Here is a 72,089-nt window from a genome sequence, read left to right on the forward strand (position 1 = left end):
GTTTGTGGGGTGGGGGAAGAGAACTACTAGGGGAGTAGGGGTGGGGGAAGGAGCAGAAGGCAGGAGGAAAACAGAGGTAGGCTGCTAGTCAATCAGGTGGGTTCTTAATGTTATTCCTGACCTTTTCCCATTTTCTCCAGCGGAGCTGGAGAAGCAGAAAGGTATGATGCGGCCTAATGCCTCACAGCCTGGAGGAGCCAAGGACTCGGTGAACGGGACTCTGGCCCGCAGTAGTCTGGAGGACACTTATGGGGCAGGCGATGGGCTCAAGCGGGTGCACTCAGTAGTTCCCTGCGAGACCTCTCTGATGCAGGTAAGTGTTCTGGGCCCTGCCCTGGCTGGGAGATGCGGACCAGGTGTCCTCTTTGCCTCCTGTCACTGGCTGCCAGCCTTCCTCCATCACACACACACACACACACACACACACACACACACACACACACACACACACACACCCCCTTCATTCAGAGCCCTGGGCACTATGTCACGGGGGCCTGGTAGCCAGGTCAGAACAGGTGGGGCCCAGGGTTTCTGCCAGGGAGTATAAAGTGGGGCCACAGACTCAGCCCTCTCCTCTTATCCCTCTTCTGTCTCTCCTTTGCTGCCTCTCCTCCATATTTTCCTTCCTCTCTTTCCTCCTTTTCAGCCTCTCTTCCTCCCTACCTCCCCCTCTTCAATGGGGGAAAGGGGTAATGGGGTGTCTGTCCCTGGGAGGGACCTAGGCCTGGTGCCCAGCTCTGGAGCCCAGCAGGTGGGGAGGGAGGTTGCTGCTCTGACGCTGGGCTCCTTGCTTGTGGGTGCAGGGAAGCGGGGGCGGCGTAACAGCGTGGGATCGCTGACAGCACCATCGAAGTAAGTGTCAGCTCCTGCCCCACTCATTGTCTGCATGAGCCCTGCCCTGGCCATGGAGCCCCAGAGGAGGAGGGACCTGTTGCCTACCCCCTCTTCCGTGCTGGGAACCATATGGCTGCCTCTCCCAGCCAACCACTTTCTCCATCTGTCCTCAACTCTGTCTGTCCTCACTCTGCCTGTCTCTCAGTCTGTCTTCCACTCTCCCATGTCCCTTCTTAACCCCAGGGCCAACTCCAAATAGGATGCCCTTGGACTTGGGCCTCAAGAAACTTTAACTTCCAAATCCTGCTCTTTGACCCGGAGCGAGTCACTCTGCCTCTCTAGCCTAACATTTTCTTGGCCTGAGAAATGGTCATGAGAAGGAGGTCCTACTGATTCTTCCTCTGCCCTCTGAGGTTCAACTGAGGTAGTGGATGTGGCAACAGAGCTGGGGAGCAGAGCTGGCCACAAATACAGGACTGCTGTTTGGTTTTTGCTGTTACTTTGGGGTCCCTGTTGCTCCAGCTTCAGGGACAGGGGTGGAGTTTAGGGCTGGGGGTTTAGGATATTTAGACTGGCCTGACTTCCCCCCCTCCCCCCTTTCAGGGGTCTGTTATTAGCAGTCCACGCCCTCACCAGAGGATGCCACCTCCGCCCCCACCCCCGCCGCCAGAGGAGTACAAGAGCCAGAGGCCAGTCTCGAACTCCTCATCTTTCCTGGGCTCCCTATTTGGAAGCAAGAGAGGCAAGGGCCCTTCCAGATGCCACCACCGCCAACAGGCCAGGCCTCTGCCTCGTCTTCATCTGCTTCCTCCACCCACCACCACCATCACCACCACCACCATGGTCACAGCCATGGTGGCCTGGGGTGCTACCTGATGGGCAGTCCAAGCTCCAGGCCCTGCATGCCCAGTATTGCCAAGGACCGGGCCCTGCCCCACCACCCTACCTCCCACCCCAGCAACCCCTCTGCCTCCACCCCTCAGCAGCCTCCACCCCTGCCCCAGCTGGGCTCCATTCCACCACCACCTGCCTCAGCCCCACCTGTGGGGCCACATCGACACTTCCATGCCCATGGCCCAGTTCCAGGACCCCAGCATTATACCTTGGCCGGCCAGGCAGAGCCCCAAGACGAGGGGCTGGAGGACACCCCCAGTTTGCTCCACATGGCCGCCACCCTTGCACCAGCCCACATCCCCATTACCCCTGTACAGCCCTGCTCCACAGCACCCTCCTGCCCATAAACAGGGCCCCAAGCACTTCATCTTCAGTCACCACCCACAGATGATGCCAGCAGCCGGTGCAGCTGGGGGCCCTGGGTCCCGGCCACCAGGGGGATCCTACTCCCACCCTCACCACCCCCAGTCGCCCCTGTCACCACACTCACCCATCCCACCTCACCCTCCTACCCGCCCCTGCCCCCACCCTCACCCCACACCCCACATTCACCCCTACCACCCACCTCCCCCCATGGCCCACTGCACGCCTCTGGGCCCCCTGGCACGGCTAATCCACCCAGTGCAAACCCCAAGGCCAAGCCAAGCCGGATCAGCACTGTGGTCTGAGGAATGGAGTGAGTGTGCTGGGGAACAGGATAGTCTGGGGAAATCCACGGGAGAGGGACCTGGCCCCTCTCTTCTTCCTCGGTTTTTTTCAAACTATATATACACTCAGCAGTGTCCTTCTTTCCACTTCCTCCATATCTCCAGACCCTTCTTCCCACCCCCCAACCCCCGCAGTCGTCATGGGGTTGCCTTCCAGATTGGAGGGGGGGCCCTTGCCACTTGCGGCCTGAACTTAGGCACTGCAGTGCTGGGAAGTGGTGGTGGGGGGGGACCTCTCCGCAGTCCTTGTCCTCCTTTTCCTGTCTTCCTCTTCTCTTTCTTGTCCCTGGAGTCTGGTTGGTGACCTCAGACCTCTGGACAAATGTGAGCTTCCTCGCAAGCTGGTGGAGAAGGCAGGCTCCTGGAGCTGTGAGAGGGAAGGCTTCCCTAGAAACTCCTCTGCTGTGTGGGGCTAGGACACAGCTCTGTGGAGCTGTGGCCAAACCTCAGGGCCTAGCCACACACCTTCATGTGTCTTTCTGCCTGCTGGAGGACACAGACCATCAGTGCACTCCGTGGGTGGGACCCCGCTTGTGCTGGCCCCCACTGAGGGCAGTGCTTCCTCTCTCGAGCCAGTCTGTGTGCGCCCTCTCTCCTAATAGGCCCCAGCCCAGACCTCTTTGGCTTCAGGAACCTGCCTTGCCCTGCAATGTTCTTATCCTGATCAAAGTCCAGACAGGTTTTTTTTTTTTTGGAGGTGGAGGGGGGGCTCAGGTCTGGGATGAGAAGGGTACTGCCCTCCCTCACCCATATTGCATGCCCCCCCCTTCCTACTTTTCCCACCAACAACTGAAGACAATGCACTTTACAGATATCACCCACACATATCTCACTGGGGCAGGCACCCAGCATCAGCCCTGGGGAAAGACTCCCAGAGGACCACCCTGAGCCCAAGATGTCCTTCCTGAGGCAGAGATTGAAGCCATCAGAGCTGGGGCTGCGAGCCAGAATGCCCAAGCCCCTCTTGTTCATCAAAATCTCCACTGCCTCGCCAGCCCTTTTGCAGCCCTGTTTATTTATTATAAATATATTTTTTACAAGTCCCAGCTCCTCTTCTTGCCCTACACATCCAGCTCCTTTCACAGTTCCTGCCTTCCTCTCCCCTGTCCAGTATGGGCTGCAGTACAGACAGACAGATGGACCCTCTATGTCAAAGGGTCCCTGGGCTTAGGGTTATGGGAGGGTGGTGGTGGAGGGACTGTATGGAGAGGAGCGGGGTTCAGGCATTGTCTTTTCTCCCTCCTTGTATATAAGAATGTATATTTGATGCCTCATAAAAGACCTTGTGCTCACCTCTGGCCTCTGCCTCCTACTTCTGCCCCTTCCCCACTGTGCAGCCCATGGAGAGAGAGGCACCAGTCCAGGGAGGTGATGTGCTAATGGTAATTCAGACAACTGGGTCAGCACGATGCGTTGGTTGGGTAGGAGGGTAGACGAGGGTCGGGTTTCTGTCTCATTTCATATGTTGTCCGCGTGACAGTGGCAGGACTGTGGGCTTTGGAGTTGATCCAGTACACATCCTGAGTACACACTTGGGCACAAGAGTTTCAGAGAATCATCCTCCCAAGTCTTCGTCACTTAAATTTACCACTTGGGATGACCACGTGTTGCTATGCTATCAAATTTGGAGGTCACAACCTGTGCGCAGAGTTAGGTTCAGCCACTTGTCTTCAGTAAGCCAATTAAAAAAGAGGAAAGTGCTGAGCGGTGGTGGAACACGCCTTTAATCCCAGCCAGGCAGATCTCTGAGTTCAAGGCCAGCGTGGTCTACAGAGAGCTCCAGGACAGACACCAAAACTATACAAAGAAACCCTGTCTTGAAAAACCAAAAAATAAAAGGAAAGCAGAATGAAAAAGCGATTTATTCAATGTGACCGTATTGGGAAGAAGAACGAAGAGGTCTAGAGAACCCCCCACATCTGTCTTCAGGGTCCTGAAGGGAGGTCAAAGTTTTATATAGAGGGTCAAGGATAGGTACATGGAAGCAGTCTGGTCAAGGTGAGGTCCCAGCCACCATTGACCCTTCCTTGTCTGGCTTTAGTCTCTTCCTGTATGGTGCTTTGAACTAGGTAAAATCTCTCTCCTGGAGACAAGTTCTCCTGGCATGAGATTCCTGGGGAAATCCCCTTTCTTTGGGGCCTATTGTTTGAATAATCTGAAAGTCAGATTGAGAGACACAACTGTCTCTTTAAAATATTCAAGCTGGAGAGATGGCTCAGTGATTAAGAGCACTTCCTGTTCTTGCTAAGGACTGGAGTTTGATTCCCAGCACCCAAATGGTGGCTCACAACTATCTATAACTCCACAACTCTGGGGGATCCAACACACTCACTTGCATATACTCACATATGCATACACACATATGCATAATTGCAAATAAAAATAAATCTTTTTTTTAAAAAGAATATTTTCCTTTCTGCCAGGCTAGTTACAGTTACATGGAACTGTGATAACTGTATGAACTAACTAATTCCAAGCAGCTAGGATGGAGTAGATATTCAGCAAGATAGTTCTCTTGTCTTCTTTGTAGATGTAGAGGTTGGCCATGTGGAAAGCATGTGGCCTCTGTTCTCACCCTTCCTGTGACTGGCCTGGTTTTGCCTTGAAACCCCTGCTACTGGCCCTCCATGCAATGGCTGGCCATATTTTTGTTCTTGAGGGCAGGGAAGTGACTTGAGCCAGGAAGCCTGGGTCTAGATTCTTTATATGTGCTCTGCGTATACACCTAGGATATTAAATAACAAAGAGCTATCTTTCATTTACAGAGAAGACAAGCCACACAGCAAGTCAAGATGAGGTTTTTCTTGACTTGTAGCCCAGATCCATTTCCACTGGCCCAAGCTGCTTCCCTGTAAAATGGACCCATTTCTAGCACCAATAGTTATGCCCTGGGTCTCAGCCTAGCACAGGACAGATGGGGCAGAGTAATGGCTCTTAGAGTCAGCAGGGTCTGACAATATTCAGTTGATAGTTTTGCTGCTTTCCCAGAACCTGAAAAGGTAGCATGGTTTAGATGACCATACACTTCTTGGATCAGTGCCTTTGATTTCTTCCTGGTAACGCATGCTGAAAGGCCATCCAAAGAAGATAGCTAGCAAGAGCAGCAGCTAGAGCCATATAAGCATTTGGTGCCTCCCTATGACTTGGACCTGAGTGTTTGAAGAGCCCAGATGTGGGGTCCACACAACATGTTTTGGTTTCTTCCTTGGTGGACTAAGCTAGGCTATCCTTGGTCTCTCCCCATTTTTTTTACCTAGAGATGGGCTAGAGATGGGCTCTATGTTGGCAGTTTAGCCTTTAGCACTCAGATACTGACCTGTGCTTCTTTGGCAATTCACCTGACACCTGCCTGCCCCCCTCCCCCAGCCTGGTTTACAGGACAATTGTTAGCTGATGCATGTAAAATGCCTACCTCCTGCCAGACTTACAGTCAGCTGTTCTCAGCACTACAGAAATAAGTGCAAAAGTTAGGAGTTCTTCACAGGATGCCCTAGCCAAGATCTCAAAAGTCGTCCCCCCCCCGCCCCCCCTCTCTCTCTTTCTCTCTCTCTCTTCTCTCTCTCTCTCTCTCTCTCTCTCTCTCTCTCTCTCACACACACACACACACACACACACAATTGATGAATGGAATTTTTAAAATTAAAAAAGTTACAGAATTCCAAAGCAGTGGTAGTACAGAATAAACACTCTCATTCCATAAGGAATGAGGATACAGAAAGGACAGACAGGACCAAGGCAAGCTGAAAACCATGTAGGGTGAACATTACATCCTGTAACTTCATGTCTGGTGTCTAGGGCATGTGGTATCATAATGTGACATCCAAAGGGCCTGGAAAGTCCTGCCCCTCTGGCCCTTCTGGTGGAGCCCACATGGCCCCTTTCTTGGGCTGGCCCTGTTGGCTGGCTGAAGCTTTCCTTAGCAGATGTTTCCATTTCCCTGACGTCTTGAACGTCCCGGGATCCCCACAGACTTGTCAACTTCACCCTCACAGCTTCATCTGTTGCCCTCTCAAGGGTTGCCTGTAGGGGTCCTGACAGAAGCCAGGTGATGACACATGCTTGTACACACAGCCTTGTGAGAGGTGGTGGCAGGAAGATTTGAAGTTCAGGGGTAACTGAGTTACATAGAAAGTTTGAGATATACTTGAGACCCTGTCTCAGAAAGCCCCAAACTAAACCAAACCCAAACTAATCAGCATCATGAGGATGATGGCCAACTTCTGCTGTCAACTATAGGATGAGGACTTCTGCTGTCAACTATAGGATGAGGGACTTAGACCATGGCACTCCCTGTCTTGTAGTGCCAGGATGGCAGAGAGTAGGAAAACATTTCCCTAGGAAGTGTGAGCATTGGTCACGAGTGTGTGTGTGTGTGTGTGTGTGTGTGTGTAGGCCAGAGGTTGATGTTGTGTATCCTCCCATCTTATTTTGGGGATAGGGTCTCTCACTAAACCTATCCATCAGTCCTTAGGGATCCTCCTGTCTCTACCTCAGTGCTGTGACTACTTGGCTTTCTTACATGGATGCTGCGGATCAAACTCAGGTCCTCTTGCTTCTGTGGCAAGCACTGTGCCAAATGACCCATCTCCTCAGCATTTTGCTCCCAGAGCTCTTTTTAATTAGAACATATTTACTTATTTATGTACTTATTTGTGTTTGTGTGCATGCTGTGTGTGGGAGGCAGTGGCACATGTGGTAGAGATCAGAGAACAACTTGTGTGAATTGTTTCCCCCCCCCCTTCTTCTGTATGGGTTCCAGGGATCAAACTCAAGTCGCAGGCTTAGTAGCAAGTGCCCTTACCCACTGTGCTATCTCATCACCCAGCTTTTTGTTTGTTTGTTTGTTTGTTTTGGTGTCTGGTTTTTTCGAGACAGGGTTTCTCTGTGTAACATACCTGGCTGTCCTGGAACTCACTTCATTGACCAGGCTGGTCTGGAACTCACAGAAATCTGCCTGCCTCTGCCTCCCAAGTGCTGGGATTAAAGATGTACACCAACCACCATCTGGCTCACCCAGCTTTCTTAAAGCAAAAATTTACGTTCCTGAGACTGGGATTAGTGGGATCCTACCAATTTCTGATATAACCTTAAGGCATTTTCCTATTATTCTAATTCAAACTGCTTCTTCTTTTTTTTTTTTTTTTTTTTTTTTTCGAGACAGGGTTTCTATGTGTAGCTTTGCACCTTTCCTGGGACTCACTTGGTAGCCCAGGCTGGCCTCGAACTCACAGAGATCCGCCTGGCTCTGCCTCCCGAGTGCTGGGATTAAAGGCGTGTGCCACCAACACCCTGCTAAAACTGCTTCTTTTTAACTGTCTAAATCTTTCTCCCTTCTCTTTTCTCCCTCTTCCTCTTTCCTTCAAACCACAGCCTTTCCCCCATCTCACTCCTTTCTTTCTTTGTTTCTTTCTTTCTGTCTTTCTTTCTGTCTGTCTGTCTTTCTTTCTTTCTTCCTTCCTTCCTTCCTTCCTTTCTTTTTTTCTTTTTCTCCCCTTCCCTTCCATCCCTTCTGCTCTCCATACTTCTCTCAATTTCTGAGACTGGGTCTCAGTATGTAGTTAGCCTAGGCTGGCCTCTAACTTAGGTTCTTCTTGTCTCAACTTCTCAAGTGCTGGGAATAATTGTGCACCACCACACCTGACTCCATTAACATCACTATTTTAGTGTCCAAAATGCATTAGCGGGGCATGATGGCACTGGCCCCTAATCTCAGCTACTCTGGAGGCTGAGGAGGGAGGACCACAACTCCTACCTTGGGCTACAGGAATGAAAAGTGGGTTCAAGACCAGCCTGGGCAACCAAGACTCTGTCTTTTTTAAAATTATTTTATTTTATGTGTAGGGGTGTTTTGCCTGCATATATGTCTGTATACATGTGTGCCTGGTGTCTGTGGCCAGAAGAGGGCTTTGGATCCCCTGGAACTGGAGTTATAATTATGAGCTGCCATGTGAGAATTGAACCTAGGTCTCTGGAAGAGCAGACAGGGATCTTAACCACTAAGCAACTCCAGCCTCCCTACACCTTTAAAAACTTTTGAGATAGAGTCTGGAACTTACTATGTCAACCAGAATGCCATTGAGCTCACAGAGGTGTCTATGCTCTGAGAGCCTGTCTTAAAAAGCAAAAGACATAAAGCCAGGTAGTGGTGGCACACCCCTATAATCCCAGCACTCGGGAGGGTAGATCTCTGAGTTTGGGGCCAGCCTGGTCTACCCAGAGAAACCCTGTCTTGAAGAAACAAACAAACAGGCAAAAGATATTAAAGATAAGCTGGGAATAAAACTTAGTGATAGGGGCGCTTGCCTAGCACACACTGGTCTTAGGTTCCATCCCAGATACTATAAAAACAAACAAACAAAATCAATGAGCACAAAATTGTAGAGATCCTTTAAGGTGATTCCTGTGTCCTTTGACATGTCTCCATCTTTCTTTGAGCATCACCTTTTTTCCTGGCACCATAAGATACCCTTAGATAGTTTTCTAATTTCCCCGCCCCCAGCCCATAAATCAGGTTTTTGTTTGTTGTTTTTTAATGAAGATTCTTTCTTGTAAAGAGTTTGGAAATCAGGACCGAGAAAGGGCATGGTGGCTCACAAGTTTAATCCCCAAAGTTTGTAGAATGAAGCAAGAGGGATGCTGTGAATTCTAAGACTGCCTAGGCCAGTGAGTGAGACCCTGTCTTATTCTACCTACTCACCTCCAAAAAAGAGAGAGATTAAGATTTAGACATTAGGATTATAGATCTATGTTAATAATATCATCGTATTTGGAAAAAGCTTCAGCATCTATTGATGATTTTCCAAGTCCATTATTCCTTCCATATTTTTTTGTTTAGAATTCTAAAAGTTCTCAGATGAGTATAGTGATACATAATAATCCTAGACCTTAGGAGGTGGAGGCAAGAGGATCAGGAGTTCAAGGCCAGCCTGGGTTCCATGAAATCCTGTCTCAAAAAAACCGAAAGAACAATAAACAAACTTTCCTTTTTCTCTATTTTTCTCTATGTATATCAGTGTGGAGTTATTGATTTTTATTTGAATCAATTTAAAGTCTACTAGTGTCATAATTCATGTTGAATTATCATTATTTTGATTATATGGTTTTGTTGTTAAGTATCTGTCTCCATCTTTCTTTGAGCATCGCCTTTTTTCAGTCACCATAAAATACTCTTAGTCTTATAATTTCCTAATTTCTTAAATTATACACATACTATACACCTATATTTCTTTTTGAGTATGTCTCTGACTCTCTCATTCTCTATCACATATATCTTGTTAAGGCCATTATAGTTCAGGGTAGAATCTGGATATGGTGGTACAAACCTATAGTCCCACCCACTTAAAAGACTGAGATAGGCCGGGCGGTGGTAGCACACGCCTTTAATCCCAGCACTCGGGAGGCAGAGCCAGGTGGATCTCTGTGAGTTCGAGGCCAGCCTGGGCTACCAAGTGAGTTCCAGGAAAAGGTGCAAAGCTACACAGAGAAACCCTGTCTCGAAAAACCAAAATAAATAAATAAATAAATAAATAAGACGGAGATAGTTGAATTGCTTGAGTACACAAGCTCAAGATCAGCCTGGCCAACATTATGGTGCTACTCCATCTCAAAAAAAAAAAAAAAAAAAGAATAGAGGCTGCAGAGAAGGCTCATCCATAAAGCACACTGGCTGCTCTTGCAGAGAACTCAGATTCAATTCCCACACCCACATGACAACTCACAACTGTATGTAACTCCAGTTCCAGGGAATCCAGTGCCCTCCAAAGACACAAACCTACATTCAGGCAAAACACCTGAATACATTAAAATAATGATAATAATAAAAAAATTTTAAAATATTCCATGGTAGAAAGATAGTAAATGGTTCACAAGTGATGTAGAAGAGGGAGGTAGAGGTGAGAGGAGATGGGTTCCAGAGAATTTGGGAGTTGGGCAAGGTAGTTCCTGCCTGTAAACACAGTACTTGAGTAGAGGCAGGAGGATCAGGAGTTTAAAGTCATCTTTGGCTACATAGCAAGTGAGGCCCCATGTTGAACAAATAAACAAGCAAACAGCCTCAATCAAAGACCAAATAACAAAAGACAATGCATACCTATTTTGGAATTTTAGAGACCTAAATTAAAAGGAGGGACAGCTCAGCGGCAGAGCACCTGCTTAGCATATATGAGACCCTATGTTCAGGGCACTGGGTGTCACCACTACCACTAAAGCACAGTGTCATTCTCATGCAGTTTATTTACAGAATAGATGGGAGTATGGTTGGGAGCCCAGGCAAGACCTTGAGTTATTGCTCTGCCTAATATTCTATTCCAGCCCATCTCTCCCAGGTGGCTGGGTGAGGCCAAGCCAGCCTTCACCACAAAGTCAGACCCCTGTTGCTTCCTAATTCTGAAGCCTGCAGTGCCCAGTCTCTGGTCCCCAATAAGACTTGAAGCTTGGAAAAGGAACTCATTTCCCTAAACACTTTTCTGTGTGAGGAACAACATCTGAGACTTTCACAGGTAGAATTTTGGGGGACTAAGACAGTTGTAGGTTTGAATTCTGGCTCTGCCACTTTCCAGTTATGTGACTTGCACTTGAGTTTCATTCTCCTCATCTGCAAGACAGAGATAATACTACTCCATAGCACCTGGCCCTCAAAGAAAGGCAGACATAATTATCTCTAATGAAAGGATTACTTAAGTTCTTTCTATGAACAAGAAAATCAAGGATCAGGGACGTGAGGTATTTGGCAGACACCAGTGAGTGCATATCTGCTCCAGGAAGGCATGCCTTTGTATTTCCACATGCTCACAATAGTTTCTGGTGCATAGTATGACTTTCACAAATAGGAATTAATGGACTCAGTCTCACTGGCTTTAAAGAGTGTGCAGTTTTCTTCTGCCCTGAACTATGTCTAGGCTAAGGACAGTAGAGAAGACTGTAGAAGACTGAGTGGTACTGAGACCAAAAGCCTCGTTTTCTTTACCCTTTATTGAGCTCATCCAGGTAGAAAAGTCAAACTGTCTTTAGCTGAGGAACAGCAAACTCACCAACCTTAATTTTACTCACTTTTCTCCTGCCTGTCCCTCTTACTTTATATTGTTATTATCATTACTATACATGTGGGACAGGATCATGCTATATAAACTCATGTTGGCTTCAAACTCAAAAATCCTCCTTATTTAGCCTCCTTTGTGCTAGGATTACTGCAGAGCCACTTTTAAAAAAATTTTTTTCTTTGAAGCAAATAGTCAAGTTTTTTTTTTAACTACCTGAATCCTTAAAATTTTTTTAGTACATTTATTTCTCTCTCTCTCTCTCTCCTCTCTCTCTCTCTCTCTCTCTGTGTGTGTGTGTGTGTGTGTGTGTGTGTACTACATTGAGCTGCATGTGTTGAGGTCAGAGGACAACTTGTGGGAGTTGGTTCTTTCTTTTCATCATGTGGACCCTGGGGGATCAAACTCAGTTTGTCAGGCTTGGTGGCAATTGCTTTTACCGAGTCATCTCTCTGGACCCAAATCTTTTTTAAATCACAATTTATATATTTATTATTTGTGTGCATTTTGTGTGTGGGCATGTTTGTGCCACACTGTGCATGTAGAGGTCAGAGAATAGGAGTCAGTCTGTCCTTCTACCACGTTGGTCCTGGGAATCAAAATCAAGTCATTAGGCTTGGCAGGAAGTGCCATACACCAACTCACCAGCCTTGAACCTTTTTAAAAAGATTTTTGGGGAATATTTATTTATTATTTTTATTTTACATGTATGAGTGTTTTGCCTGCATCTATGTATGTGCACTCTGTGCATGCCTGGTGCCCTTGGGAGCCAGAAGAGGCACCAGATCCCCCTGGAATTGGAGTTGAGGATGATTGTGAACTGCCATGTGGGTGCTGAAAATAGAACCCAGATCTCTGCAAGAACAGCAAATGTTCTCAACTGCTGAGCCATCTTTTTCCAGCCCCCGCCCATCCTTGAATCTTATTATTACCTTAAATACTTATCCTTACTTAGCTTGTGAGGAAATGTATCTAAGCAGGCATATGATAGGAAAAAACATTTGACCAGGAACCTGCAATTTCTGCAACACTGGCAAGTTGTTAATCTTTCTAGAACTTGATTCCTCTTCCACAGAATGGAAACTTGACTTACATCTTCCAAGGCTGGGTGTGTTGGCTCATGCCTGTAACCCCAACATTTAGGTGGCTGAGGTATAGTGAGTTCCAGGCCAGTTAGGGCTACATAGTCAGACCCTGTCTCAAAAACAAAACAAAACCCCAAACAACAAATGAAAAAATATGAAAATATTAGCTGGGCACAAGGGATATTCTTTCTGTTTTGAGACAGGGTCTCGAAGCTCAGGCTAGCCTGGAACTTGATATGTAGTCCAGGTCGGTCTGAAGAGTCAGTTCTTCTGCTTCAGTTTAGGATTGCTGCAGGAGCCACCACACTGCAACAACAGTGAGATCTGCAGTGAGCTTTACTTTGTAATGACATGCTAACTTTAAGAAACAAAAAATAACAACTACCAAATAACTGAGGGACTGCTATGCACCAGGTACTGACGGACAATTCTGCAAGGCAGGCATTTTCATCCTCATTTCAGTTTCAGTTAGGACTAGAAAATAGCAGAGCTAGAGAGATGAGAAGGCAGGGTTGTGGCAGGAATCTTAGAAGGTCTTATTAATAAAATCAAACCTGAGCCAGGTATTGGGGTGAATGCTGGAAGATCAGAGAAACAGAACAAGCCACAGCCACCTCAACTCGCCAGTTCCTCAGCTGATCCTGTTTCCTCAGACTGGAAGCTTCTGTGTCCTCATCCCAATGGCTCTCAGCTGAACTGCTGCTCAAAAGCCTGAAGCTTAACCAGCTAAAAGCTTCTAGTTCCTGGTCCTCACGCCTTATATATCTTCCTGCTTTCTGCCATCATTCCCTGGGATTAAAGGCTCGCTTTCTGGGATTAAAGGCTGAGTCACCATGCTTGGCTGTGTCCTTGAACACATGGATTTTTGCCTCTGGAATGCTAGGATTAAAGGCGTATGCTACCACTGCCTATCCTGTATGTTTAATATTGTGGCTGTTCTGTCTCTGACCCCAGATAAGTTTATTAGGGTGCACATATTTGAACACAATACCACCACAGCAGGTCTGTGGGACTGCAGGGTGTGACCTTCTCCCTGTGTACCCTACTTCTTCTGCTAGGATGGCTTAAGCTTAGTCCTGAAGTAGAATCTACTTAGTTTGTTACTGTATGTGATTAGTAACAGTTAACAGGAACAATAATACTCCTCCTCTTCAAACACATTCAAGCTATGGTAGATTTTTTATAGTATACAAGAAATGTTTGCAAAGAGTACATTATTTTCAGTCAATTTAAGCTATCAGTTATAAAATGCACTTGTTTTTCTTTTGTTTACTCAACATTTATTGCTTACTATACAAGGTACTAAGGGTCCCTGCGCTTAATAATTCAGTCTGATGGAGAATATAAATTTAATTAGCATGTGCACAGGTACTCAAACAGTGACACACAATCTGTGCATATAGGTACACACTTCATGAAATTTTAGATGATCCTCAAATACAGATATATGTCACCACCACCCCAAGTACTTTTTTGTGTGTGGTGCTATGGGTTGAATCCAGGGCCTTACATATGCTAGACAATTGTCTACCACTGAGCTACATCTCCAGCACCAAAGTACTGGTTTGATATATAGCTGCCACGGATGAACCTATGGAGAAACAGCTTAAGGAACCTGCACACGGTAGATGTACATGTAGTAGTACTAAAATACATATTACAACAGCTACCCACAATAATTACATACCTATATGCATGTAAATGTTTGGAAAGCAGTACGCTACAGTTCACAAAACTGGCAAACAGGTGTTTTACACAGAAGTCATTGGGGTTGATGGATAAAATACACTGTTGCTTAAACATCCAATAGTTAAAATACAAAAAACAGGGTTTGGGGAGATGGTTCAGTGGTTAAGAGCACTTATAACTCTTGCATCCAGCACCCACGTGGTGGTTCTCAATTATCCATAACTCCAGTTCCAGGGAATTGGACGTTGTCTTCTGACCTTGACTGGTACCAGGCGCACATATCGTGCATATACATGAATAAACAAAAATGTAAACCTCCAGGCTTTTTTTTTTTGTAGCAGTAGTTGCACCAAAGTATATACACCCTTAGTGTTTATACAGTTCAATGCATACAGAACAGCTGAAAGCATTCATTAAAATGCTGATGGCCAATGATGCTGGGTAAGCATAATATATTTTTACTCTAAGTGGAATCAAAGCTTCTAAAAATCCACATTCTCTAGAGAGTGAGGAGTTTCCTGCTTTCCTTTAAAAATAAAACAACAACAACAAAAATCCCAGAGGTGTAAATCTTGTAAGTCTTCCCCCAGTAGCAGGCACACCGAATGTGGGGGGGGGAGGCGGAAGGGGGCGGAGATTCCTCGAAATCGCCGCCTTCCGTGGTTCACACAGAAAAGACATGGGAAAGTAAAGGACATTGGGGAGGAGCTGAAAGCCTGCTTGGGATCTAGGGTGTGTGCGTGCGCGTGCGCGAGTGTGTGCGAGCGCGCATGGGCGCGTACCAGTTCGGCCCACTACCTATGAGCACCAAGCTCCTCTTCCGGTTTGTCTAGAGACTGCGCATGCGCATCACTGGCCTTTAAACGTGCACCGCCGGTCCATCCGGTAAAAAGGATCCGGTAAACAAATTACAATTTTGTTCCTCCGCCACTGAGATGAACTATTTTCTCTCTGTCTGGTAAATACTTTTAACTAACCACCTCCAAATAAGGAGCATATAACACCAGATTTATCTCAGTCATCACAGAATGAAGGCTTCCTAGGGTTTATTCTGACTCAAAGTAAATAAAACTCGGAGAGCCACCTCGCGGAGGATCTGGTTTGTTGTGGTGAGGTGCAGAGGTGGGGGGAGGAGACGCTGACAAACCAAGATGGCGGTGGCAGCGATGAAACCTGCGGCGACTGGGACTTAACTGTAGTAGCGAAGGCTGCAATAGTTGGGAGGCAGCGGTAGGGTGTGGAAGAAACGGAACAAGATTAAGGGCCGGTAATAGGAACCTTAGCCTGAGACTTTTAGAGCACGGCACCCGCCCCCCTCGGCCCTTTACGGGCGGTGGCCGTCCTGCTTAGGGCCTAGACTCGGAGAAGTGCCTCGGTTTCAGAAAGCGGCGGCGCCATGAGTCCTTAAGGGCGGTCTGAGCCCTCCCGATCTCTGGCCCAGCTCTCGGGCCCACCATGGAGCTGGGTCCGACGATTTCCTACCGCCGCCGGAGTGCCCGGTGTTCGAGCCTAGCTGGGCCGAGTTCCGAGACCCTCTTGGCTACATCGCGAAAATCAGACCCATCGCCGAGAAGTCCGGCATTTGCAAGATCCGCCCACCTGCGGTAAGGCCGGGAGCTGATGGTCGCCGGCGGCGAGCTTGTGGGTGGATCCGGGTAGCCAGTGTGAAGGTCCCGGTGGAGGGCAGCAGGTGTGGGAAGATGGATTGGATGGGATCTTGTGGATGCCTCGCGAATCGAAGGAAGGGTGCTGGGGTCAGGGTTCTCTCGTTTTGTGGCATGCAAGAGACCTGGGTTTGAGCCCACTCCCACCCTACTCTTGAGAATTTCTCTTGGTTCAGTACACAGATGCTTAGTGGGCTGGGGAGAGTTCGTGGGGAGGTCCAAGAATACATCTCTTTCTTTGTATTATCTAGATCAAAGCTATGCTAAGTAAGGACTACTGTCATTTTAAGGCAGGCTGTGTGGTGTAGTGGAAAGATCACATCTTTAAAGGGAGACAGACCTGAATTTAAAAACTACTTAGAAGGTTAGCATCTGTATGACCTTGGGCATGTAAGCTAATCTCTGAGCCTGTGAATTGTGTGCTAGGAATAATTAGATTAAACTAGTAACATAGTACACTCTGGTAAGTGGTAATTACTGTGACTGTGAAGGTGCTTGATGTGGTCATTGGTTTGATCCTACGTGTGTTGACTCATGTTTACTCACACCCTGTCAGGCCAATTCATCTATGATAATATCCTGGCCTGATCAGTCAGTCAGGAAATCATTCTCACAGTGGGCGCTCTTTCTGGCGTCTCAGAGATGGGTTTAGGAAATTGTTCCGTTTTCTAGTTGAAGGCAATGTCAGAACTTTCTTGCACATGGTCTCCACAGACTTCCTGTGGAGAAATTTAGACCAGTTAGCTTGGCATGTCCTTCTCAGAAGATTTCTACTCTACCTCTGGCCAGAATGTAGGTGATCCTATAAGATAAGGCTTTCTTGGGTTCTCAGAAACAGTGGAGCTATGGAAATCTCCCCTGATTCCCAAATATTAGTAGAAAGGACCCTATTTTTGGTACTAGTCCTGACTAGACCAGAAGTTTTCCAAAGGCTAGCACAGGCTGCTGCCTTGCTGACACTGGAGGAGAAATGATCAGTGTTTAGGGACCACATGGGATTTGGTGGACTGGATTGAGTTTGCTTGCAGCAGTGTATTTCTGAGGAGGTGATTCAGAATGTGGACTCTTATTCCCACCTGAGGAGAGCACCACAGGTCTCCTTATCCAATGTAATGTTTTTGGTGCTCTTCCACTGGCTGGTTTTAGATGCATCCTCTAGGCCCTAGGGTCTAGGAAGTGTTGGGTAAGCTAATTTCTTCCTTGTTGGAGCCTGGCTACAGGTGTCTGAGGATGCTTTTCTGTGGTGAGAGAGTCATATAGCTGGCAGAGAGGAAAGGTTAGACTCTTGGATCGCCTTAAGGAAAATTCCTTGAAGTAGTCAGGAGGGGCATATCTGACATGGATTAATGAGGTCGGAATTTCCCTTTTTGTCCTTGAGCTTTGGGCAGGTTGGCCTTATATAGGTGCTATTACCCTGCATTGGGGACCAGGATGGGAAGGAATGACAAGTCCATGGTGTGTGTGTGCCACAGGGACTGTCCTTTGGTAGGCTTCTTTTCTCTGCTCCGATAGCATGTTTCTTTCCAGCCCAAGAGACCTGACTCTGTTTTTGCTATTGTTGATGATTTTGTGTGGGCGCTCCCCACTTCTCTCTATCTCCCTTCAACCACCTTGAGGCCTTAAAGTGTCTGGCTTTCTTCTGTTTGGAACTTGAATTACTCACCCAAGTGGTGCTTGGGCCCAGGATGCAAACCTGTGTGTGAGTAGGTATTGGAGTTTGTCTTACAGGGTGGTTTTTGGTTTGAATTTCAGAGCGTAGGACATGGATGGGATATATGTGAGCATCACAGTTTCCTGAATTAGATAGCCGTCCTGTTTGTTACCATATTCTGAGTGCCATTATCCTGAGCATTTGTACTAGTATGGGACTGAAGAGGTTTGCTGAACCTTCCCCATCTATCTGTTGCGTCTATAGCTCCTGCTTTAGGATTTCAGTTCTACACTCTCCTGTCAGGTGCTTGATGTTGCACTGATTCTTTAGAATTGGCTGAGCAGGAAAAAGGGGTGCCTAGAGTTTTGGGTTTTGAGTACCTTTCTGTCTGGGTTATCTGTGCTGATGAGAGTGTTGTAATTTGGTAGAAGGTAAGAGGGTGTGGGGAGCTCCACTGGGCTTAAGCCATACCATTTTAGCCTAATTTTTTTTCTCTCCTGCTTTACTTGGCCTCAGGTGCTTTCTGTCTACTACTGTGGGTTGGGGAAGAACATACGTGCTTTCAAGTATGAATTCTCCGAGAGCATGCATGCAGAAGAGATCAATAGCCTTCTTTCTCTTTTCCCATTCCTTTTACCCTCCTTTCATATGTATGCACTGGGGTGTGAATGCTAGTAGCTTGGTGTAGTGCAAAGAACCAGTGGTCAGAGGACAGGGGTTCTGGTGTTGGCCCTATTGCTAACTAGCACATAATTTCTTCTCTGGGTCTTACTTTTCCCATTTGTAAAATGAAGACATTGATCTAGGTTATTCTAGGGTCTTTTTACTACTTCCTATACAACAGAACTCCAGGGAAGAGAAGACTGTCTGGGGAAGTATTCAGGAGGCTGTTGGGAAGGGGAGTCTTCATAGCTATCGTTTGGGTAGGACAGAAAAAGCTCCAACTTGGCATGGTAAAGCTCTTCCTGCCTTCATTAATTTTTCTTGGCTTCCCTCCGTAAATCCTTGCATTCTTTGCCACAACTATTAGGCTTCCCACTCCCAGACTTCCTTCCTGCTTCTTATACCAGGCAAGTGTATGAGAGAGGACCACAGGAAGGACACTTTTGAGACCTGGTGAGTGAGTAAGATGTGCAGATTCATGTTCCTTGGTCTTTCCTGCAGTGTCTTCTGTGACTCTTTAACAAGAGAGCAGACATTGACAGCCTAAACTGTTAATTCCTGCCAGAACCAGAGCTGAGTTACCCCTCATGGGTATTCATGGGTGGGGCAGACTTAGACATCAAATGTCATGTGAAGAAGCCAGGGCCAGAATTCATATGCCCACCTTTACAGATAAGAAAACAGATTCAGAAAGGTAGCTAGTAACTAGTAGAGCTACAACATGAACCCAGGTCATTTGATTCCAGGTTCTGCGTGGTTGCCAGAACTTGATGATGCGTGTACGGGGTGTGTGTGTGTGTGTGTGTGTGTGTGTGTGTGTGTGTGTGTGTGTGTGTGTTGTGGTTAACTGTTTTGAGCTTTTTATACTTCTCAAAATCCTAGCACTTTATTGTTGGGAAAGACTTAGAAGTTTACCAGGGCATGTACATGAGGTCTTGCATATGGGCCCGAGGGACTCTTATGCCCTGTTATAAGTCCTGGAAAGAGTTGGGAGTGGGTCCGTTCAGATGTTTGCCAGGTTGATGGATTAAGTTGTCTGGAAGTTTTAAGAAGTGTTAATGGAACACTGAGCTACTTTAGGTGCACTGTGATCTTGCATTAAAGTGGGATGATAAAATAAATAAATATATAAATAAAGTGGGATGATAATCTAAGTTCCTTTCCACTTTCTATTCTCCTAGGATTGGCAGCCACCCTTTGCTGTGGAAGTGGACAACTTCAGATTTACTCCCCGAATCCAGAGGTTGAATGAGCTAGAGGTGAGATTACCGGCTGGTGATGGGGTTTGGAGAGGGTTAAGTGTGCCCAGGACATAAAAGAAGCTTTGGAGCTCCAGATATAAGGGCGGGGACAATGCACTTTTTTTTTTTTTTTTTTTTCCCTGACTTTTCCAGACAGGGTTTCTCTCACAGAAATCTTCCACTTGTAGTCGTCCCCGTCTGTGTCCGCACCCCCCCATCCCATTCCCCCCCCCCCCGCTGGGATTAAAGGCATGCAAAACTGCCTCCTGGCCACTTTTTTGATTTGATAACCCAAAGGCTGGAGATGTTCTTTTCCCACAAAACTTTTCTACTTATGAATTTTCCCTGTCAATACCTACCCTACCTGTGACAACAAAAGGTAGTTGTGTGGCTGGCGAAACCTCTTCCTTCTTGACCAGCTCACTGTAGCCTCATATCTAATTTATCCATGGCTTTGTGCTTCCTCCTTTCCCCATTAATATGCATCTTTGAGCTTTTTAAATATTCTAGTGGAGTATTGGGCCAGCTGAACACCAATATCCTAAATTTTTGCTTGTTTTTGAGACCAGAATTCTTCAGCATTGGCACTATTGACAATTTGGATCAGATTTATTTATTTGTTTGTTTGTTTATTTTTGGTCATGGAGTAGTTGTGTGTGGATGTACATGAACACAAAGCTGTTCCCATTGAGAACCACTGCCCTAAACTCAGTCTATATATTGTTCCAGTCAGAACCAGAGTAATGTGTTGTAAGAAGTATGAGTTCCTTGGAGAAATAAATCTGACCAGGTTTGTGGCTGGTATAGCTGTGGCCAGGTATTACCTAGCACTGAACAAGGGCGAATCTTTCCAGAGGCAAGTTAATGAGGAAGGAGGAAGGAGGAGCAGGAATGAGGCCAAGTTTGGAAATGTAAGGGGTTCATATGGAAGGTGTTCTTAGCCCTTAAGGATTCTCATTGCCAAGGAACTTTAATTCTTTTTTTTTTTTTGTTTGTTTGTTTGTTTGTGTTTGTTTTGTTTGCTTTTTGAGACGGGGTTTCTCTGTAGTTTTGATGCCTGTCCTGGATCTCGATCTGTATACAGGCTGGCCTTGATCCTCACAAGATCCTCCTGTCTTTGCCTCCCAAGTGCTGAATTAAAGGCTTGTCCACTACCACCTGGCTAATTCATTTCTTACCATAGGTAGACCTTAGTTCTTCTCTACCTAGGACTCAAAGAACTGACTAAAAAAGAAAAGGACCTCTGTCTCACATGATTAAGTTAGGGATTTAGGACCTTTGGGGAACCCTTCTTAGGCCAGTGAGATTTTTAGGCAAGCATGGGAAGTCTTTTTCTAGTCTCTTTCGTCCATATCAGGTCTTGAGTTAGCCAGGTACCATTCTGTTTCAGTACACCATCTTAGTTCATCAGAACTAAGACCATTCTCATAATCCAGCCACTACAAAACAATTTTTGTGGTACAAAAAGGAGATGAATGTGCTATTTTGGAGTCCAGTGTAGAACTTAGATAAAATTCTAAAGTTTCCAGAGGGTCTTCACTACTCTTGTTAATTAAGTCCATATCTCTGGGGTAAGTGTACTATTTTCCTTTTCCCATTTTTTATTATCTGGAAAGTGTGTCATGTAACCCAGGCAGGCTTCAAAATGTAATGGAGACTATACTCGAACTGTTCATCTTCCTGCCTCTACCTTTCAAATGCTGGGATTACAGGTGTAAGCTACCACACCTGGCACTTATTTTCTAATAAAAAATATATGGGATGTAGTGAGTAGTGCTCATTTGCTCAAATGCAGGAAATCAGTAGTAGAGAGAAAGCTAAGCTTAGAGTTTACTTGATATTTGTGTATCTTAGTACTTGTTATGTGAACAACTCTTCTGGTCCCTATTTCTTCATCTGTACAAGAGATAATAATACACAAACATGGGCTGGAGAGATGGCTCAGAGGTTAAGAGCACTGATTGTTCTTCCAGAGGTCCTGAGTTCAATTCCCAGCAACCACATGGTGACTCACAACCATCTCTAATGAGATCTGGCGCCCTCTTCTGGCCTGCAGGCATACATGCAGGCAGAATACTGTATACTTAATAAATAAACTAATAAAAAAAAATAATACACAAACAGCTTTGTCGAGAGAATAAGTGTATACTCTTATGACCTTCTGGAAGATGAGAGAAGTGGGCCAAGCACTGCCAGAGGCCAGAGCTCATTTCACTGGGAGAAGTCAACTTTGTTCCTTTCCTCTCCTAAGTTGGAGCCAGAACATGGGTTACTGTGGAGTGTCGGCGTGGGAAAGACTGTTGGTGGTAATGGATGGGTGGTGGTAGGAGGTGGCCAGTGGTTTTGAGCCATTTCTTCTTTAGGCCCAGACAAGAGTGAAACTGAACTATTTGGACCAGATTGCCAAATTCTGGGAGATCCAGGGCTCATCCTTAAAGATTCCCAATGTAGAACGGCGGATCTTGGACCTCTATAGCCTCAGCAAAGTAAGAACAGGTTTTTCCTCAAATACTCCCCAACCCTATCTCAGTAAACCCTTGCTACTCTAGGACCCCTTTTGGTTTGGATATTGGGTCTCTGGCTATATATATAATGGAAGGGGTAGACTGGTAGCATAGCAGCATGTTTCCCACCTCTTGCAGCAGTTTGAGATTGGGAGAAGGGGTAGCTCCTAGTGAAGGGCGAGGCTGCAGGCGCTTCCTTACCTTGCTGTAGGCCTGCTTTCTACAACGTTCACATGCTCATGCCCCTTCTTGCTCTTCCTTTCAGATTGTGGTGGAAGAAGGTGGTTATGAAACTATCTGCAAGGACCGTCGATGGGCCCGTGTGGCCCAACGCCTCAACTACCCACCTGGCAAAAAACATCGGTTCCCTGCTACGCTCTCACTATGAACGCATTGTTTATCCCTATGAAATGTACCAGTCTGGAGCCAACCTTGTGGTAAGGATGCCAGGCTGTGGTGGAGTAAGAAAGTCTTTATCCCCGGGCACATATTGGCACACTTCTTTGTTTATTTTTAATATTTTATTTATTTATGTATGTATTTCTATTTGACACAGGGTCTTGATATGTGGCAGGCTAGAAATTACCACGTAGCTAGCCCATTTACCACTTACCATGTAGCTCAGACTGCACAGAAAACTTTTTGGTGGCAAGTCCGAGGGTGACTAATAAGTCCTCCTACTTTAGTTCCCCAAGTGGGAGATTTCAACTGCCATGTCATTGTTATCTTAGATTCTTTTTTATTTTCTTTTGAAACAGGATCCTCCTATAGCCCAAGCTGGTCTCAAACTTTGTAGGCAAGGACGAGCTTTAACTCTTGATCCCCTGCTTCCACCTTCTAGGTCACTGAGATTATAGGCATGCACCACCATGCTGAGTTTAAGCAATATTGGGGATCAAACTCTGGCTATGTCCATGTTAGGTAAATACTTTAACAACTGAGCAGCGTCCCCAGATCGATAACTTGAGCTTTATAAATTGCATTTATGGTGTGTCCATGCAGTGCACATGGAGGTCAGAGGATCATTTTTAGGACTTTCATTCACTTCTTCCACCATGTGGATCTGTGGGATTGAACTGAGGTTCTCAGGCTTGACAGCAGTACCACTGAGCCATCTCACTGGCCCTTGTCCTTGAATCTTTGATTCTCTTTTTCTCAGCCACTCAAATGCTAAGATTACCAATGTGTACCACTGCATACTAGTACTCTTACTAAGACTGGTTCCATGAATTGGAGACTAGGAAAGTAGACCTTACCCTTTCCTAGTGGTACTTTTTTGTTTTCTTATAGAGTCTATTGTCGAAAGTCCTATAGTTAGTTATCTGGGTTTAGTCCCACCAGAGGGGGAAAAAGAAAAGAAAAGGCCTTGTCAGTGGTAGGAAAATGGCTCATTGCTGGGCATTGGTGGCACACACACGCCTTTAATCCCAGCACTCGGGAGGCAGAGCCAGGCGGATCTCTGTGAGTTCAAGGCAGCCTGGGCTACCAAGTGAGCTCCAGGAAAGGCGCAAAGCTACACAGAGAAACCCTGTCTCGAAAAAACCAAAAAAAAAAAAAGAAAAAGAAAAAGAAAAGAAGAAGAAAGAAAGAAAGAAAGAAAGAAAGAAGAAGAAAGAAAGAAAGAAAGAAAGAAAGAAGAAAGAAAGAAAAAAAGGCTCATTGGGTTAGGTGCTTGCTTCTAAGCCTGGTGACCTTCTAAGCCTGGAATACACATGGTGGAAGAAGAGAACTGATTCCCAGGTGTTGTCCTCTTACATTCACATGCTCACTGTGGCATGAATGCCACACAAATAACATAGACACACACAAATAAGCAAATGTTTAAAGGAAGGAAGGAAGGAAGGGAGAAGGAATTCCCAAAGGTGTTAGTGATAAAGACCAGTTTAAACTGGGGCTGTTGGTTTTGATCAGGGGTATAGGCCACAACTTCGGCCATTGGATGAAGGTGAAAGGAAGGTCTTACTTTGGGGGCTGAGATTCCATGCCCTGTACCTTACTCTTTACTTATCCCTAGCAGTGTAACACACGTCCATTTGATAATGAGGAAAAAGACAAGGAATATAACCCCACAGCATCCCCCTTCGACAGTCTGTGCAGCCTTCTAAGTTCAACAGTTATGGACGACGGGCAAAGAGACTACAGCCTGATGTGAGTACTTTTCTTCTTGCCACTAAAGGGCTTTGGGTAGAAAGAATCCTGCTTGCTGACTGAAGCTGTGCACACTGTTGTACTTTCTTTTGTGCTCTTAAGCATTAGCATGCCTCTCAGTGGCTTCATTATTGATCATTTCTCTACTCAGTTGAATTGGAGATCTGTTTGTACTATACTTTTTATGTATATGCCCTGTGTGCCTGGTTTGTTCCTTTCTTTGGTCAGTCTGCTCAGAGTAGAAGTCATCTTTTCTATACCCTACCTTCTTCAGGCAGAGAGGATTATATGCCATACTTTTTTTTTTGGCAGACATCAGAGAACAGTATATACATTATGTGCTCATTGAGGAATACTAATTTATCAGGCCATATTAATGTCAAACATTGTTTTACTTTTTTTGGAGACAGGGTCTCACCTTGTAACATTGACTGCCTAGAACTTGCTATGTAGACCAGGATGTCTTCAAACTCTCAGAGATCTACCTGTGTCTCTACTCCCAAGTGCTGGGTCAAGGCATGCGCCTCCTACACTCAGCAATAATGTTACTCTTTATTTATTTTGAAATTATTTTTTAATTGGAATTGACTTAAATTATTTCTTCCCTCCCTTTCCTTCCTGTCCCTCCAGTTATCCTCTTCAACCATGTCCCCTCTCAAGTTGATAGCCTCTTTTTCTTTGATATAATATTTTCTTGTGTAATGTCTACATATTAAAGCTGACCACTCATTATATAGACAATATAAGAACTCACAGAGATCCTCCCAAAGCTGTTTTGTGTGCTTTTGGGAGTTATGGGGGTCTGGTGATTGATTTGAGCTGCCTTTCAGCCTATGTATACAATCAGTATTGCATCATAGTCCGTCTTAAACCACACCAAACCCAGTCCCTTAGTCTTCTTATCTCACTCTCCCAGCTCTTGGAGATTCTGTCTATACAGCTTGATGGCAAGTGTCACATCACTTAATAGTGTTTTTTTGTTGAGTTTTCTTGTTCATTTGTACATGGGTGTGTACACAGGGTGAGAACATATCAGTGCATGGCAGCTGTAACTAACTAGAATTGGTACTCTATCCTATTTTTTATTATTATTATTTTTTGTATGTGTGTGTGTGTGTGGTGTTGTGTTTGTGGGTGTGTCCATATCTGTATTTCTGCTTTGGTAAGCATGTACTAGAGGGACAGTTTACTGGAGTTGGTTCTTCTCTTCTACCACCTGGGTCCCAGAGATTCAAGTCAGGTTGTCAGTGAATGGAAGCAAGCACTTAACCTGCTGAGTCATCTTGCTGGCCCTTTTAAAGATAAGGACTTGGGGACTTATCCTAGTCTTTCAAAAATTAAACTCTGAATTTTTGCCTGGCCCATCTGTGCATGAGTTCTTGGTACAAACTTGCTGTTGTGTGTGTGTGTGTAGATATGGATATGTAGTAATATGTCTCAGCTTTCTTCTTTAGGTTAGGTAGTGCTCCAGATAGTAGTCTTGACACATTTCTTTCCTGCTTTCCTTCGCACCCGGAACCCACAGAGGAAGACATTGAGAAAAATCCCAGAACTGAGAAGCTACAGATTATATGGAGGTCTCCAAGATTATGATGGCTTGGGCCTTATGGCCAAGGATAAAACTCTTCGAAAAAAAGGTAAGGTCTGAGATACTGGGGATGACTTTATTGGAGGGGGGGCAGGAGGTAAATGTCTCAGATTTAAATATAGAACCACTTTTCTCTCCTACAGATAAAGAAGGGCTTGAGTGTCCCCCCACTGTGGTGGTAAAGGAGGAATTAGGTGGGATGTGAAGATGGAATCAGCCTCGCCTAAGACCTTCCTAGAAGGCAAGGAGGAACTGAGTCACAGCCCTGAGCCCTGCACCAAGATGACCATGAGGCTGCGAAGGAACCACAGCAATGCCCAGTTTGTAAGGACCCAGCCCTGACTTCCTAGAGCTCTGCTTCTCATCCTTCAGTGAGCATTTCTCCAACATGGCACTGGACTAGGTTGCTTTAAGTAGAAAAGTGGGTCTAGAGGGCCCTGCCTACAGGTAGCTTACTTAATTGGGGAAAACAAGGCCAGCTAATTTGGAATAAAGAACAAGAAAGAGTAAGCAGCTACTGTCCATATAAAGTTCTAGAGGGGTCCAGCAAAGACTCCTATTGTCCAGTGCTTCAGGTTAAAGGCTAAAATCTTCATTATCTTCATTATCATGCATGATCCAGTCCTCGCTGACTCTAACCTCATTGTCCAGCATTGCCTACCTCTCTTCTCTTCTATAGCTGTTCTGAACTACTTGTAGGTATATTCATTTTTTTTTTCAAGAGATGAGCCTTTATTTCTTTCGTAATCCTGCATTCCTTGCACATATGGTTTCTTCTTCCTCAGAGAATTTCTCTTTGTGCTCTAATCCAGTTGCCAAGCACTAGCTTCCTTTAAAGTTTCAGGTAGCTTCAGATGTCCCCTTCAGAATGACATATTTCCTCCTAGAAGTCCTCCCTCATCTCTAATTAATAAAGTGCTGCTTCTTTCTCTAGGTTCCCACAATATTTCTTATTGGCTACTATGGCAGTTTTCAATTTTATGAACATTCTAAATACTGTGCCTTTTGAAGGCACATACCAGATCTTCCTCATTTCTGTGCCATAGAATGCAATGTTTATTGAATGAATAAAATGAAAAGATTGAAGACTAATAAGACTGTTTCTTGCAGGGTGGTGGCAGCATACACCTTTAATCCCAGCACCCAAGAGGCAGAGACAGGTAGATCTCTGTGAGTTCAAGGTCAGCCTGGTCTACAGAGCAAGATCCAGGACAGCCAAAGCTACACAGAAACCCTGTCTCAAAAACCAGAACAAAAAAAAAGACCACTCTGCTCTTTTATCTCTACTTGTTTGAGGGAGGTGGTACATACATGCAGCTGAACTCCAGACCTTGAATGACTAGTTTGTATAGGACCATGAACAACCAAGCCAGCAAACCCCTCTGGCTTCCAATGGAGAACTCTCTGGAATAGGATATTGTCTGGAGGGGCCTGGTATTTGAAGATTGGGCAGGGCCTATATTGATAACCCTTTGCTTCTCTTTGGCAGATTGAGTCATATGTGTGCCGAATGTGTTCCCGAGGAGACGAAGATGACAAGCTTTTGCTGTGTGATGGTTGTGATGACAATTACCACATCTTTTGCCTGCTGCCTCCTTTACCTGAGATCCCAAAAGGTGTCTGGAGGTGTCCGAAGTGTGTCATGGCGGTAAGACCTTCCCAGTCCCAGTCCACATGGAATATCTTACTTTCCTTTGTATAGTCTAAAGGGAGTCTCCTACCTCAGCTATATATAATATTATGCTTTGGGACTTCAGATTGAGGCTAGGCTTTGCAGAACTTTGTGAGAAAGAGGAAGAGAAAATGTAATTTATGCTCCTGTCCTGTGAGAGCTCCCAGACTATCTATGGGATATCACAATTAGATGGGCTGTGTGTGTGGATGGATTATGTGTATTGACATGTAAGCAGATGTTAAAACTGATGTTAGAAACCCTCAGTTGAGTAGTTGACCAGATAGGACAGGTAGGGGTTTGTTTGTTTGTTTATTTGGTTGGTTGGTTGGTTGGTTGTTTTGTTGAGATAGTGTCTTACTCTGTAGCACAGACTGGCCTCAAACTCACATCAGTCCTCCCTCCTCAGCCTCCCAGAGCCTGAGATTATGGGTAGGAGTCACCATGCCCAGGTCAAGGAAAATTAAGAGTGGTGATTAGGAAGATGTCAAGAATGAGCTTTAAATGACAGGTTTAACTATTTATCTACAGATAGACCATATAGCTATTTTATTGAATCTAGAGCTTTGAGCATGCTAAGGAAGTACTCTCTACCGCTGAACTATAGTTCCAGCCTGTGTCTTATTTTTTATTTTGTTTTTGAACTTACTTTGTGCCCAGGCAGGCCTTAAACTTGTAGTCCTCTTTCAGCCTCCCAAGTAACTGGAATTGTGGGCTTGCACCATCAGTCCCGGCTAGAAATTAAAAAAAAAAAAAGTTATGTCCTTTTGATTCCCAAGTATTTTCTTTTTCTTTTAAGACACTTAAAAACTTGTTCATACTTTATAAAGACTTGTAACTTCATACCTTTTCTTTATTAAATGAATTAAAGATATGAAGTTTTCATCAAATGGGTATAATGATTACTCACTTTCCTCTTGTTAGGGTATTTAGATTTGGTTTTCAATGATCAAGGCAGTAGAAGATGTCCATTGGTGTTCTAAGTAGGGAAACAGTATTTTGCAGGAAAAGAGATATTCAGGAGAGAAAGTGCCTAGGGGAGGTAGGTGTAGTGTGGTAAGGAGGAGCCACAAAAGTAGCAGTGCGAGCCAAGTACCCAAGATGTCTGACAGTCATTTCATGGCTTTCTCACCTTTGTCTGTATTCTCCATGCTCCTCTACATTTCCCTCTGGGTTTGTGGGCCTCAGGGTTTGAGTAGCTAGAATTATAGGCTTGTACCACTGTACCTGACTTAGAGTTTGGGTGTGTGTTTGTTTCAGTGTTGAGGAATGATCCAAGAGTTTCATACATTCTGGACAAGTGTTCTAAAGTTGTGTTTTGACATCAGTAAAAGTAAGGAGGAAAGGGGCCAAGAGTATAGCTCAGTGGTAGATGCCTGATTAACATATATAAGGCTCTGGGTTCAAACCCCAGCACCCCAAAAAAGAAACATAACAGAAACAGTATTAGAAGACATTCCCATGGAGAACGAACTCCGTGAGTATGTTAGTAACTTTCCCATTGCTATAAAGGTATCTGAGAGAAACAGTTTACTATTTATTTAGCTATGTGTATTTTATTTTATATGTATGAGTGTTTTGCCTGTGTGTACCTTGCACTGTGTGCATGCCTGGTGCCCACAGAGGTCAGAAGAGGGTTGTGGATCCCCTGGAGTTGGAGTTGCAGATGGTTATGAACACCATATGGCTGTTGGGAACTGAATCTGGATCTTCTGCAAGAGCAGCAAGTGCTCTTCAACTGCTGAGCCATCTCTCCAGACCCTGAGAGAAACAATTTAAAGGAAGAAAGATTTTGGCTTACAGTTGTAGACATTTCAGTCCATCATGGTGGGAACATGCTTATAGTACAACTCACATTATGACAGCTAGAAAGCAGACAGAAAGACACTGTTGGACTGGGGAAAGATACTGCCTACAAGAACCAACTCCTGACCTACTTCCTCTAGCTAGGCCCTGTCTCCTAAAGTCTGTAGAGCTTTCTGAAGTAGCACACCCATCTTGGGATAAAGTCTTTAATACTCGAACTTTTAGGGGAGGGCACTTCATATCCGAACCCTAACAATGAGCAGAAGTATAATACAAATTTCGTGTGGCATGAGTATATGATTAAGTTGAGTTGTAAGAAGGGAAAGGTAGAGCTGTAAAGTAACGCTGGCCAGGAGCCTTGCAGGCAGACCTAGGCTCTTCTCCTCCCTACTCTATTCCCATGTTTCCGTTCCCTTGAGACGATTCGATTCTCTCTTTTGCCTCTATTTTTATGACTTGTTCTCTCTCTTTTGGATTTTAGGAGTGATAAGCGGCCACCTGAAGTCCTTTGGCTTTGAACAAGCTACCCGGGAATATACTCTGCAGAGCTTTTGGGAGATGGCTGACTCCTTTAAAGCTGACTACTTTCAACATGCCTGTGCATGTAGGTGATGGAGGCTGTTGGTAGTGCTGGCTTTTCATGGCACTGTACTGTGCCTCTCCTGAGTTAATATGGCAGGTATAAATGGGCTTTTGATCATCTGCTATCTCTTTGTTCCCTAGATTGGTACCACAGAACTTGTAGAGAAGGAGTTCGTGGTGTCTGGTAATAGCATTGAAGAAGATGTGACTGTTGAGTATGGGCTGACATCCATTCAAAGAATTGGCAGTGGTTTCCTTCTGTCAGTGACAGTAAACGACATCTAACCCAGAGGAGGAGGTGAGTGGGCGATTATCATGGTTGTTTATGTCAGCTGTATGAGCTTGAGCAAGTTATTTAGTATCTGAAAACCTGTGTCTTTCAGGATAATTATGCCTGCCTCAAGTAGTTACTTTGCATTTACATAAGTGCTATATGTAAAGAACACAGCCTAGGTAGTATCTGAAATGTGCATGTATAAGATGCTTTTCTCTCCACCCCTGAGCCCCATTTCTGAATTGTAATGTGGAGATATACCTACCATGCAAAATTTGTCTATAAGAAATTATGTGAGAATAGATAAAGTGACTAAGGAGTACTTGCCCTTTCATACATGTTCAGTAAGTAGGGTTTGTGTGCACAGGTAGAATTGAAAGTCCAGGCTTGACTGAGGGGAGAATGTATTTTGGTTGGAGGCGGTGAGGAGTGTGGGTTTGTTTTGGTGGTTGTTGTTTTGCTTCCCCCCCCTTTTTTTTCTTTCTTTGTTTTGCTTTTTTTTCCCTTTGTTTTGGTGTTTCTGTTTTTTTTTTCTTTTTTTTCTTTTTTTTTTTTTTTTGCTTGTTAGGTTTTAATTTAAACTTGAAAATTGGTTCATAAAAATACTAAAAAATATAAATATTAAAATATTGGAGCAGAGAGATGTTCAGTGGTTAAGAGTATTTGCTACTTTGCAGAAGACCCAAATTTGATCCAGTGCCCACATTGGGCAGTTTACAACTTGCCTGTAACTAGAACTCCTCAGAATCCAATATTCTTTTCTGGCCGCCATTGTATTTAGGTGGTACACATGCATACCAGTTACTTAAAAATAAAAATTAATCTTACTGGGTGGTGGTGGCACACTTTTATTTATTTATTTTTAAGGATTTATTTATTTATTATGTACACAGTGTTCTGCCTGCATGTATGCCTACAGGCCAGAAGAGGGCACCAGATCTCATTACAGATGGTTGTGAGGGTGGCGCACACTTTTAATCCCAGCACTTGAGAGGCAGAGCAGTGCATCTTAGGAGCTCAGGCCAGCCTGGGCTACAGAGCGAGTTCCAGTACAGCCAGAACTGTTACACGAGAAACCCTGCCTTGAAAAACCAAAAATAAGTAAATAAATAGGAAAACCAAAAATAAATAAATAAAATAAAAATTAAGCTCAAAAAATAAATTATTTGTTTTTATGGAGTGATGTTTCTAAAACATGTATGCATTGTGTAATTAGTGCATATCTTCTAAAACATTTTTATTTCTTTATTATAAAACATTAAGCCGGGCTGTGGTGGTGCATGCCTTTAATCCCAGCACTCGGGAGGCGGAGGCAGGTGGATCTCTGTGAGTTCGAGGCCAGCATAGTCTACAGAGTGAGTCCCAGGAAAGGCGCAAAGCTACACAGAGAAACCCTGTCCCGAAAAAAACAAAAACAAAAAAACATTAAAATCCTTTCATAAAGCTTTTTGAAATATATAGTACATAATTATTGTTTCTAGTAATCCCACTGTGCGATAATGTACTAAAATTAACTACTTCTAACTTAATATTCATTAATCTATTTGTGTATCTCTCCCTCCCCTTTGCACTGCCCTGTCTCTAGGAACCAGCTTTTTACTTTCAGTATCTAAGCAATCAATTTTTTTTTATATTCCACATTAGAGTGAGATTTGCCTTCCTATGCCTGGAATGTAGTGATCACCAGTTTGATCTGTGCTGCCACAAATAAACAGGATTTCATTCTTTTTAATGGCTGAATAGTATTCCAATATATGTATTATATATTACCTTTTTTTCTTGGCTGTTTTGTAAAACAAGCAAGTAAAAACAAACTCCCATGTTACAGTAAACATGGGAGTACAGATACCTTTGCAACATACTGATTTTGTTTCTCTTGGTTATGTAACCTGTAGTGGAATTGCTGAATTATATGGTAGTTTTATTTTCCTTTTTTTTTAAAATAAGAACTTCCATACTGTTTTCCAGCATGGCTGTACTGGTTTAAGTTTTTACTACAATATTCGGGGCTTCCCTTTGCTCTGCATCACTGCTAATGTTGATTACTATTTTGTTATACTGGAGATTGAACAGAGGGCTTTTGTGCATGCTAGGCAAATATTCTGTCACCTGTTTTCATCCCTTGTCTATTTGCCTTCTTTTTTTTAATTTACTAAAACTTTGTTATAAAAAAGTTACAAATAAAAATCGTCACACAGAACTGTGATTATGAAGCCAGGTGATACCTCATTGTGGGTTTGCTTGTGTTTCTTTGATTAATGATAGAGCATTTTTCATATACTTGCTTGCTGCTTGTATGTTATCATTTTAACAATTATTGAATATTTCAGTTGTTGATAACTTTGTTTATATCTATCTGTTGTCTGTTTTAAAATCTGGTCATCTGCTTTTTTTTTTAAACTGTGGTTGTTCATGTTAGGCAAATAGTTTGCAAATATTTATTCTGTATATTCTCTTTGTTGTGTTTTGTATAATGTTGGGTTTCCTAAAAAAAAAAATTTATTTATTACACATACAGTGTTCTGCCTACATATATCCCTGCAGGCCAGAAGATGGCACCAGATCTCATTACAGATGGTTGTGAGCCACCATGTGGGTGGTGGGAATTGAACTCAGGACCTCTGGAAGAGCAGCCAGTGCTCCTAACCTCTGAACTATCTCTCCAGCCCAGCGTTTTTTTTGGACATAGGATCTTGCTATGTAGCCCTGGCCTGGCCCTCAGCATAGGCTCCTATTAAACTTGTGGCAGTCTGTCTTTTTCTTAGCCTTCTGAATGCTGGGATTACAAGCATCTATCTCTAGCTTGCCTTTGTTTTCTTTGCTGTGCAGAAGCTTTTTAGTTTGTTGCGGTAACATTTATCTTTTTGTTGTTGTTTCTTGTGCTTCTGAAGTTTTGTACAAGAAATTGTTGCCCGTTTTAGTGCCCTGTAACATTTTCCATGTTTTGTTTCATAGATTCATAGTTTTAAGTCTTACATTAAAGTTTTAATCTGTTTAGAGTTAAAATGAGATGGAAGCCTAGTTGTTTTTTTTGTTTTTTGTTTTTTTTGCATATAGCTGTTCAATTGATCTAATGTCATTTATTAGAAAGACTACCCTTTTCCCAGTATGTGTTCTTGTGTTTTGTTTATTGTGTTGTTTCGTTGAGACCATGCTTCACTATGTAGCCCTAGCTGGCCTAGGAACTCACTATGTAGACCAGACTGGGCTTGAAGTCACAGAGGTCTGTCTGCCTCTGCCTCCTGAGTGCTAGGATTAAAGGCACGTACTGCCACATCCAGTTTCATTTTATTTATTTATTTTTTATTTTTATTTATTTTTTAAGATTTATTTATTTATTTTGTATATAGCATGTATGACTACAGGTCAGAAGACGGCACCAGATCTCATTACAGATGGTTGTGAGCCACCATGTGGTTGCTGGGAATTGAACTCAGGACCTCTGGAAGAGTAGTCAAGTGTTCTTAACCTCTGAGCCATCTCTCCAGCCCCTCATTTTACTTTTTAACACAGGGTTTTTCAATGTAGCCCAGGCTAGCCTCAAATTTGTGAACCTCCTGTTTCAACCTCCCAATTGCTAGTATTAACAGGTATGTTCTACATCATGTTCCTAGGACCTTTGTTGAAAACCTGTCGGCAGAGCAGGCCTTATGGTAGATACGTATCCATAATCTTCCCGAAGTTAAAGTGATTTGAATTGAAATTTTCTGTGTGTGCGTTTTTGGGGAAGAAGTGTAGAAAACTCATACGTTGTTAGGTATGATGCCAAACTGTATATAAAAGCAAGTAACCTGCCGGGCGGTGGTGGCACATGCCTTTAATCTCAGCACTTGGGAGGCAGAGCCAGGTGGATCTCTGTGAGTTTGAGGCCAGCCTGGGCTACCAAGTGAGTTCCAGGAGAGGCGCAAAGCTACACAGAGAAACCCTGTCTCGAAAAACCAAAAAAATAAAAATTAAAAAAAAGCAAGTAACTTAAAATTTAAGTTCTTGTTGAGTATGATCACTCACTCTCAGCCCTTAAAAGGCTCAGGTAGCATTATTGTGACTTTGATGTTAGTCTGGGCTATACAATGAGATCCTGTTTCAAACTAAAAAAAAAAAAAAAAAACAAGCCCGAGGAGATGGCTTAGTTTTTAAAGTGACTGCTGTGCTAGCATGAGGCCCCAAGTTTGGATCCCTAGCAACCTCATAAAAAGCCAGGTGTGGTAGTTTGCCTCTGTAACTCTAGTGCTGAGGGAGATAGACAGAGGCAGGGAAATCGGCAGTCAGTTTAGCCAGTTGGTGACCTCTGGGATCAGTGAGAGATCCTGTCTCAAACAACAGCATGGAGAGTGATACAGGAAGATACCTGATGTTGACCTCTGGCCTTCACGTGTATGTTCACAAGTGTGCACCCACAAAAACATAGACTCACAATACACTATACACGAGAGAGAGAGAGAGAGAGAGAGAGAGAGAGAGAGAGAGAGAGAGAGAGAGAGAGAGAATAAGAAAGACAAAAAAAAATGCTGGGCTTGGTAATTTAGGCCTATAATCCCATCTGCTCAGGAGATTGAGGCAAGAGGATCACAACCTCAAGGCCTGCCAGGGCAACTTAGGAAGATCCTATCTCCAAATAAAAAGTAGAAAAGACTCAGGGTACAGTGGTAGAACATTTGCCTAACATTTGTGAGGCCCAAGGTTCAATCCCCAGTACTGGGGTCGGGGGAATGCTCACTTCCTTAGCATAATCCTCATCCTTTTGTACAAATATTTGATCTGACAGGAGTATGCTACGAGTGGTTGGAACCTGAACGTGATGCCTGTATTGGAGCAGTCTGTACTGTGCCACATCAATGCAGATATATCTGGCATGAAGGTACCCTGGCTCTATGTGGGCATGGTCTTCTCAGCCTTTTGCTGGCATATTGAGGATCACTGGAGTTACTCCATTAACTACCTCCACTGGTGAGTGGGGCCAAGCTGGGGAAACAGTTAGGGTGGGCTCTCTACATAACCATGTATATGACCATTCTGTATCCCCTTTTAACTTGAACAGGGGTGAGCCAAAAACCTGGTATGGGGTCCCATCACTTGCAGCAGAACACTTGGAAGAAGTGATGAAGAAGCTGACACCTGAGCTTTTTGATAGCCAGCCTGATCTCCTTCACCAACTTGTCACCCTCATGAATCCTAACACCCTCATGTCCCATGGTGTGCCGGTGAGTACCCAGGAACATAAGCCAAGGATAGGAATGATGTACTGATGACGTTTGTGGTAGTAATTGTAGTCCTTACTTGTGATTTATCACTGCCTTTTCTTACTCCTGTTCTGCCTTGAGTGGGCTGTAGGTCTGATTGCTCTGATATCCATGGTCATCATGGTTGATTAAATAAACAGTGTGATAGAGTTCTCTGGGCCATGTGTTTGAGGGAAGTACCTCACGGATGCCTTATCATAGCTAGCTTCCAGCTAGTGGAAAAGGGAAATGGAGGAAGGACAGGGCTAGAAAGTCTCACTTTTCTTTTTAATTGTATTCATTTGTGTGTGTGTGTGTGTGTGTGTGTGTGTGCCTGAGTGTCTGTATATACACCATGTGCATGCAGTGCCCATGGAGGCCAGAGAAGGGTGTTAAATCCCCTAGAACAGAAGTTATAGGTGGTTATGAGCCACTATGTGAGTGTTGGGAACCAAACTCAGATCCTCTGCAACAGTAGCAAGTGCTCTTATCTGCTGAGCTATCTTTCTGAAACAAGGAAGGAAGAAGGAAGGGAGGTAGGTAGGTAGGAAGATAGATCATTGATTCTCACATGAATTTCTTCTTCCTTTACCTTATTTTTTCATATATGTTTGGATAATGTTTTTTTTTTTTTTTTTTTTTTTGGTTTTTCGAGACAGGGTTTCTCTGCGTAGCTTTGCGCCTTTCCTGGAGCTCACTTGGTGGATAATGTTTTGTAATAACTTTTAATGACATTTAGTCAAGGATCAGGATATCTAAGGAATTAGACATGGGAAATTGCATCTAATAACATTAGTGCAGATAACATTCTGCAACTTGGGGGCTGTCCTTTTCCTTCTCTCCCTAACCACATTTAAAGATTTCAGGACTAAGTGGTAAAGGAGAACTGCAGAGCTTAGTGTTTGGGGGGGGTGTATGGTGTATATGAAGCACCACACCACCAAGCAGAAAATGGTCATGGGCCCTTCCATTTCCACTGATTCACAAGTAGAGATTGGCTCTAACCTTTCCTCAGACTTTTTCTTCCTCATCCGTAGCATACTTCTTGTCTATAATGTAAAGGAAAACAATAGGATAAAAGAGGATTTGCTTAAGGATTAGGGCAGCTAAGATACAGAGTGAGGCAGGGGTCAGAGAGCTGTTCTGTACTTAACCTCTTTTAAAAAATTATCACTGACATTCAGACATGCACATTATTTCCACCTCCACAGTATTTTTCTTGTTGATGGTTTACCAGCTTCTCTAGCCAGCTGCTGTTGCCTCTGACTGCCCTGCCCTTATAGACTGAGTAGTTCTCAGCATCTCTAGCCTCTTTGGATTGGCAGTATACATTTCAATCCAAATCACCTGTGGCTTTCATGTGCCTACTTGGCAGGCCACAGTTTAGTAAGCTATGTTTAGGGCTTTGTATCATGTCATGTTGTGTGGGTTGTGTCCACACCCCACACCCCACCCCCACAATACACTACGCTTCCTTTGGGAAAGGCCATTACTTTTAAAGAAACACACCTCCTTTCCAAAAAGTGGAAAATAGGACATTCCCTATTCCCTCCATCCTAAACATTTGTTATATTTCCATGTTATTTTTTATGTAAAGTTTGATGTAGTAATAAACTGAATTTTATAATCTCTTGTATTTATGATCTAGAACTGCACTGTTCAATTTGATAGCCATTAGCCATGTGTGGCCACTGAACATTTCAAATGTGTCTAGTCCCAGACAAAATGCACTGAGTATAAAATGGATGTAGGAATTGAAGACTTAATATTAAACAAAGAATGTAAAATATTTCACGAATACTTTTATATAACACCTACACACTGCGATGACAGCATTCTGGGTTTGTTAAATAAAAAGTTAGTTTTTTACCTGTTTCCTTTTACTTTTTTAATGTGGCTACTAAAGAATTTTAAAGTGGCCAGACTTTGTTATGTGCTGTATAATCTGAGCTGTTTGAGAAGCTGAGTCAAGAGCATCCTAAGTTCAAGACCTGCAGCTTGGTAGAACATTTGTCTATCATTTACAAGGCCCTGGGTCCAGTACTCAGTACCAGAAAAGGAAGAATATTTTTTTCTAAGCACCTTTGTGCCTGGTATATTTCTCTTGGACAGTGCTGCTCTAGTATGGTTTTATAACTGCCATTGTCTTTTTTAAAGACAGCTTTATTGCAATATGGTTTACAGTCTGTAAAAGTCACCTACTTTAATTATATAATCTAGATGTTCTTACAGAGGATTGCTGTCGTCACTGCAATCCAATTTTAAAACATTTTGCCACCCCAGAAAAACCCTCTGTAAAATACTCATTTACAGTCATTCTTCATTCTAGCCTGTAGGACTAGGTATCCATTCAATTTATTTTCTAGTTCTAGATTTGCATTTCTTGTTAGTTCATACAAGTAGAATACTGTTTGGTCTTTTGTGGGAGGCTTCTCTCAGTGTGTTTTCAAGGTTCATCCGGGTTGCAGCATGTATCTGAACTTCATTCTTTTTGTGGCCCAGTAATGTTCACTTCACTCCGGGTTTAAATTTTTGTTGTTATTTATTCATATTTCTCATTTTTCGGCCAGTGAGATGGCTCAGCGGGTCTTACCACCCAGCCTAGAGACATGAGTTTGATTCTGAGGACCCACATGGTGGAAGAAAAGACCTCCTTTTTAATAGCTGTAGAATAGAATGACTGCTTCTTGTTTATTTTGTTGTTGAGATAGTATTGCAGTGTGTAGTAGCCCAGGCTAGCCTTAAACGCTCAGGCTGGCTTCAAACTTGTGTCTCTCCTACCTCAGTCTTCCAGATGTTGGGATTGTAGGCATGTACCACCACATCAGGATAGAGGTGCTTTTTCATAACCACCACATAGGAAACGGTAAAGTAACATTGGCAAATGAGCTTAAGAGGAAATCAGGAGCATTATTTTCCTAGGTCTGCTATCAGGGACTTCCCTGGAACTTGGCTTTTGCATCCATGAAATTAGAAAGTCTGGGAGTAGATTGTTCAACAGATATTGCTGAAGTTCTTTCTGTGTGCAAGGTCACTGGTTACCACCCTGAAGGTCAATAAAGTAATTCCTGCCTTGGGTGTGTAAACATGAGTGGAAGACAGAGAACATTAAACAATTAAAATAAGTTGAGAGACGTCATAGAACAGCAGACTGGGCCATTTAGGACTGGGGTACCTGGATCAGGTTTGTAAAAGTATTTATACCAAGAAGTTTCACAAAAATTTTAAAGATGAACATCCAGTGCCCAATGCACAGTCCTTGATAAAAGAGTAAGAATTTGCCTGCCTGCCAGACTCATGACTCTTTATCCATGTAGTCATGGAGTTTATTCCAGAGGGGCTTGGGCAAGGCATGCCATGGTCAGAGTTAGATTTTTTTTTTTTTTAAACAAAACATTTCTGGTGGAGGCCATAGCAATTATAAAAACAAGAAATATTTCAAAACTTACTGCTTTAAGAAGAAAATGTGATGGTGATACATTATGAATGGGAAGATTTATATTAGATGTTGATTTACCTCAAATTATTCTGGAATACTAGCAGAGGAATTACTAGGCTGAAATAAACTATTTTATTGATATGTATTAGCAGGTTAATGAGCTGTATGTATAGTTCAGAGATCATGGCTTTAATTGTTAGCACCAAGTAAATATATAATAATAAACAAAAAGAAAATGCATTTCTGAGAGAATTTGATTCTTAGCCTGGTACTTAATCCTTTTACTGTGTATTGGCTAGCATTGAATGTTCATCTTTAAACATTTTGTGAAACTTCTTGGTTAAAGAAACAAATTAAAACAGCTGGCGATGGTGGCGCATGTCTTTAATCCCAGCACTCTGGAGGCAGATGCCGGTGCTTCTCGGATTGGGGGGGGGGGCAAATTAAACATATAAATGGCTCCTTCCACTCCTTATTGAAACCCAGTAAAGTGACAAAAAGGGATTTTTTTAAAAAGATAAATCATAGAGATGAGAAAACAGAATAAATTGTAGAGGTGGAGAGACAATGATAAAAAAAATTTTTTAATTGACATTTTAAAGATTCTTTTTAGGTTTGTATATGAGTTTTTCCTGCATGTATATATATGTACACACACACACACACACACACACACACACACACACACAAATACACACACACACACACACACACAAATACACATGCACACAAATGTATGTTCCTGATGCCTGAGGATGTCAGAAGACATCAGATCCCCAGAACTGACTGTAGTTACAGAAGGTTGTGAGCTACCATGTAGATGCTTGGAATCAAACCTGAGTCCTCTATAAGAGCAACAAGTGCTCTTAACCATTGAGCTATTTTTCTAGCCCCAACAATAAAATTCTTGATACTAGAGAGCAGACAGTACAATTCAGTCTTTTTTTTTTAAGTTAGATTTATTTTACTTTCATTAATGTATATGTGTGGCTGTGTGTGTGTGTGGGGGGGGTGCCCTTGGAGGCCAGTAGAAGATGTTTTAATCCCCTGGACCTGGAGTTACAGGAGGTTATGAGCTGCCTGATGTGGGTACTGGGAACCTGACTCAAGTCTTCAGTTAGAGCAACAAGTGCTCTTAACCACTGAGCCATCTCTCCAGCCCTGATCAATTGAATCTTAAGCTACTACTGAGAACGTATGAGAACCAACGTGATTTAATACTTTATAATCACTTAAGGGTTATACGCAGCAGAACCTGGCATTCTGAGGGTAGTGATGGATGGATTCATATCTGTATAAGAAACAGATTCCCATCATTTGTGTCTGATGATGTGACATTGCCTCACTTCAGAGATTTATTTCTGAAATTAGAACAGAGGGTTGAGATCTCCAAGGTACAGTTAGTACAGTTAAAGGTAGAATTGGGGTAAAAATAGTAGAATTCTCCTTTGTGTACATACTAGATTCCTGACCACCTTCCTCCACTAGGCTGTTAGCTTGCTGACAGCTGGGCCATTTTCTGCAGACAGAAAGTATGAGTATTTTTTAGGAGGGAAGGGGAGTTTGGGAATCTGACTAGTGTAAGAAGAAGAAGAAGAAGAAAAAAAAAAACTCTAGAATTTCCCAAACTAAATGGTTTATCCAGATCATCCATCCTTCAGTGAAGCTCACAAGTTGATAAATGTCACCTATGTACTTTCTTGGAGCTTCCATTCAGCCTTTTTTGTCTCTTAAAAATGAGTAGGCACCAGGCGGTGGTGGCGCACGCCTTTAATTCCAGCACTTGGGGGCAGAGCCAGGCAGATCTCTATGAGTTTGAGGTCGGCCTGATCTACAGAGTGAGTTCCAGGACAGGCACCAAAACTACACAGAGAAACCCTGTCTCGGAGGGGGAAAAAGTAGACAAGTTCAGATTATCTGGTAATCAAAATGAAACAAAAACCCTAGAAAAAAATAGAACCAAATAGTGAGAAGGCAACTTGGAGGAATAGACTAGGCAGGGAGGGGTAAACTTTAAAAGGAAAACAACCCATTAATACGTTCAAAAGTCTATTATTTTGCTTTCTGTAGTTTTAGTTATCTGTGGTCAATTGCAGCCCAAAAATATTTAGTAAGAAATTCCAGAAGTGAACACTTGTTTAATAAAAATGATATGCTATTCTGAGTAGAATGATGAGATCTCATGTTACTATGTTCTGTCCTACTTGAGGCATTAATCAGTTTGTCCAATGTACCACGCTCTAGATGCTACCCATATTGTTAGTCACTGAGTCTGTCTTGGTTATTAGATTGACTAATTGACTGACTAAGTTATGGTAGTGTTTGTTTTCAAACAACCTTTGTTTTACCTAATAATGCCTATAAGTGCAAGGGAGATGTAGAGAGGTCAGATATGACAAAGAGAAGCTATAAAGTTTTTGGGTTTTTTTGTTTTGTTTTTCTGTGAAAAGTTTCAACTTAAGGAACGAAAAAAACTTATGCTAGGGTTGCTAAGATCTGTAAAAGGGAAAAAATGGTGCCAGTTTTGTCATATTGAAGATTATAAAAGGTACATTGTCAAGATGGAGAGGTCCCATCAAATTCCTATTTGTATGTATGTGTAGGAAAAATGACATTATATGTGGGGTTAGGTTCTGTCTGGGGCTTCCACTGAGTCTTGAATAAGTGAAACTGCAAACCTGAAGAGCAGTATGCCGTTTTAAACAGCATAAAGAGAACACTGGGCAGTGGTGGCACAGGGAGGCAGAGGCAGGCAGATCTCTGTGAGTTCAAGGCCAGCCTGGTCTACAGAGTAAGTTACAGGATATCCAGAGCTACACAGAGAAATTTCTCTCTCTCTCTCTCTCTCTCTCTCAAAAAAAAAAAAAAAAAGTGCATATAGAGAACATGCTGAGCTCTTGGGACATTGAAATTTTGATAACAAAAGTGAAATCCAAAAGATGAGGGCATAGAAAATAAGTACTTGAAATAATAGAATGAAAAGATAAAAATGAAAAAAGGTAGAAAAAAAATTATAGAATCTATACAGTAAGTTTAATATTCAAATAACAGAAATTAAGAGTAAACAAAATAGAATTATTAATAAAATTATTGAAATTTTTAAAAATGAGATTATTCTTATTTTATATGTATGGGTGTCTTGCTTGCATGTATGTCTGTGCACTATGTGCATTATGGGTACCTGTGAAGGCCAAAAGAGGGCGTTGGATCTGCAGGGATTGGGATTGCAGAAATTTGTTAGTCACCATATGAGTGTTTGTTATTGAACCTGGTTCCTCTGGAAAGTAGTCAGTGCTCTTAACAGCCGAGCCACCTCTCTAGTCCTAAAGAAAAATTCTTGAAGGATTGTTTCATGAATCAAAGTGGCCACCTAGTTAGTATACAAATAAGACAGATCTATACCAAGATATATATTGTGAATATTTTTTGTCAGACATTGAGAGCAGAATTGTATAAGCATCTTGAAGAAGAAACAGGTTTAATTCAGAATTCTTTTAACAGCACTGAAATCTAAAAGACTTCAGAAAGAGTTCAAAATGAGCTGGGCATGGTGATACATGATTCTCAGTAATTGTGAGACTCGAGTAGGAGACTTGCCTCAAGTTCAAGGCTTCCCTGGACTATATACCGAATACTTGGCCAGCCAGGCTAGGGTAGTAAGACCCTGTTTAAACAACAAAAGCCCTTCAAAATGATTTTCATTTTGGAATTCTATATGCAGTAAAGTAAGTGTAAGAGTTAGACTAAACACCTCCCTTCCAAATAAGCTGCTTCTGACCATATTCAAACACAGCAAAGGAATAAATCAACAAAGAGAAGAGCATAGGATCTAGGAAATGAGATCTGTCACAGGATCTAGGGAAGAGAATTGGTTCAGATGAGAAAGATAAGAAATCTGCATGAAGCTAGATGTGTTGATACACACCTGTAATCCCAGCACTGGCTTGGCTGAAGCAGGATTGTGAGTTCAAGGCTAGTCTAGGCTACATATGTAATAATACCCCTATATCCAAAAGCAAAATCCTCAGAAAACAAAGCTGAGAGACTTACAGAAAGGTTTAAAAAAAAAAAAAAATGTATAGGAAAGGATGTTTGGGCTTCTTATCAGAAAGTTAGGGTTCAAGTTAGTATACGTATAGAAAACTAAGCAAATTGATGAAATGGATGCTGTCCTCTGAAGCTGGAGTTATAGGTGGTTATGAGCCACCAGTGTGGGGCTGGGAACCCAACTCAGGTTCTCTGTAAGAGCAGTGAACATCCTTAACTGTTATGCCATCTTTCTAGCCAGATAATGCTACTTTTTTCTTTTCTTTTTCTCTCTCTCTTTTTTTTTTTTTTTTTTGAGGCAGGGATTAAATGTGTGCCCCACCATGCCTGGCTGACGATGCTACTTTTAATATTTTTAATATAGTCCAGATCCATATTATTATTTTGAGACAGGGTTTCTCTGTGTAGCCCTGGCTGTCCTGGTGCTGGGATTAAAGACATATGCCACCACTGCCAGGCTCAGATCCATATTATTTAGAGTGGTTTAGGCTAATACTCAAATAATCAGAAGAGATGAACGTGATTGGCCCTGGGAAAGAGACATAACAGCACCTGCTGGTTTTATAACCAATATCATAGAAACATTTGACTCTCCAAACCGAGTAATAAAACGAATGACTATTAAAGTGAAATTATGGTCGTCATACTGGAAAGTGATATTTATAATTTTATTAAAATATTAACAGGAAAGTTGAAGTGATTTGATGCATATATTTCCTACCTCTTGTGACTCGAATCACCTTTCAGAACAGAGGCCTGGGATTCTGTTGTCATACTCTGTTCCCTGAAGCTTTCCTCTGTCTGCTTTAGGACCCTGCTCTTAGGTCAGGTTGCTGACAACTAGAAAACCTCGATTTAGCTCAGTGGTCTTAGCCTTTTTTGTGCCCCCTTAGGTTGTTCGAACAAACCAGTGTGCAGGAGAATTTGTCATCACTTTTCCTCGTGCTTACCACAGTGGTTTCAACCAAGGCTACAATTTCGCTGAGGCAGTCAACTTTTGTACTGCTGACTGGGTGAGTCTGGAGTGTGGTGGCTGGTAGGGAGAAGCAGAAAGGTTGTGGGGAAGCCAAGGCACCGCTTCCATCAGGCTTGGCTAAGTTCAACTTTGAACCTGTCCACAGCTGCCTGCTGGGCGCCAGTGCATTGAGCACTACCGCCGGCTACGAAGATACTGTGTATTTTCTCATGAGGAGCTTATTTGCAAGATGGCTGCCTGTCCCGAGAAGCTGGATCTGAACCTAGCAGCAGCTGTACATAAGGAGATGTTCATTATGGTGCAGGAGGAGCGGCGTCTACGAAAGGCTCTACTGGAAAAGGTGAGTGGTAGTGCTTTTGATCAGGCATCCTAGCCTGGTAAAGGTTGAGGAAGACAAGGTTAACTTCCAGGGATAGATGTAGCCTTTATTCTTGGAGTGTAGTGAAAAGAGCTAGATACACCTGAATTGAAAACCACGTTCTATTCTCAGTGCTTACAGTGCCTGGCAACATTACACAAATCAGTTTATTTCACTGAGGGTAAGCTTCCTCATCTAAAAAATGGGAAATTCTGTTTGTCTATTTAGGTACCTAAGTGAGTTATGGATATTTGTTCAATAATAGCAGACTGTGGTTATAGATGCTATGACCCTTAATGCAAATGACCCACTAAAATAGGCAGGTATAGGAAACCCCTGTTGCTGATCATTTTGGTCATTTCATCAGGTTACTTAAAATGTGATAGTCTCGATTTCTCACCTTGTAAAATGGTAATAAATTCCTAAGTTTGATTTTGTTTGTTTTCAAGACAGACTTTCTCTGTGTAACACACCTGGCCATTCTGGAACTTGCTCTGTAGACCAGGCTAGCCTCTAACCCAGAGATCTGCCTGTCTCTTCATCTCAAGTGCTGGGATCAAAGGCATGGGCCACCACACCCAGATTAAACTTGTGTTTATAATGGTAGTTGTAAAGCTTGAGTGAGTTGATACTTGTAAAAGAATCTATTATTACCCTTGCAATGTAGTAGCTGCTAATGTTAGTAGTATTAATGCATGAAGAAAATGAAGTGTGGACTGTTTCTTAGGAAATTCTATTTTATTTACTTAATTTACAAAAAATTTACTTAATTTTTTGATCCTTCACAATCTCCTGAGTCCTGAGATTAATAGGTATGCTCCACCATACCTAGTTCTCTTGAATTTCATTTTTAAGATTTTTGTTGTTGTTGTAATTTATTTTCGGCTGAGTGTAATGGTGCACACCTTTAATTCCAGCATTCCAGTGGCAGAGGCAGAGGCAGACAGATCTCTATGAATTTGAGAAAGGCCTGGTCTATATAGTAAGTTCCAGGCCAGCCAAGGCTACATAATAAGATCCTGTCTCAAGTGCAGGGAGAGGTTCTATTTATTTTTATGTGTATAGGTCTTTTGCCTGCACATATGTAAGTGCGGTGTGTGTATGCAGTATATAAAGAGGGGGATTAGAGCCCCAGGAACTGAAATTACAGATAGTTGTGAGCTGCCATGTGGGTACTGGGAACTGAACCTAGGTTCTCTGCAACAGCAGCAAGTGTTCTTAACTGTTGCTGAGTCATCTCTCCAGCACCCTCCGCTATTTTCTTACTTTCCAATGTTCCATTCATTAACTTGGGTAAAATAATGTTATCTAATAGAAAGTGATCCTACTTCAATAGATTTTCCATAAGCATGTGTCAGTTGTGTGTGGCTGAGTGGCTGTTGTTATAACTGCCTGGTTAGGGAACTGCTGTAATGAGGATCCTCTATGGATGATGTGGAAGGTTTAGTATTATAGCTTAGTGGCAGAATGCTACCTAGCATGTGGAAGATAACTGGTTTGATCCCCAGCATTGCAAAAGAAAGAAAAGATTACAAAGGAATGCTGGTCCTAAGAGATCCTGAGAGGCCTGTTTTCTGGGTAATGCATTTTTAGTTTAAAATTCATATATAGGCTGGCTATGGTAGTGCATGCCTATAATCTCAGCATTTGGCAAGCAGGGAGAAGAGGACTGCCCTAAGTTTCAGGCCAGCCCAGGCTACATAGCAAGGCTTGTCTTAAAACATACACACATAAATATACACTCACAATTTTGCTGTGAGTGTTAAATATAGGCCAAGTTTCAGCTATAGTGATGTTGGAAGGCTGGAGCTTCTCATTTGTTGTATTGGTTGGTAAATCTCTTGACTTTTTCAAGTACTTACTCTCTATGTTATTAAATGATGGCCCCATGCTGTGCCACAGTATGAAAAGAAACAAAATGAAGGTTGAAAGAAAAAAGACCTACCTTCCCATTTGGACAGAATTTTGAACAATTGGCACTTAACACAGAGATGGGTTCTGACACCATAATCTTGAGATCCTTAAGATAAGATGTGTGTTTTTGAGTATTTCTTTGGATATGACTTAGTATGTATGTATACATATCTGTCATCTGAGAACTCTAGGGGCTTCACCCCTCCAGCATTCTCTAGCTTTGGATTCAAAATTGCAGTCAAATCCTCACTTTGACAAGCTGTGGCTTTCTCTGCTATCCTTTAGTAAAATGAGATGTGCTTATGTGATGCATATTCTTACTAAATACTAGAGCTAATAATATTTGTTGAGTACTTCATAATTCATAGTGTTAATGTATATTAAGTTCTTAATTGAAATACTTAGAACAATCCAGCAAGGATGTTAGTTACTGCTGACAAGAGAAGCAAACAGATCCAGAAGATTGAAATCATATTCTCGTGATGAATAGGCTATCACAGCCGTGTTAGCAGCAGTCTGTTTTTAAAGTTGGTATGTAAGACAAAACTATTGGAGCCAGCATTTCTTCTTAAAATTCCTAAAGTTGCTCATAATTGTTGTCTTTCAGTGACTCCAACATATTTGCATATTTGGCTTTTCTTCATTTTAGGCATGGATTGCTTTTTTTAAATAAAACAAAACATGCAGTTGTTTCTGTAAGCCCTATTGGTGCCCAGTGTTTCCATTTGCTAAGCAGTAGTTTTTGGAACAGTAAATGTTGAGTGACTGAAGCCAGCATTGTTTCCTAGGACAGACCTTCTTCCATTTCCACCTCTCTGCTGCTTAGTCCACACTCTTTCTCTCTCTCACTTATAGGCCCTTTGTTCTCATTCTAATCTTTTTTGTTTCTTTTTGTTTTAAATATTTTATTTAATTGTTTCTTTCATTGTTGGGTGGGTGCATGTGCAGTGATGATCCTGTGGAGGTCAGAGGACAGCCTTTTGAGAATCCATTTTCTCCTTCCACCTAAAAACATGTCTGCTGGGGATTGAACTCAGCTTGCCAGGCTTGTACAAACAAGTGCCTTTACCTGCTGAGTCATCTGGCTTGTCCTTGGTTTTGTGAAACAAACAGCTTGTTGGCATTGAGTTCACAGTAATCCTTCTGCCTCAGCCTTCTGAATGCTAAATTACAAACAGTTGTCATGATGCCTAGCTCCTAATCAGAATCTCACCCAGATTTTTCTATCTTTATAATTTTTTTTTGTCCTGAAGTCCACATTGATCTGATCAATTCTGATTCATCTGAACCCCTGCTTTGAGATTGTGGACTTGACAGAGGGCAGATGTGATGTGAAGTTTGCCTTCTGATCTCCATGACCATCATCGTAGATTTAAGTTACTCTGTGATAGCTGAGATGGGGGTTTCTGCCACCATGTCTGCTTCTGAATAATGTGTGGATTTTATACCCTCAGGGTATCACCGAGGCTGAGCGAGAGGCTTTTGAGCTGCTTCCAGATGATGAACGTCAGTGCATAAAGTGCAAGACCACATGTTTCCTATCTGCCCTGGCTTGCTATGACTGTCCAGATGGCCTTGTCTGCCTTTCTCACATCAATGACCTCTGCAAGTGCTCCAGTAGCCGGCAGTACCTTCGGTAAGTCTAGGGCCTATCAGCAGGAAGTTAGGAGAGTGCAAATTTGGGCTACAATGTGCTTTCCCGTCCTTTTCCCAGGTATCGATACACCTTGGACGAGCTGCCTGCCATGCTGCATAAACTCAAAGTTCGAGCTGAATCCTTTGACACCTGGGCTAACAAAGTACGAGTGGCCCTGGAGGTGGAAGATGGGCGGAAGCGCAGTGAGTGATTCTGCGGGTAGGGCGGTAGGGGTGGGGTGGGAGGGACTCTGCAGACAAGTTCGGTTGTCTTTTCTTCTGTATCCCTGGCCTTTTCCCTCCCTCCGCCTTTACATAATGCTGCCTACTCTTGTTGCTCTCATTTTCCTCCAGGCCTTGAAGAACTGAGAGCACTAGAATCTGAGGCCCGTGAGCGAAGGTTTCCTAACAGTGAGCTGTTACAGCGGCTGAAGAACTGCCTGAGTGAGGCAGAGGCTTGTGTGTCCCGGGCTCTGGGACTGGTCAGTGGCCAGGAAGCAGGGTATGTTGGTGTGAGCTGTTGCAGCTACTGAAGTGTGTTACAGTGGGTGGGTCCCATGGAACAGTAGCAGGAAATTGCCAAGTGTGAGATGGCCTGGGAAGTACTGCAGAGTGCAAGACAGGCAACTTTTCGTGGAGGAGAGCCTTAGCAATAAGAAAACTTAGAAGTGTTTATTTTATCAGTGTCTAGAAGATTTGAGAGGTAGCTTGAGGGATTTTGTGGACAGGGAAGAGTATGGGAGGTTTAGGGACTAGAATAGGACACAAGAAAACCTGAACATAGTTGCAGTAGAGGGTGGGTTGTGAAGTCTAAGAGCTGGCGCTGTAACTTAATGCTTACCTAGTATATGAAGCTCTGGGTTCTAGCTCCGGCTCCATGCGAGTTAGTGGAGGATGGAAAGTCTGCCTTCTGTTATCATCGGTTAGTTTTTAAGCTCCTTCACCCTCCAGCTGTTTCTCTCTCTCTCTGTCTATCCCTTCGTCCTATCAATATGCTTAGATTTGAAAACTCTCCCTGTAGCCAGGGCAATTGTGGGAACATTGAGGTACAAGATCAAAGTAGAACACATATGGTGAGGAATGGTTTGGGCACAAATGGAAGGAGGGACCTGGGTTTGGATCTGAAATCTCATACATGAAACTCCATAGCCCCGACAGGGTGGCTGGTCTGCAGATGACCCTGGCAGAGCTACGGGCTTTTCTGGACCAGATGAACAACCTGCCTTGTGCCATGCACCAGATTGGGGATGTCAAGGTAAGGAGAGGTGGGCTTAGGTAAGACAGAGTGCATGTGTGAGAAATTGTGGGAAGTATGGGCAAGTTTTTAGATTTGGGACTTGGGACAGGGAGCAGGAATGTAAGTACAAGATGCTGAGTCAAGAGAGGGTTGGTCTGAGGAAGTAAAAGAGGAGGGAATAAGGGTGTTTGTTGGGCCCTGAAACAATAAATAAAGTTTATACAAATAAAAGTAGGATGGAGAAGGCAGGGACCCCAGAGTGAGCATGAAGGTTTATATAGCGTAGTACTTAAGGTAGAAGATCTCTTAGTGCTTTGAGAACAGAATCCCATGTCAAGATAAAGGAAAAGTACAAAGTTTTGATCAATCATGTATAAAAGTGTCTAGGAATGTGCATTTTAATATATTCCCCAGGGCATCGAAATGAGCAGTCAAGTGATGAAGGAGCTACTGTTTTAGATTTCAGAGAGCCAGAGTTCAGGCCATGGTAGATCTCCTTTTCTCAGAAGGTTGTGTTGGGAGGCACTGGAGCAAGGATGTGTAGTGGGGCTTCTTAAGTGGCCTCAACTGAAGGGTTTGTTCTTCATCCTGTATTTTGGTAGGGTATTCTGGAACAAGTGGAAGCCTACCAGTCTGAAGCCCGTGAGGCCCTGGTCTCACAGCCCTCCAGTCCAGGGCTACTGCAGTCCCTGTTGGAGAGAGGGCAGCAGCTGGGGGTAGAGGTACCTGAAGCCCAGCAGCTCCAGCGACAGGTGGAACAGGCACGGTGGCTGGATGAGGTAAAACGCACGCTGGCTCCCTCTGCCCGAAGGGGTACCCTGGCCACCATGCGGGGACTGTTGGTTGCGGGCGCCAGTGTAGCCCCTAGCCCTGCTGTGGATAAGGCCCAGGCAGAGCTTCAGGAGCTACTGACCATCGCTGAACGCTGGGAAGAGAAAGCTCACCTCTGCCTGGAGGCCAGGTAAGTCCAGCCCTCCCTGCTAGTCTTTACCTTCAAAATTTAGTGGAGAATCTGAAAAGAATGGCTGTGGGTGGCTTTGGGCATCACACCTACCCCTATATAGGTATATTGAGTTTCTCTGCTCTTTTGTTCCTTGTCTTGTTCTTTTTTTTTTTCTTTTTTCTTTTTAAATCTGTATACATAGAGGCAGAGGTAGGCTGATGGAAAAGCAGAGAACAGGTGTGTGTGTGTGTGTGTGTGTGTGTGTGTGTGTGTGTGTGTGTGTGTGTGTGTAGCCCAGTACCAATAGAAGCACAGGAAACAAGTGGATGAGTGGGTATAGGTAAAAAGATGCCACACACAGGGGGTGTCTGACAGACTTCAGCCACAGGTTATGCAAGTGGTTAGTATGTGAGCTTCTAGCAGGCTGACAGAGTGGTAAACATAGGTACAAAAGCTATGGTGGAGGATATATGGGTACATGCAATCTGAAGAAAGCAGAGCCTGGCAACCATCTTTACCAACATAAAATCTCGGAAGTGTAACAAGGGGGAACAAGAGCCCAGCTGTTTACAGCTACTGATCAGGCTGGGCTCTGATCCACAGGCTATGCCAAACTGGCCTGCTCCCCCGCCCCTTCTTTTGTTGTTGTTTTTAGGCAGAAGCATCCACCGGCCACACTTGAGGCCATAATCCATGAAGCAGAAAACATCCCTGTTCACCTGCCCAATATCCAGTCTCTCAAGGAGGCTCTTGCTAAGGCCCGGGCGTGGATTGCTGATGTGGATGAGATCCAAGTAAGGACCTCCCCATCCACACCTAGACCTTCCATGTAACAGGAAGGAATGATATACAGGGTTGTGCTGTGTTTGCATGGCTAGAGAGAGGATTGAGTACCACATATTGTAAGGAGGCAAAATGTGTTTACAGAGCAATGTTCTTAAGAGAAGGACTTAGGAGGCTGGCCTGAAGGAAGTGGGGTTCTGTTCAGGGTGAGGATGATAGAGCATGAGAGTAGAAAAGGACAGGTACCTACCTGACGGTAGGTAGAAAGGGAAGACCACAAAAGCATAGCTAGTCTGCTCTCCCTGAAGACTGACTGGCTGCTTTGACTGAGCCAGTGAGTAGATGCACATGTCATGTATGGTAGAGGGCACTCCTGAGGACAGTGTCAGTTGTCTCTGCTTTGAGACTATGAGGACAGACCATCTTCCCAGCTCAGGCCAGACATGGAGAATTAGTAGATGATTACAAGTTCATCTTGCCTTTCTCTCTTGCCTGTGCTTAGAATGGTGACCACTACCCCTGCTTGGATGACTTGGAAGGCCTGGTGGCTGTGGGTCGGGACCTCCCTGTGGGGCTGGAGGAACTGAGACAGCTAGAGCTGCAGGTACTGACAGCACACTCCTGGAGAGAGAAGGCCTCCAAGACCTTTCTCAAGAAGAACTCCTGCTACACGTTATTGGAGGTGAGGCCTAGCACTTTTACCTACATCCTCTTTTTGCTTGGACTAGCTGTTTCGAGGTAGTTTATATGAGAATCGGAGTTTTTGAGGGGGCATGGGGGAGGGGAGGAGAAGGTACGGGAGGTAGGGAAGCATGGTCATTTGCCTCTGTCTGCCTGCCTCAGGTGCTCTGCCCGTGTGCAGACGCCGGCTCAGACAGCACCAAGCGCAACCGGTGGATGGAGAAGGAGCTGGGGTTGTACAAATCTGACACAGAGCTGTTGGGGCTGTCTGCGCAGGACCTCAGGGACCCAGGCTCTGTGGTAAGAAGCTTAGATACAGATGGGTGAAGAGCCTGGTGACGATTGTCTGAACCTTGTGACCATGGGCAGACCACTTGCTCCCTGAGCTCAGTTTTCCTGGTTTGGGAGTGGGGTGTTGAGGAGGCCAGAGAATGAAGGAATCAGGTTGTTTACGTTCTTCCCCTTCTTGGGCACGGCAGATCGTGGCCTTCAAAGAGGGGGAGCAGAAGGAGAAGGAAGGGATCCTGCAGCTTCGTCGCACCAACTCAGCCAAGCCAAGTCCACTGGCATCATTGACTACAGCCTCCTCTACAGCCTCTATCTGCGTGTGTGGGCAAGTGCCAGCTGGGGTGGGAGCTCTGCAGTGTGACCTGTGTCAGGACTGGTTCCATGGGCGGTGTGTGACAGTACCCCGCCTCCTCAGCTCCCAGAGGCCCAGTCTTACCTCATCCCCACTGCTGGCCTGGTGGGAATGGGACACCAAATTCTTGTGCCCTCTGTGTATGCGATCACGGCGCCCACGCTTGGAAACCATCCTGGCACTGCTGGTAGCCCTACAGAGACTGCCTGTGCGGCTGCCTGAGGGTGAGGCTCTACAGTGTCTCACAGAGAGAGCCATCAGCTGGCAAGGCCGTGCCAGACAGGTTTTGGCCTCTGAGGAAGTGACTGCTCTGTTGGGACGGCTGGCTGAACTCCGTCAACGGCTACAGGCTGAATCCAAGCCTGAGGAATCCCTTGCTTACTCTTCAGACGCTGGAGAGGGCTCTGGCAATATGCCTAAGGTGAGCTTCTTAGCCCAGCTCTTAAGCTCGGATTTCTGTCCCCTGGCCTGTACGTAGGCTCTAGCTCTGTCCCTGTGCTCCAGTTTGAACTCTCCTTTGGCCCAGCCTTTTTGTTCCATCCTATATCTGTCCACACTCCTAGACCCTGCTCTCTGCGGGCACCCCATGTTTGCCCTTCCTCCAGTAGGTAGAGTCTCTCAGGTTTGGCGTGGGTGAAGGAAGAGTAGGGCCTGGCTCTTCAGTTCAGTTACCCCCTGCCTTTTCCTGATCTTGATATTTGATAGGTCCAGGGGCTGTTGGAGAATGGGGACAGTGTGACCAGTCCTGAAAAGGTAGCCACAGAGGAGGGCTCAGGTAAGAGAGGTAGGTCTAGCTATAGTGTGAGTGGGATGTTGAATGGATATTATCAGTGTGGCCCCTGATGTCCTCAGCTCTGTTATAGTGGTATAGGATAAGACCAAGGACAGCCTCTAATTCAGCCTGTCTCCACAACTTCCAGATCTGGAGCTGCTATCCTCACTATTACCACAGTTGACTGGCCCTGTGTTGGAACTGCCTGAGGCAACCCGAGCCCCACTGGAGGAACTTATGATGGAGGGGGATCTGCTTGAGGTGACCCTAGATGAGAATCATAGCATCTGGCAGCTGCTGCAGGCTGGGCAGCCTCCAGACTTGGAGAGGGTCCACACACTTTTGGAGGTAAGGAGAGGAGTCATTGACATGGCCAGATCAGGCCAAGTAGGTCGGGAGCTCTCTCAGGCCCTGACTACTTGCCTGTGCTTGTCTTTTGGAAGGGGGAGAGTAGATGGGATCTTGTTATGTAGACCTGACTGGTCTGATAACTTTATATATATATAGTCCAGGCTGGCCTTGAACTCATGGCGGTCTTCCTGCCTTAGCTATGCAAGTGCTGGAATTATAGGCATGCACCATCAGGCCTCATTTTAAAAACCTGTCTTTTTTGCCTTTTGTATTCACAGCTGGAGAAGGCAGAGCGCCATGGGAGTCGGACACGAGGCCGAGCCCTAGAGAGGAGGCGGCGGAGGAAGGTGGATCGGGGTGGGGAGGTTGATGATCCAGCCCGAGAGGAGCTAGAGCCAAAGAGGGTACGGAGCTCAGAACCAGAAGCCGAGGAAGTCCAGGAGGAAGAGGAGCTGGAGGAGGAGACTGGGGGTGAGGTCCCTCCTGTACCCTTCCCCACCAATGGCAGCCCCAGCACCCAGGAGGACCAGGATGGCTTAGAACCAGTGTTAGAGGCTGGTTCAGACACCTCAGCCCCTTTCTCTACTCTGACTTCCCAGCTGTTGATGTCCTGCCCACAGCAGCCATCTCGGCAACAATTGTGACAGTGGCTGAGCCTAGCACAGACCCCAACAAAGATCCTTCCTTGGCCTCAAGGATCCTTTCTGACCATCAAGCCTGCTTCTTGGAGGTGGGCGGGTAGGTGGAGAGACTCCCCCCTCACCACCACCCCCAAGACCGTGACTTTTATATTCTGACTCCAAGGTATTGTTCAGACCTCAGCTCCTGGGGGCCGGCCCTGGAGTCCTGCGTCCCTGGTAACCTGTAACCAGCATTCCCAGACACCAGAGGCAGATAGACAGGTGGGCAGGGGGTTGACTGGGGCTAGGCCAGCACCATTCCAGAGACAAATGCAGGGCACATGCAAACTGGGGACCTCTCCCTTCCCCCAGTTCTGGCCCTGGGTCAGGCCATGCTACACTAACCTTCCCCCCTTCCCCACACACACTTGCCTCCTGCCTCCTTTTTACTTCCTTCTTCCCCTTCATCTTTTCCCTTCCCCTTACTGTTCCACCCAGGAGGAGGAAACTTCCTATGGCTGTCCTCACTTTTTTATTTTCGATGAATTTTGTTAGGGTTGAACAGGGCTGCCTATGGTCTGAAGGCTTTTGGTGCTTGTCCACACACCCACCTCAACCCTTCCTTCCCATCCTCCTCCGTCTCCTCCTCCTGGGTTCATGCTGTAATAAAAGAAGATTGTTGGTGTGTAATTAATTTGTTCAAAGGGAGAAAAACAAAAACAAGAAACGTTGGTTCCAACTAAAGCCTATTTTAATTTTATTTTATTATTTTCCTCGTTAGAAATAAAACCCTTAGGAATGTTTTTTGGAAGCCTGTTTCTGAAGTGCATTTCTCTTCCAAAGGAGAGCAGAACCTTCCTTCCTCGCCCGCCCGTTACTGGAGCAGCTACAGTGCTAGCGGTAGTGCCAGGGCCAAGGCCAGGGAACCGGGGCTCTGACTCGGAACCTCCTTCCCAGCTTCTCTCGACCTTGGGAAAGATAGCCCGCCCCTCCCCAAGCCATTTCCCGGTCTGCAGACTGGTGGGCACCCCTCCCTCTGGGGGATCTGCACAGCAGCTTCCCCTAGCTTTGTGCTCTTATTTTCCTGGTCTCCGGGGGACTTTTTCTTCACGGCTTTATTGAAGTATAGTTTCCATGCTATAAAGTCGAGCTGTTTTAAATATGTAATTTCATGAGTCAGACCATCCTTGATGTTTCTCTGTTAGTTTCTTTCTGCCCTAATGAATGTGTGGTTAATTTGTAATTTCTGTGTCACTGTTAAACTGCTCTATTGAGATGAAATTTGCGTACCATACAGTCCATCCAATCCAGTATACAGTTCAGTGGCTTTTAGTATATTTCAGTCATTGAATGAACCGTCATTGCAAAAAAAAGTTTAGAATGTTTTTATGACCCTTAGAAGAAACTCCACATTCCCTAGGTGTTCCTTCCCACTCCCATTTGTCTCTTCTGGACATTTTATATAAACAAAATTATACAATATGTCATCCTTTTGTGTCTGGCTTCTTTGACTTGGCATAGTAGATTCAAGCCTATTAATAGTCCTACAGTAGTTAGATGTTCACCCTTCTGAACCTGAAAGATGAAAGGACTGTGCTTGATTAGCGACTGCCTTCCTGAAGTATGTTTATACATGGTTTTTTGTGGGTATCTGTATGCATTCCCCCCCCATAAGACCCACCAGGTTGCATCATATTTATAAAGGAACCATAAACCACCCCCCCCCAAAGACCAAGAAGCAGTCTTTGTTGTTCTAAGTGTTCTCTGTTCAGAGTTTACCTAGGGAATAGAGGAGGAAGCAAAAGCTTGGAGACCCTGCTTCACTAGCTAGTTTCCAGGCATCTCTGACTTCTCTAAGGTTTTTCCTCTTCTCAAGGTTGTATAAGGTTTTATAGGCTAAAGTCAAGTCTTGATCGCTAGTTCAGGAACTCAGCACACCAGCACTCTTTTTGCCCTTCCTTGTTTATATGTTCAGAAGGATCGTTTTGCTCCATTTCTCCCCTTTCCAGGATTTCCAGTTGCTAAGACTCTATGAGATACCCCAACCTCTTTTGGTGGCGCTCTGGTGGGAGCATGGCTTAGACCTGCCTCATCCACTTTTTAGTCTATGTTGAAAGGTAAACACCAGTGAACAGTAAATACCCCTGCCCTGGGTCCATTTTGATCCTAAGTTTGTAAACAAGAGGAAAAGGCTGGCCTTTGCCCACCTATTGGAATTAGTTACGGTTTTCCAATGAGAGTTGGAGGTAGCAGAAGAGATACCTAGAACAAGTACCCAAAGGAGCTTGATCTTGACATCTTCCTACCACTTTACTCCAAGCAGCCAGGCACTAGAAGAAGCAGCCAAAAGAGAGGAAAAGATGGTACCTACAACCCACAGCAGCTCCTAGGCTAGTGAATCGCTCAGGCTGAGGTAGGGGTCCTTTGTGGTATGGACCTGTCCCTTACCAATTTCCATACAGCTTTTCTCAGCTTGGCACTTTCTGCCTTATCCCTTTCATACACTTTCTGCCCATTTCACAGTGTACATGTAGCCATCATTGATACAAACTGTCTTATGGTTTCTATTGCTGTGATAAGACACCTCGTCCAAAAGCAGCTTGGGGAAGGAAGGGTTTATTTCAGCTTACAGCTTGTAGTCCATCATCCAGGGAAGTAGGCAGGAACTGACACACAAGCCGTAGAGGAGCGCTGCTTACTGGCTTGTTCCCCGTGGCTTGCTCAGCCTGCTTTCATATAGCACCCCGGACCACAGCCCAAGGGTGTTATATCCCACAGTGAGCTGGGCCCTCCAATATCAGTCATCAGTCAAGGAAATGCACCATGGGCTTGCTTAAAGGCCAATCTGATGGGAGCATTTTCTCAATGGAGGTTTCCCTCCACACTCAAGAGAGCACAAAATGAGTGGGAACTTTTTACCTCAGAATGATTTAGTTTACAGATACCACCTTGCTGCTGCTACATTCTACCAGACAGTTCCACTCCTGTCAGGATAGCACCTGAGTATGCAGGGGATAGAAAGGAGATACTGCTTCTGCTAAAAACAGATTCCTCTCTCCCTCTCCCCCTTCCTCCCCCACTCCCCTTCTCCCCTCTCTTTGAGACAGGGTTTCTCTGTGTAGCCCTAACAGTCCTGGGTCTCATTCTGTAGTCCAGGCTGGCCTCAAACTCACAGAGGTCTGCCTGGCTCTGCCTCCCAATTGCTTGACTCAAAGGTGTACCACCACATCCAGCATCTAAATTCCTCTCTTGTCCCAACTATCAATTACTCCCTGCCTCTATCTTTTCAGTACCTCCACTGTGCCTTAAATCATGGCCAAAACACTGGTTTAATGAGTCTCTCCTCCCTGAAACTTCCTATACTGAGAGTTCCTGGAAGAAAGCAGCAAGAGCCAGGCCTGAGTCCTCTGCTGTTTCAAGGCTGGGGGGAGGGGGGGGAGTCTTGCAGAGTCAGTTCAGAAAGAGACAGCTACAAACAGTAGTTGCTACCCTACACTGCATGTGAAATCTGTTCCTTCTGCACTGTATGAAGTTCACTGGTCCGGGATGACACTCTGGAAGTATGGCCTGCATCTGGGCCATGGTCATCAGAGCCCTGAAAGAGAAACACTAATCATGTGTCCTAGAAGACCAGAAATAGCAGTGACAAGAGAAGCAAAGTAGAGATAGTCCTTGCCCCTGGGGCACTTAAATCCTGGATGCCAAGCTCCATGTAAGATAATTGGCAAAGTTCTTAGTAAGCACATAAGGGAGAATAGGCTGGGCCTAAGCAAAACCCAACAGGGTTGTGATTCTTTTTTTTTATTTTACCCCTTTGGTTTCTTCAGATAGGGTTTCACTGTGTAACAGCTCTGGCTGTCCTGGAACTCACTTTGTAGACCAGGCTAACCTCAAACTCACAGAGATTCCCCTGCCTCTTCCTCCCAAGTGCTGGGATTAAAAGCATGCACCACCACCGTCTGACTAGGGTTGTGATTTAATCTTCTGTAAATCTAAAGCTCTATGTTTCACATCACAAGGGGCTAAGTAATTGGTGTACCACCAGGATATTGCTCATAGTGGAACTTTACTGTTAGTAAACTGGGAACTCAGCAATGCTGACTGAGAAGGTAGAAGCCCATATGTGGCTAAGGCTCAAAATAATCATTCCTGTGCCTGTCTGTGTAGGTATATATATATATATATATATATATTGCTGTAAGGCAATAGCTTGGCTGGCACATATCTCTAAAACTAAACCTTTCGAGGTAGGAGCAGGAAGATTCCAAGTTTGAAGCTAGGCTGAGTTATACAGTGGGACCCTGTCTCAAAAGCAGCAAGCCAAAACTACCATAAAGCAACATTTAGCTCCTATATCCTTGGGTTAGAAATCTGGGTACAATTTAGCTGAGTTTCTTAGAGTTGTTCCCATGCATCAATCAAGGCATCAGCACTGCAGGCATCTCCAGGTTTTACTTGGGGAAGGATCTACTTAGAAGTTGTCATTGGCTGTTGGCAGGATTCAGTTTCTTACTGGCTGTTGGACAGGGTTCACTTAGTTCTGCTGTGGATCTTTTCACAGGACAGCTCACAACGTGGCAGCTTGTTTCATGAGATCAATTAAGATGGGTAAGAGACAGAAATGAGTCTTTATAATCTCAGAAGTGACATTCCATTGATTTTGCAATTGACAATATTCATTAGAAGCCATTAGGTTCATATCCCTTCCACATACAAAAATAAATTCATTCCTTGAGTTCTCTTTAAGTCACATTCTATTACCCCTAAGGTGCTAAATATGAATGAATTGCCTTGGGTATAATCCCTACATACGATTCAAGTACTTTTTCTCCATGGGTCGAACTATGAAACTTACAAACACAAGTTCCCCATCCCTAACACTTTCTAATATATAATGGTGGGAAAGGCATGTACAAGCATTTCAGTTCAAAAAAGGCAGAGGATATGTGTGTACCTGTACCTGTACCAAGTCAAATCCAGCAGGGCAAATGAGGTTTCTTGATTTGATTCTAAGACCAGGAGATGATTTTTCATCCTGGCTCTGCTTTCTAGGCCCTTGGTCCCACCTTCTGTGCTTCCTTTCTCATGAGAGGTAGCACATGTTTGCAACTGAGAATTTTTTTCTACTGTTTTTACCAGTATTTTGGAGGACCAGTGGCTTGTAGTGTCTGTATAGTCAGTTACCATTCGAGACAAAGGGCTGAGAATTCTTTTGGCATTTTGAACATTCAGCAGTAACTATAAGCAGATTGACCTTCAGGACAGCCCTTACTTAGAACTCATGCCTGCCACTTTGTTCAGGAACCTGTTGGTAAGGATAAGGTGACAGCATAGATATTGGCCACATCTGCAGAGTGGAATCTCTCCTGAGACCTTCCTCAGTAGTGGTGCTTGTTTATGTGGGTCATGAAAATTCTCACATGGTGTGCTCATCCAAGATGGACAGCCATCCACATAGGCCTTTTTCCTCAGATGTCTTTTCGGTATTTCAGTCTTGTTCTTTCCAAATCCTTGACTATATAAGCAGACATGAATCAGCTCTGTCGGCTCACGATGCTTTTCACCATTTTTGTGATGGTATTTTTTCTACTGGGAAGATTTCCTTCTCGCTTTTCTTCAGAGTCAACCCAAAATGGAACTGTAGCTCTGAAACTAGCCACTTGTAGCACATGCCAGCATGCCATGCAGACATCTCTAAGCCAAGCTTGAATAGTGTATCCCTTAGTTGTCTGGCCTGGAGGAACCCCCAAAAGGACTTGAATGACCCTTTCTCAGGTGAGAAAAGGATGACGATGTAGCAGGTGTGAGCTTCCAGAACTGCACATACTTTAGTGGACTGGGTGGAACAGTTAACACAGATTACTGTTTGATGGATGTCATATACTCAGATGGTCATTCTAAACAATAATCTACTTTTTCTATTTTTATTTTTTTGCTTTTTGAGACCTTGCCACTTGCAGTTTCATCCTCATTTTGGTTGGTTGTTTTGTCTTATAAATATGCTGTAGCTTGGGCCAGTGAGATGGCCCAGTGGGTAAAAGTGCTTGCTCTTTAAGCCCGGCGGCCTGATTTGAATCCCAGGGACCAACGTGGTAGGAGAGAAGCAACTCATACAAGTTGTCCTGATCTCCATATGTGTGCGCACACATAAATAGATGTAATAAAAATCATTTTTCAAATGTATCTCTTTATTTTCTGGTAATTTCCAGAAGTTCTTAGTCTGATCTTTCAACTCACTAATTGTTCTTCCATGTCCCTTGTATTTGTTTTTTAAAATACAGTATTTTTATTTATTTGAGAATTTCATAAATGTATGCAATATATTTTGATTATATCCACCTCTGTTACTCCTCAAACTTCCCTCAGTATATCCACCTCTAAATTTCATGTCTTTTTTTTATTTTATGTGTATGTGTGTGCTTTAGTGTATGTGTGTGCACCACATGTGTGCAGGAGCCCTTGGATGTCAGAAAAACCATCTGATCCTCTGGAACTGGAGCTACAGATGGTTGCGAGCCACTATGTGAATGCTGAGAATCAAACCCAGGTCCCCTGCAAGAGTAGTAAGTGCTCATAATTGCTGAGCCATCTCTCAAGCCCTGTCTTTAAAAAACAACAACAAAACACTTTTGAGTGCAATTAGTACTACCTATATGTGCATGGGTTGTGGGGCCCCAACCATTGGAACATGAGCTTCATACAAGTGGCCATACCAAAAAACGACTCTTCCTCCCCTATCAGGGCCCTTCTCTTCTTTATGGCATGTATATTGTGTGTATTTAAATAATGTAACCAGAAACTGGAGAAATCTCCTGGGCCAACAAAATGACTCAGGATAAAACTTCTTGTATAATTTGAGCCCACTCTAACTGTTGGACCATAATGATAGTCTGGCTCAGCAGAGATCAGTACAAGTAGGACTTACTTTGTTAGGCTGCCATCAGTTTTGGTGCTAGGAAAACCATGCTAAATTAACCATTACTACAGATCTACACAGGTTAATTCTGGTTACTGGCATGGTTCTGCTATCCATTACAGAACCCAAACTTGACTTGTCTCTGGAGGTGATCCTATAGTCTCCACTGAAATCTTCACAACATGGCATTGGCATAGTCTTTATCATCTACATCCTAGTCATTCAGAGTGGAACTGAGCACGGGAGAGGTTAGGAGTCAGACACTGAGCGTATCCAATTGCAGGGGACACTAAGATGTAGTCTGAGTTTATCCTCAAGAAGGAGAGGAAAATGACGTAATGACTACCCGGCCAGTCTCGGCTATACTTCATAATGTATGGTTTCACAATTCTCGTGGGGGGAATGTTAATATAGTGAGTAAGTTGAATGGTTTACTATGGTTAATCAACTCTACGATTCTTTTGCCTTAAACATTTGCATTTCTCTGTCTACGTTGTCCCACAGAAGTTCTGGCATCTTAACTTCATTTTACAAACTTACTGTTACAGACAGTTGGACAATTGTAAGCTGTCATATGGGTGCTGGGAAATGAATCCAGATCCTCTGCAAGAGCAATAAGTGCTCTTAACTGCTGAGCTCTCTCTCCAACCCTATCTTTTCTAAAACAACCAGTTGAGATAATTAGTGCTGCCTGGATGTGCATGGGTGTGGGACCAGCTGGGCAACCTACAAGTGGCCGTACCCACAAAGGAAAAATGACTACCACCCCCAGTAGGACCCTTCTCTTTTATGCCATGTATATTGTATATATTTAAATAATGTATCCAGAAACTGGAAAAATCTCCTGGGCCAATAAAATGACTCATTAACAAACTTGTTGAGCGTAAGTTTTGGATAACCAATAAAACAACTTTTAGAAATACTCATAGCGCCGAGCATTGTGGCACATACCTTTAATCCCAGGACTCAGGAGGCAGAGACAGGAGTTCAAGGCCAGTATGGTCTACAGAGTGAATTCCAGGATCGCAAGATACATAGTGAGACCCTGTCTCAAACAACAACAACAACAAACCCAAGAAACAAGAAATACTCATAGCTGCTTCAACTAATAAGGTATACTTAGTATTATATGTATAGTGTATATAGGATTGCTAATGTCTATCTCCATATTGAAAAGTTATTAAAAATATAAAGCTATCACAAGAAAAGATGGTTACAAAACATCTTCAATGATTATAAACACAAAATCCAAAATCTTCAGTCATATCCAGCAACTATGACAAGTAAGGTCTACTCTAGAAATGCAATAGTGATGCACTGTAAGAAAATGAATTAGTGTGAACATCTCAGTTTATACAGAAAATACATTTCAGGTGCAGGAACGATGTAAAGCTAATACATTCCAAAAAGTTGCAAGATGCAAGAATAATACATGCAAATCAGTTTTTACATGTTAATAATGATTCAAAATGAAATTTAAAGCAATTCTATTTTGCAGTAGCATCTGAAAGAATAAAATACCTAGGAGTACACTTAATTATGGAGAAGAAAGACACATTGAAAAAAAATTAAGAGATGGAGAGGTGACTCCGTGGTTAAGAACACTGGCTGCTCTTTCCAGAGGACCCAGCTTCTGCACCCACATGGTAGTTCACAGCTGTCTGTAACTCCAGTTCTGGGGGATCCAATGCCCTTTTCTGGCCTCCAAGGGAACCAAGCATGAAAGTGCACGGGCATACATGCAGATAGAAGACTCATAAAATACTAAAACATTTTCTGAAAAATACTTGAGTTGCTGAGATAAGTTAAAAGGCCTAAAGAAATGACAAAGAGACTCATATTCATGGATTGGAAGATAATGTTCAGATGTAATATTAGCCAAAGTGAGCCACAAATTCAATGCAGTCCCTATGAAAATTCAAACAGCTTTTTTTCCCCTAAGAAATAGAAAACCCAGTCCTCAAATTCACATAGATTTGCAAGAGACCAATACAATAAATAGCCAAAATAATCTTGAAAAAGAACAAATGATGCTGGAGATTGAACTCATCTAAATTCTCCCAGCCAGCCAGTTTCTGACAAGGTACACTATATAGTAAGGAAGAGAATAGTCTCCCTCACATATGATGTTGGGAATTTCCACATGCAAAATAATGAAATTGGATCCCCTACCTCTCACCATATATCATATACTCAAAATGGATCAATTATTTAAATTTAAGAAACAAAACCAGAAATGTAGTTGGTCACGACCTTAAATTTGGCAATGGATTTTTGTTTTTGTTTTGAGCCAGGGTCTCACTATATAGCCCTGACCAGCCTGGTGCTTATTATGTAGACCAGACTGGCCTCAAACTCAGATCTGTGTACCTGCCTCTGCTTCCCAAGTGCTGGGATTAAAGGCATATGCCACCATGCCCAGCCAACAATGGATTCTAAAATATAACCCTAAAAGTATGCACATCAGATACATTGTACTTCATCAGCATTTGGTTCCATATCAAAGGACATTATTAAAGAAGTGAAAAAGCAGCTTTTATTAGGAGTGTGTGTGTGTGTGTATGTGAGAGAGAGAGAGATTTTCAAGTTTTAGTTTTAATTCTGCATCTGTGCAGGTGCCCTTGGAGGCCAGAAGAGGTCATTTGATCCCCTTGGAGCAGGAGTCACAGTCAGCTAAGAAACACCTGATGTGGGTGCTGGGCACTGAACTTAAGTCCTCCACAAGAGCACCAAGTGTATGCTCTTAACTCCTGAGTAACCTCTCCAGCCCCTTGAATATATTCTTAATTCATATATTTGCTAAGAATTTAGTGTTCAGACTGTGAAACGAACTTATCAGCAAAAAGACACTATAACTTAAAAATGGACAAAAATTTGGGCGTGGCAGCATGTGACTAATCCCAGTATTCAGGAAGAAGAAACAATAAGATCCCAAATTAGAAGCCAGGGTGGTTGATGTAGGACAAAAGTAAGGGCATGTAGGGGCTGGTGGTGCACGCCCTCAATCCTAGCACTCAGGAGGCAGAGGCAGGTGGATCTCTGACTTGGAGGCCAGCCTGGTTTATATATCAAGTTCTAGGCCAGGAAGGGCTACACAGTGAGACCCTGCCTCAAAAACCAAAACGAGCCAAGCGGTGGTGGTGCACGCCTTTAATCCCAGCACTCGGGAGGCAGAGGCAAGCGGATCTCTGTGAGTTCGAGGCCAGCCTGGTCTCCAAAGTGAGTTCCAGGAAAGGTGCAAAGCTACACAGAGAAACCCTGTCTTGAAAAACAAAAAACAACAGCAACAACAACAACAAAAAAAAATAAGTAAATGCAAAAATAAAAAAGGAGATGGGGGCTGGAGAGATGAGTTAGTGGTTGAGAGCACTTACTGCCCTTGCATAGGACCTGAGTTCAGTTCCCAGCATCCACATGGTGGCTCAACTATCTGTGTGTAGTTCCAGTTCCAGGGAATCTGATGCCCTCTTGTGACCACCATTGGTACCCAGCATACACATTAAGCACATACATATGCATATGGGCAAAACACTCATACACATAAATAAATCAGAGGGAAAAAATAGGGCTGGAGAGGTGGGTCGGCAGTTAAGAATGCTGGCTGTTCTTCCTCAACACCCACATAGTGGCTCACAACTGTAACTCTAGTCCCAGGGGAACTGATACCCTTTTCCAACCTCTGCAGGAAACAAGGCATGCACATGATGCACAGATATACATGTTGGCAAAACACCCATACACATAGATTTAATTTTTTTAAAGGGCAGACAATTTGAATAGGTATTTTCCAAAGAAGATATGGAAAATATCAAGAAGCACATTAAAAGGTTCTTAGTCTCTCTCTCTTTCTCTCCTCTCTCTCCCTCTTCCCCTCACCCTTCCCTTCCCATCCTCCCCCCCCCATCTCTCTCTCTCACACACACACACACACTTTTTTTCTGAGATGAAGTCTCTCTGTGTATCCCAGGCTGGCTTTAGACTTGGATCTTTCTGGCTCAGTCTTCCAAATGCTGGGATTATAGGCACATACCTAGTTCTAATATACACTCATTTTTTTTGAGACAGGGTTTCACTATGTAGCCAAAGTTGACCTTGAATGTGATCTTGCTTCTTCCAAGTGCTAGAATTATGAGCATGTGCCTGCCTTGCATGGGATATGATAAATTTTAAAGCCAGAATATAGTAAATACTGGGCATCTCTACTCAGTGTCCACTCATTATGCACTTAAAATAACTGAAGAGGGTAACACAAATAGTTATGCACTAATGTTCATTGCAGCATTATATACAATAGCCAAAGTATAAACAAAATGTGTTACATACAAATACTGGAGTATTATTCAGGCATAAAGGAGAATGGGGAATGGAATTCAGGCACACATCCTAAGATGGATTTATTACTAATCAGCTGGCATCTTGTCCCAAGCCATTCTGGAACTCTTCAGCTGTGTTGTTACTACTGTTGATGCTGCTACCACTGCTGCTATGGAGACAGCATGTGCTTTGCCCCTGTCATGACTCGACTGCCTCTTCCTTCTACTGTCTCCTCTCCATGCTACTAGTTTGGCCTCTCCCCTAATGATAAAGATCCAAAACCACCACCACTAACAACAAAACAGACAAACACACAACAACAAAAACCACACTGCTACTTTCAATGTTGCAACACTAGAGGGACGGCACAGGAAGGCTTCTCCCTGATAATTCGAAAAATGAGCCTCTCTGCAATGAGCACAGAGGGTGTGTGACATCAATCACAGGCCCGCTGGAGACACTAGAGGAGGTGCTCCCTCTCTGGCCGGCGTGGGTGAAGCTAGCTGCTGGAGTTCACCAAAGCTTGTGATAATAAAAAGACCAGCACCAACTATTTGAAAGCTGTTGAACAGAACAGTGTCTTCTGGGGCTGGGGTTGTCCTTCCATAGCAAGTGGCTGTGCTTACAGTGTAGGTTCCTCTAGGCATCCCAGGAGTTTTCAAAGAGGCTGAGGTGTGGGTCAAGCATCTGGCTGCCAAAGAGTTTGGCTGACTCTGTTTGTCATAGCCAGGTATAAGGGAAGGAAGGGCCTCTCAAAAAGCTTGATCTTGCAAGTGTTAACAATTCATGAAATGTTAAACATTAAGGGTTTTTTAGAATGAAGATTTAATAATGGATGACTCAACGATTCTAATAGCATTTAACAGCATTGCTAGAATTTAACAATGCTTAACATGCTTAACGCCATACATGATTCCAGGGAGAGAGGGGTCTGTCACAGATGAACCTTGAAAACATTCTAAATGAAATAATCCAGATACAAAAGGACAAACATTTTGTGATTTCATTTAAGTGATATTATTTGAGCTTGCAAATTCACAAAGACAGAAAGTAGATGAGAGGTTGCCAGAGGCTGGGAATGTGGTGGGGTAATTGCTTGGTGCATGCAGTTTCTGTTTGAGGGGTTTCTGTTTGGAGGGATGAAAAGTTTTAGAACCAGATAAGAGAGATGAGTACAAAACTTTTTGAATATAACTATTGCTACATGGTTGTAAATCGAAAATGGTTAAAATGACACCAAAAAAAAAAAAAAATGCTGGGCTCAACCTAATTTTGTGTTTCTTTCTCCTGATCTGGAGTCAATTTCCACCCATGTCACTGAGCTTTCTCTCAGTCTGTCATTATTTGTGTGTATATGTGTATTTTTTCTCATAGTTTGGATTCTACTTCTGAAACATTCAGGACTCAATCTAGTAATGAGGCTGGCAATTAAGATTGCCAAATCTCTTTTTTCTTTTCATTTCTTTTTCTTTATTCTCTCACAAAATACATCCTGACTGTAGCCTCCCCTCCCTCCCCTCCACCCAGTGTCCACCCACCCACATCCCTTCTCCCCCATATCCACTCACTGTTCCTCCATTTCCTTCAGGAAAGAGCAGGCCTCCCAGTGATATCAACTGAACACGGCCTAATGAGATGGAATAAAACTAGGCACAAATCCTCATATCAAGGCTGAACAAGCCAACCCAGTAAGAGGAAAAGAGTCCCATGAGCAGGCAAAAGAAACACCCCCACTTCCACTGTTAGAAGTCCTTTCAAGTTTTATTTTTTTATATTTTTTTATTTTATAATTTAATTTTACATATCAGCCACGGATTCCCTTGTCCTCCCCCCCCCCACCACCACCCCCTTCCCCCAAGCCCACCCCCCATCCCCATCTCCTCCAGGGCAAAGACTCCCTTTCAAATTTTAAAGATTAACTTTAAATGATAATTACTACAGTACCAATTTTTCCCCCTCTATGTTTACTTTTTTCCTTTGGGATTTGGGGTGCACACCTGACTGAAAGATTTGGAGGACTCAGAAGTGGTCATGACCCTCTGACACTCCACGGGCCCCTCCTGAATGAGGGGACCCTACCCTACTATGATTAGCACAGTGGGGACCCCAGGCAGCCCTCCCTCACTTCTACTGGGAGAGTAGGGGATACAGCTTTGATGGAATGGGGCACTTGCTATCACAGCTGGAAGGAGGGGCTGGATAGAGATTTCTCCCTCAAGAACCCGGGCAGAGACTTGTACTGAGACACTTCCAACCAAGAGACACTTCACATCCGACCCCAAGAAACCATTTGTCTTTCTGGGCAGGAAGAATGGGAGAGGGCAGATTCCTCCCTGGAAACGCCTGGGAAAGATCCACAGGGCAAGTTGCTCTGTTAGCTTCCTCACCCCACACTGCTCTCTTGGCCCTTGAGCTGTGAATAGCTAACTAAGCATAGGCACCTGGGTTAGGCTATTTGGGGAAGGGGATACTTACTCAACTTCCTGTTTCTTGAGATGCTCTAGAAGTTAGGCAAAACCCAATGTAGTATTGAGTTTTCCAACGTAGAGGAAAGAAAGTGATACCAAGCTTGTTTTGCGTTTGAGGTGGGAAGTGCCTGAGAGTCAAATGGAGGAGGTTACAAGTGAGTGAGGAGGGCAAGATCTGTCTCTGTGTAGGAAAGATTCATTGGGTGCTGGCACTCGTGAAGGGCCCCCCCCCATGTCCTTATGCTCCCCCATGTCCCTGGGTAGTGAAAAGCTCTCAGCTGGCCTTGCAGAAGACACTGGGCTCTGGAGGTCCTCAAGTTGATGGGTGAGTGGAGGAGAAAACAGCAAGAGTACTGGTCGTCAGGTTGCCGCAGGTGGGGCTCAGTGGCAGAAGGGCTTCCCCAAGCTCACACAAGGCCCTGGGTTCCATCCCCAGCACGGCAACAATCAGCCCGTGTAGCTGAAGGAGTTTGCCCAGCCATGTGCCTCCATCACTGGGAAGCGCATAGAAATCTGCAGCAGCTCAGACAAGCTGCTCTTCTAGTGACCACTAGAGACACAAAAGGATCAGCCTGCGTGGGTGGGAGGCTGGAGACAAGGGCACTCTGGATCTTCATGCTTGCTCTTTCTGTCCACCATCTCTAAGTTTGTTTTTCTCTAATTGAGATAGAATATGCATGCTCTCCTTGCCACCTGCTTTTGTTTCTGCCCCATGGTGGTCTGGGTACTGCTGTTTTTGTTATCATTTCCCAATGGTTGTGACATAAACGGGCTAAGGAAAAGGGCATTCCATGTTCTTCAGATTATGGGTACATGTGGTAAATTATTCACCCTGAGTGCTTATTGTGCTTGCTTACAGATGGCAAATTTGAGGAAAAAGGGTCAAAGGAGATGTTTATAGGGTTTTGGTTTTGGTTTGGATGGTGGATAATTCATTAAGGTCACAAGGTACAAGCTTTTAAATAGTTGGTCACCCCAAGTCTCTAGCCAGGAAGGGTGTGATGGCTAATCTTGGTTGTCAACTTGACTACATCTGTAATTCACTAAAACTCAAAAATGGAGGGCACGCTGTAAGGGATTTTTACTTAATTTGAAGTGGGAAGATCCTCTTCTAATGTGGATCTTTGAGGTAGGAAGATACAGCTTTAATGCAGATCTTTCGAGCTGGGAAACCCCACCTGTAATCTGAGTCACACCTTCTGGGGAAGTCTACATCAGGACATGGATGAAGCCCAGCAGTGGTGGCACACACCTTTAATCCCAGCACTCGGGAGGTGGAGGCAGGAGGATCTCTGAGTTTGAAGCCAGCCTGGCCTACAGAGCTGCACAGAGAACCCGTTTCAAAAAACTAAGACAAAACAAAACAAAAAGAACACGGAAGAAGGAAGGAAGCTCTCTTTGCCTGCTAGCTCTCGCCTGTCTAGCAAGTCCATTCCTTCACTGGCATTAGAGGACCTGTATTAAAGTGCCACAGCATTTGGAAGGTTGAGAGCCACTGAGCTAGGAGGACAGGTGCTCCGGATTTAGCCAGTTGTCATTGGACTCAACAGCAAGTCTCCTGTTCAGTGTAACCACAGAGTTCAGTTTCATAGAGGAACAAATGCCTTTTGTGTAAAATGTCATATGGTGTTTGAGCAGCTCACTGAGAAGCAGGCTCTGGAGATGGCATTTGGCACTACTTACTACTTTAAGTCCAAGCACATTTGTCTCAGAAATGTCCTCCAAAGACCCCTTTCCTGAATGAGGCTGGCCTCCTGACTCCGTGACAGGGAGAAAGAACAGCAAAACAGCCCAAGAGTAAAGGCATTGTGGCTATTATTTATCTCCTAATATAAAGCTCTCTCTCTACCTGCCACATATGCTCATTCCAAACCAAAAGAGTGGTTATGATAGATTACTATATGTACTGTATGTAGACTGTCTTGTGTATAAGGTTTATCTGGGGATTTACCAAGTCCTATAGTTTAACAGTATATACTCAGGTAATATGAACGGAGCTTGGATCCAACTTTTCTTTTATTAAGGAACACTGTCTTCTGAGCCAAACAATGGCTACCTTCATAACATCAGCAGTGCCTGCTTGCAAAAGCTCATCATGACTAGGCCTTTTGACTCCTGACTCATTAGTGTTATTCTGTCTCATAAGATGGCATGGGAGACCTACTACCCCTTTCTGAATAGAGATGGAGGAGGAGTGGATGGGGAGGGGGTAGATGGGAGGTGTGGGGGGGAACAGGAGAGGAGAGAGGGGAAACTGATTAATATGTAAAATAAATGAAAAAAATGTTAATTAAAAAAAAGATGGCTGGATGTTTTATCCAGAATGGAAAAGAGAACTGTAAAGGTTAGGAAAGTTACAAAGGTCTGGGCAAGCTATATAAGGTATGTAAAAGATCACTGTTCAATATATTAATGTCACATGTCTGCTTAAACCAGTGGAGTTATTGGTTTATTCTCTGAAACAATTACAAGGACTGACTTAAAGAACAAAAATGTACCGGGCAGTGGTGGCGCATGCTTTTAATCCCAGCACTCGGGAGTTAGAGACAGGCAGATCTCTGTGAGTTCGAGGACAGCCTGGTTACAGAACGAGTTCCAGAGCAAAGAACAAAAATGCATGTTTTTTGAACTATGAACCAATGGCTGAGGGGCCCCCAGCTGGATCAGGCCCTCTGAATAGGTGAGACAGTTGATTGGCTTGATCTGTTTGGGAGGCAACTAGGCAGTGGGACCCAGTCCTGTGCTCATTGCATGAACTGGCTGTTTGAAACCTGGGCTTATGCAGGGATGCTTGGCTCAGCCTGGGAGGAGGGGACCGCACCTGCCTGGACTGAGTCTACCAGGTTGATCACAGTCCTGGGGGGGGGGGAGGCTTTGCCCTGGAGGAGGTGGGAATGGGGGATGGGCTGGGGGGAGGGGGTGGGAGGGGGGAGAACAGGGGAACTCGTGGCTGATATGTAGAACTGAATGGTATTGTAAAATAAAATAAAAGGAAAAAATAAAAAATAAAAATAAAAAAAGACATTTTTTTTTTTTGCCTCCTAGGATGTGCAAAATTCTATTAAAGAGGAAAAACCGGAAAAAAAATGCATGTTTTTTTGTTTTTTGGCTTTTTCGAGACAGAGTTTCTCTGTGTAACAGTACTGGCTGTCCTGAATCTCACTTTGTAGACCAGGCTGGCCTTGAACCCACTAAGATCCAAGCCGCCTGTCTCTGCCTCCCAAGTGCTGGGGTTCAAGGCGTGTGCCACCACCACCCGGCTAAAAATTGCATGTTTAATCAAAGCTTATTTAAATGTTTGGTTTTTGCCCAAACTTTATCTAAATAGACAGTAGTTAAAATTTCCAAACTGTTGTAACTGACCTCCTGAGTGGTCAATACTGATAGTGGGAGGCTATACTAATGTGGTCAGAGGGATTAAAATGGAGACTATTTTTCCCTTGTCGCAATTAGTGTTGATTTCAGAGAGTGGAACCTGACGAAAGCCAGAGGATACAGATAACATAAGGACATACGGACCTGGGATGGCAGCTTCTTGTTCCTAAAAGACACTGTGAAGAGAAATGTCATGAAAGCATGGGGGTAGGTATCTACATGGGACTAATAAAAGAAAAGGGAGGATCCAGGAGCTGCAGAAAATACCCAGGCCAGAGCACATTCCGAGCCTTAGGGCTTTCTCTTTCTCTTCAGCTGGTTTTTTTCTTTCCTGAATGTTCAATTCTTTTATTATTATTATTAATTAAATTTATTTGTTTATTTTACATCCTGACTGTAGTTTCCACTCCCTCCTCTCTTCCCATGCCCCCTCCACCCACTCCCCTAATCCACTCTTCTGTTTCTGTTCAGAAAGGGGCAGGCCTCCCATGGGTGTCAATGAAACATGCCATATCAAGTTGAGGTAGGACTAAGCTTTTGCCCATCCAAGGGAACAAGCTCAGCAATCCCCATTGGACCACCAGCACCTCTGTTAAGGAGAGCTGGAAGAGGCATTGCCTGCCTGTTAGAGGGTAACTCCATTTGGATTCCTTTTGTATATGTATATGTGTATATTTTAGGAAGTGTCTACCGTAGAAGGTCTCTGTATGGCTTTTCTAAATGTCTTTAGTGTTATTAATCCCTCCCTATACACCCTCTTCTACACTGCCCTCCCACCCCCACCCATTTAACCCTCTCTATTCCATTATCCCCCTTCTCCCTTCATATTACATGCATTCTATCCCCCTTCCCTTGAAATAAACACATGTATTTCTCTTAAAGCTTTAGTATTTGGACTTTGTTGAGATGGTCGTAATTGTTTAGCTCAGGCTGTCCTTAGACTCTTGGCAATCTTTGAGCCTCAGCCTGCCCCATGCTGAAATTACAGACATGAGCCACTATGCCATATTTAAATTTTATTTTTTTATTGTTAAGTGTTATTTTGTGTGCACGTGTGTGGGTATGTATGTCATAATGAGGACGTGGAGGTCAGAGTCAGAGACAGCCCACAAGAAACCCACAGAATCAACTAACCAGGGCTCAGGGGCTCACAGAGACGGAACCCACATTTTTTTAAGCAGTATTATGTTAGGTGTGGTGGTACACACCTATAGTCCCAGATTTAGGAGGCTAAAGCATGAGAACAATAAGTTGTTTTCCTTTAAGATTTATTTTCCCAGCACTCGGGAGGCAGAGCCAGGCGGATCTCTGTGAGTTCGAGGCCAGCCTGGGCTACCAAGTGAGTCCCAGGAAAGGTGCAAAGC

At 43.9% G+C, this 72,089-nt stretch overlaps 1 protein-coding gene and 1 pseudogene across 1 annotated transcript; both read left to right on the forward strand.

Moving 5' to 3' along the window:
- The window catches only part of LOC114702888, a 47,616-nt pseudogene extending 44,021 nt beyond the window's left edge, over positions 1-3,595 (forward strand).
- Positions 3,596-15,014: 11,419 nt separating this feature from the next.
- On the forward strand, positions 15,015-54,463 carry LOC114702841 (lysine-specific demethylase 5C-like). Its single transcript, XM_028883414.2, is given in 35 exon segments — positions 15,015-15,067; positions 15,686-15,848; positions 19,404-19,481; positions 21,827-21,949; positions 22,233-22,319; positions 22,321-22,404; positions 23,982-24,027; positions 24,030-24,113; positions 25,626-25,705; positions 25,707-25,752; positions 25,847-25,897; positions 25,900-26,027; positions 27,193-27,351; positions 29,512-29,520; positions 29,673-29,684; positions 29,686-29,766; positions 29,768-29,785; positions 29,905-29,983; positions 29,986-30,065; positions 34,806-34,984; positions 35,076-35,238; positions 43,636-43,755; positions 43,864-44,058; positions 47,445-47,626; positions 47,705-47,829; positions 47,980-48,127; positions 48,775-48,880; positions 49,465-49,823; positions 50,461-50,599; positions 51,091-51,270; positions 51,432-51,569; positions 51,749-52,330; positions 52,615-52,684; positions 52,830-53,029; positions 53,311-54,463. Coding segments are annotated over 35 exon segments (4,713 nt in total). The 3' UTR covers positions 53,677-54,463.
- Positions 54,464-72,089: the final 17,626 nt, after the last annotated feature.

This window comes from Peromyscus leucopus, chromosome X, assembly GCF_004664715.2.
Source record: "Peromyscus leucopus breed LL Stock chromosome X, UCI_PerLeu_2.1, whole genome shotgun sequence".
Lineage (NCBI taxonomy): Eukaryota > Metazoa > Chordata > Mammalia > Rodentia > Cricetidae > Peromyscus > Peromyscus leucopus.